General features: G+C 44.0%; 3 protein-coding genes across 3 annotated transcripts; 2 read left to right on the top strand and 1 right to left on the bottom strand.

The window, feature by feature from the left end:
* The first annotated feature begins 32,554 nt into the window (after nt 1-32,554).
* On the top strand, nt 32,555-39,053 carry LOC308167412 (7-methylguanosine phosphate-specific 5'-nucleotidase-like). Its single transcript, XM_080541829.1, has 10 exons — nt 32,555-32,695; nt 33,362-33,436; nt 35,203-35,301; nt 36,040-36,109; nt 36,477-36,523; nt 36,807-36,892; nt 37,135-37,224; nt 37,794-37,956; nt 38,118-38,318; nt 38,915-39,053. The coding sequence occupies exons 1-10, from the start codon at nt 32,693-32,695 to the stop codon at nt 39,023-39,025; spliced, it is 945 nt and encodes a 314-aa protein (XP_080397955.1). The 5' UTR covers nt 32,555-32,692; the 3' UTR covers nt 39,026-39,053.
* A 4,763-nt stretch (nt 39,054-43,816) lies between these two features.
* On the bottom strand, nt 43,817-52,145 carry fkbp10b (FKBP prolyl isomerase 10b; the record flags this gene model as incomplete). Its single annotated transcript, XM_080541923.1, has 10 exons — nt 43,817-44,002; nt 44,687-44,850; nt 45,498-45,640; nt 46,017-46,206; nt 46,760-46,905; nt 47,479-47,668; nt 49,130-49,275; nt 49,651-49,840; nt 51,313-51,458; nt 51,949-52,145. The coding sequence occupies 10 exons, from the start codon at nt 52,143-52,145 to the stop codon at nt 43,817-43,819; spliced, it is 1,698 nt and encodes a 565-aa protein (XP_080398049.1).
* Nucleotides 52,146-57,450: 5,305 nt separating this feature from the next.
* On the top strand, nt 57,451-68,548 carry LOC308167505 (endoplasmic reticulum protein SC65-like; the record flags this gene model as incomplete). The annotated part of the gene is made up of 7 exons (XM_080541922.1): nt 57,451-57,798; nt 58,057-58,211; nt 59,900-60,066; nt 61,487-61,615; nt 62,115-62,260; nt 68,142-68,225; nt 68,399-68,548. 7 exons carry the CDS (start codon nt 57,451-57,453, stop codon nt 68,546-68,548), a joined length of 1,179 nt encoding a protein of 392 aa, XP_080398048.1.
* Nucleotides 68,549-72,089: the final 3,541 nt, after the last annotated feature.

Raw genomic sequence — 72,089 nt, 5'->3', positions numbered from 1 at the left:
TCCAATGAGTCTGTCCTCTGATGTCTACCCCCACCAGCCTCCCCATGTATTATTAATCTAGCTCTCATAAGCATATTATTATGGTATGTGTCTGTAACGCGGATGTGTTAAGGTTCACACAGTATGGAGATTTCTGTGCAACGGCAATGTTTGGACTGGGCAAAATATGGACATGCTAATATTTTAAAATGATAACAAAAGGATGTTTAACAACAAATCTTTAGAATAAACTACAGCCTTGGTGTCAATCCCTGTTGAATTTAAAAAAAATGTTTTGTTAATCTAATTGACAGTTAAACACAGCAGTTGGAGAACGAGGAAGACAATGACTTAACTATATTGATGACTTTGAGGAGGAGGAAGAGGTGGAAGAGGAGGATGTGTTTATGTATCCTAGTATTCTTTATTTTGTATTGTGAAGTGAAGTGAAACTTTATTTATAGGGTTAGGGTTAGGTTCGTACATGAATGCAACTCAAAGCACATTGTATTGACTTGAAATGAGATGTGACTACAAATGAATAGGTTACTCATTATATACCTGTCAGGCCTGGGCTACTCATCATTTTCTCTTTCAATCCATTTAATAAACTACTATTAGCTATAGTATTTCAAACTTATACACTGACTCTTGGTTTTCTTTTCATTGTATCTTATGCATAAACCGTGTTATAATATTTTGAAATGAGTAGTGGGGAGTGTTCACTATTTCCTGTGGGTAAAGACGGTGGAAAGTGGTGCCATTTAGCCACTGAACTAATTGTATTCAGTTCATCCATACTGAAATTCTGACAGTGAATAGCATAGGCCTACTTTAGACCCGGTCTTTTAGTACAGCACCACACTCTAGGGGAGGAACGTGTATGTGGTACGGTTATACACACAATGACATAACATACAGTAATGATAACAGTGTGTGTGTGTGTGATATTCACAGACTATACATAAAATTCAGTTAATACTGATATACCCATATAATGGTCCCATATAATGGTCTTTATTGTCATTGATATAGTACAGGTACCATACAACGAAATTTGGGTTGATCTCCATGATCTGTCATGGATGAAGAAAATGATTTAAGGAATTGAGTCTAACCCTATTAGAATTCATTATTCAGGGTTAAGTGAGCATGTTGTCCTAAATGTGGAACTAAACCAATGATTCACAACTTCAGTCCACATTTCCAAACTAAATAAATGCCTCGCATTCAACCACACAACTGCTTTTCCAGTTTCAAAGTCATGTTACTAAGAAATTTGCTGGAGGAAAAACATCAACAATTATTGACAGATGAATTGTTTCTTAGGAGTAGTCAAGTCGGTTTGAGGGTGAAACTTGCCGGGAGACAAGTTTCTGACGACGCAGACAGTTTGCTCCTCCCTACTCTCCCCGGGGGGAATGTTCCCCGGGGGGAATTTCTGCAAGGAAGCACTGATTTCAATGTCAATCAATGTCTTGTTGTGTCTGAATTCCAGGTTCCTAGATGACAAAGATGCTGGGCTGGCGCCCCCCGGTGGTCCATAAGTACCTGTGGAAGTATGTGTCTCCTGGCCATGCTGGGGCTGCTGGGTGCTAGTCTGCTCAGGATGGTTTTGGAACGGCCGACCTACACCGCCTGGAACCAAGCTACGGTACGGGCTCTCCCCAGGCTGCTCCACCTGTGTCCTCCAGGGCATGATAGCTTTATGATAGCTTCATGGTGGCCTCATGATAGCTTCATGGTGGCTTCATGATAGCTTCATGGTGGCCTCATGATAGCTTCATGGTGGCCTCATGATAGCTTCATGGTGGCTTCATGATAGCTTCATGGTGGCTTCATGATAGTTTCATGATAGCTTCACGGAATATGAGGATGTTGTCAGTATTTGCCTCCAAAAAACAACATTGTATTTGATAAGGATGCTATAGAGACTGAACTCTATAGCAGTAAGCCCTCCCCTCTAGCTTGCCTCTGCCTGTCTGTCTAAAATACTCATTACAAAATGACACCCTTACCCTAAGCACAGCACTCTTAACACAACAGTGAGTACTTGTATTTAACCCTCTCCCCCGCTGTATGTCTGCCCCCCCCCACTTTCCGCCCAGGCATCAGAGATGAAATTGGACTACCCAGACTGGGCCCTGGCTGTCATGGGTCTTCTGATCATCTTTGCCACGTTGCCCGTCCCCCTCGGCTACCTCCACGCCACCCTGAAGGCCAGGGCGAGACAGAACTCCATCGGCAGTGGCCTGGACGGGGAGACAGGCAGGTACACCAAGTGCAGCACCGTGGAGTGTGACACCCCTATCGCCGCCCTATTGGAGGAACACAAGGGAAGGACCACACAGAATTCTCCCATGCCACTGGCTGAAGAGAGCTGTAGACTACTCTCACCAACGGTAGGGGTGGAGGAGGAGGAGGAGGAGGACTCGACAGGTTTGTGAGGGAGGGAGAGCGAGGGAGCGAGCAAGTACAGACTAGAATGTGTGAAGGTGAGATGGTGAACTCAAACTCAACAGTTGGGCTGCCATGAGACTTCACACAGTGGGACCCAGGAGGAATGCATACAGCTGTTATACAGCTGAATGTATACATGGAACAAAAATGTGTTGTTGAAAAAAATGAAATGATTAGTTATAAAAGACTCTGTTGTGAGATGGCCTCACAGTCATAACAAGAGAGGAGTTGGGTGTTGCCAAGACAAGTTCAAACATTACAATTGACTTCAGGTGCTTCTCTCCACTCTTGTGTTTGATGACGTCATACAGTGGGGGAAATAAGTATTGAACACATCAACATTTTGTCCAGTTAATGTATTTCCAATGAGCCTATTAAAGTGACATTTGCACCAGACTTCGGTATTAACTCAAACTATCCAGACAAAATGTTGATGTGTTCAATACTTATTTCTCCCACCGTACATGTACTGTCCTGGAGTGGTATGGAATTCCTTAAAGGTGCCATCTGAAGAACTCCTTCTACTACTGGTTGGATGCGGATGGGTATTGTCCCTCTGATTGTATGACTTTGTAAGTAAAAGACGGACTGTTTTAGTGGAGGTAGAGATCGGGAGTACATGCTCGTTGTGATGCATGGATTTAAATGATTGTCATGATGATGGCTTTTTTTTTTCCAACATTTTCATCAATTTTGCATTCTAATGATATGTAATGCCCCCACCTTCTGATTTCTACCTCCACCAGCCTCCCCTTTGTTATACGTTTCACTTCTGTAATCCTATCTTAGGTGTTACAAGGTAACTTGGTGCATATGATACATATTTTCCAAAAAGGAAAGAAAAAGGCAAATATTACTGAGAGTATAGCCTGCTGAGTACTTGATCTTTTCCTTCAGTGATACGTTAAGAACAATATTCAAGTTCATGCACTTGTGGATCAAAGCATTGATATGTTGAAGTAATTGTTCATTAGCCATTTATTAGCATAATTCCAAAAGATGAATGAAGTCTCTGTACCGTGCCAAATTTATGACATGTTGTTGGCAATACTATTGCAAATGTGGAAGCCAGGTACATTCTTATCTTTTAGTCAGAACTCTCCAGTGTCAACAAGCCCAATAGAATAATATAACATGTGGTTATTTATTTAAGAAAATTGTTATTATTGAACTTTAACCTGTTGAAATTGTTTTGGCTAGGCTACAGATGTAAAGTGCCTAGGTCCTCCATGCTGTATAGTATACTGTTGGTTGCGGATGATCCAGTGATGAACACAATTGGTCATTGGTTTCAACATGGTTTTTAAATATGTTTTAACATTATTGTACGTTTTTACGAACACAGAAGAGCCATATTATGTGTTTTCGGATGCACGTTTGTATAGATGGTATTTTTGTTGAGAAAATGTAATATAATGCTACGTCTAATATATTTCTCCCGTCTTTCTAAAACTTTAGAGAAGCAATTTCAATGTATAATTACAAAAATATGTGAACTGGCTAGAATTATGTTTGTGTATTTTTTGTCTCTTACCTTGGCTGTGTTTGAAATGATCAACATGGTGAAATCAATAGAAAACGCATGTTGCTGATTTTATTTGATCGCTTTTTAGCCTCTGTTTTTTTTAAACAGATGATGATGTCCTTTTGTAAGTATTTGTTATTTTTTAAGTATTCTCACATTGGAGTTAAAGGATCAAATGAAAATTAATTTTTTTGAATGTACAGTGAAAACATCTGTGCAGCTTGTTGTACAAATACATTTAATTGCAAAACCTTGAACAATTGTCTGTGCTTTTATATTAGGAGTGGTGTCAGCCTGACACACTTCTATCTAGGTGACATTATCTTTCTTCACAGGATTTACTTCATTAGGGTGTTATTGGCAGTGAGCAGTACACTCAATAGATTGATCGACAACACAGACAGACTATTAATTTAGCAAACCAGTCAAATTACTTAACAGGTCGTGATGTCGGGAAGAATTGTCTGCTTATTCATCCACAAAAGATGAGCAAGCCATGTCACAAATGAACCTGACTTGTACTTCACTGGCCTGTGTGTCAAGTGTGTAATGGCAAAATATGTGTATGTAATACTAATAGTTTATCAACATCTAATACTGCCTGTTAACATGCTTTAATGACTCTAATGTTATTGATTATTAAACATTTATGTAGTTGTTGATTACCATGTAGGCTAACCCCTAGATATGAAGTATTAACCATGTGTACTAGAGCAACCGGTAACCAGCATGTCACTCCTTGCTCTACAGTACTTGGAAGGGGCTACCTTCTGGCCGGGGAAGTTTGGACTATTTCCCTTGTGTATGATTTCCTTGCCTTAAAGAAGAAACGTGTGTTTGTCTCTCAGGGGACGGCATAGTGTGCCATTGTATTTACCACCTGTCCTTAATAATGTTACAAACACTATGTGTTGTGGCTCTCTTCGGAGTCTGGTCCTTCAAAACCTCAGTTTGGAAGGCTATGTAGCCCTACCACTTGGCCCTACCCCTACATGAAAACAAGAATTAGGACACCCCTAGCCTACGCGTGAACACGCTAAAATGGAGGACCAAGGGGTGAAATGAGATTGGGCCTTGGTATGTGGATGACCCTGAAAGGACGAAAGAGGCAGAGCTGAGTAAGCACCTAAAGTTCCAACTGTTCCAAGAGATAAGAGTGTGTGGTTCCTTGCAAAGGAATCATTGTTTGTTCAGAGATCACCTCATTCAGTCGAGTCTACCACCATAGATACTAACGTGTGAAAACCCCGCCCTGGAGAGGGGGTTTGGAAAGGTATGAAAACTGTATGTTCTAACTGTATTCTGGGCCCTCTGTTTGCTAGAAGTGGCTATGCTTGCAACCATTTATTAAAGACTTAAAAGAACAAGTATTGTGTATGTGCATCTTTGCCGAAGTCTCACCAAGGACCAACTAATCTGCACTTAGATTTCCACGACAAGTGGCAAAGATTCTCTGCTTTGTTTGGATATTTAAGTGTCTGGGGATGGTGGTTGTCTTGGATACAGGCTCCAGTCAATCACCCTGGGACACCACAGGAGATGCTAACAAGAGGAAGAGATGAAGGGATTACAGTTAAGAGAGTGAAAGAAGAGTGAATACACCTGGCACAAAGAGAGGGAATAGGATCCGGTTACAATACCAGGTAAAAATGACAGAAAAAGCACATCACCATAGAAATAGATGATGATAACTAGTGACTAGCTGTTTCTGAAATATATTTCCATATTAGTGGATTCAATGGAAGAGCGGGTATACTGTATTCTATTGTGTGATTTGTGTCTTATAGAAGCTTTTCCTTTATTTTTAGAGGAGAGAGCTCTTGGTTGAAATGTGCATTTTATGCTGAGGGCCAAGTGTCTAACAGATAATTTAAAAAATCCAGTGTTTGGGAGTAGTTCCACTGCATGTAGGTCAACTACTAGTTTAACTTAATTTTGCAGTAACTTGGTGGTAGTTAAACACAATTCAAAAGTTAGTAGTATCTTCAGTAGTTAACTACTTTATTGCCATGTAGCGGTGTAGTGAGCCACTGTTGCTAACTACATTTCCTCACAAAACAAAAAAGGAATAGGAATAGGCCTCTGCAGGTGATTGCAAAACACCTTTACCTGGAGAAGAAATGAACAGGTGTGTAAGACGTATACATTGTGAATAACCTTACTCATACAGACAAAAGTGACTGCGGTGGATTCAGCTCAGAGGACAATCAATCTGCAGACACTCCCCCCACCTAATTGAGAATTCAATTTAAGGTTCTGGTCATGACCTACAAAGCCCTCCATGGTCAGGCACCTGCCTACATCTGTGATCTACTGCCGGTCCTTACAGCCCCAGTAGGTCTCTCAGGTCCTCTGACCAGGGTGTGTTGGTTGTCCCCCGTGCCAGACTGAAGACCCAGGGTGATAGAGCATTCCAAACCGTGGCTCCCAAACTCCGGAATGCTCTGCCCTTGGATCTTAGATCAGCGGTCTCGGTCGAAGCTTTTAAAAAACAGCTCAAGACTGTCCTGCATAGACAGGCTTTTGGCTAACCCCAAAAGAAGCCTGTCTGTCTTTTTGTGTCTTGTTATTATTTGTTGTACACTTGTTGTTTGTTTCTTGTTTTTATGTTCACTTGTTTACCTATTTCTTTTAACCTGCTACTTACTTTTGCTCTTTAATTATGTTTTTATAGCGTATGTAAAGCACTTTGTGACTGCTGGTCTGTGATAGGTAGGAACCCTAAAGCAACATCAGAGAATACACACAGGAGAGAGGCCATACCACTGGTCTCAGTGTGAGAAGAGTTTCACTAAATCCAGCAACCTGTTGACACACAAGAGAAAGCATCATGATCCAAACATAGACAGTTCCATTACCCTTTGAAAGACAACATAGGGGCAGATACATCAATTTATTTGTTGTGAGTTGTGTCTTATAGTCAGCTTATAGACTTAATACTTGTTTTAAATGTTTCCAAAACCAAATTAATGTTTTTTTCAAATGGCAGGAAGATACCTGAGCCCCCTCCCAGTGTGTTCTCCTTTCAAGGAAACGCGATCAATTTAGCGTCTTGTTATAAGTACCTGGGTATTTTGATTGATGACCGGCTTTCTTTTAGATCTCATATAGAACCTGATAAAAAAACAAAAAACTGAAACTGGGTTTATTTTATCGCCACAGGACATGCTTTACATTTGCTGCCAGGAAAAGGTTAGTTGCAGCCACCTTTCTTCCTGTATTGGATTATGGTGCCCTTCTTTATATGCATGCCCCGGCAAAATGTTTGCAATCTCTGGACTCTGTGTACCACGGTGCCCTGAGGTTCCTCACATGTTGCAAAGCCCTCACTCACCACTGTACCTTATATGGCAGAGTTGAGTGGCCCTCATTGGCTGCACGTCGTCTCTCACACTGGAACACCTTTATATATAAAGCCATTTTAGGCCTACTTCCCCAATATTTAAGTGGTTATTCCAAGAACCCAGAGTACTTACTCCTTACGTTCCAACGACTGTTATCTCCTAAATGTCCCCAAAGTTTGCACTGAATTCGGCAAGCACTCCTTCATGCACTTTGCGGCCGCAGCCTGGAATTCATTACAGAGCACTCTAAACTTGAAAGAACTCATTTCTCTTGGAACAGGTGTGAGTAACTTGGAATTAGCCTTGTATCGTTCTTGCCCCTGTTTTGTATGAAAGTCCCATTATTTTATTCTATTTTATTCAATTTATCGTTCTTGCTCCTGTTTTATATTTTATATGAAAGTCCCATTGCCTGTAAATGATATTGTTACAGCGTTGGATCAGGAAAAACACTGTGCAGCCCTGTTCATTGACCTGTCTAAGGCCTTTGATACAGTAGATCATTCTCTACTTCTGCATTGTCTAGCTAGCTTAGGCTTGGATAACACTTCTCTCAACTTTTTCCTTAATTACTTTTCTGATAGGCGCCAGTGTGTAAGTGTTGGTACTGTCCGGTCTGAGTTCCTGCCCCTTACTAAGGGTGTTCCGCAGGGTTCAATATTGGGTCCGGTTCTTTTTACAATCTATATTAACAATATTTTAACTGCTCTGGACGACTCATGTAAGGCTCACCTTTACGCGGATGATACGATAATCTATTGTACTGCGGATTCTCTTGAGTCAGCAAATCTGAAATTGCAACAAGCTTTTGATCATCTTCAAAGGGCGTTTAAAGAACTTAAATTGGTTTTAAATGCTAGCAAAACAAAAGTCATGTTTTTTACTAAGTCTAGAAATATTGATGTTAATAGCTTCCAAATTTCCTTATCAAATGGCTCCATACTAGAGCGAGTCAAGGGGTATAAGTACCTTGGTTTATGGATTGATGAAAAATTAACTTTTAAACATCATGTTGATATCTTGTCCTCCAAACTACGTCAGAAAATTGGCTTTCTTTACAGAAATCACAGTAACTTCCCGCCGAGCTGTAGAAAGAGAGTAATTGAATCTGTTTTTATGTCTACTGGACTATGGAGACGTGATCTATCGTCACGCGGCTGTCACTACCTTAAAGGCTCTGGATTCGGTATACCACTCTGCACTCAGATTCATCACTCAAGACAAATATAACACTCACCACTGTGTCTTATATGATAAGGTTGGCTGGACATCTCTCGCAGCCCGCCGAGATTATCACTGGTATCAATTTATATTTAAGGGGATTTCAGGCAAACTCCCCCCCTATATCACTTCCCTGTTGGACTGGAATGTTTCTGGAATGGAGAGATGCTGGCCATGTTTTACCAGTCTGTCATGGCCAGCATTCTCTTCTACGCTGCAGTCTGCTGGGGGGGAAACATCACCAAGAGGGATACCGGACGGCTGGACAAGCTCGTAAAAAAGGCGGGTTCAGTGGTGGGAAGGAGCCTGGACTCTGGGGACGGTGGTGGAGAGAAGGACTATGAGTAAGCTGCTGTCCATCAGGGACAACCCCAACCACCCCCTCCATCATTTCCTCGCTGGGCAAACCAGCAGCCGCCGCAGAGGGCGGTTCATTACGATATGCTCCCGGACGGAGCGATATAAAAAATCATTTATCCCGGCTGCACTAAGACTGTTCAATGGCAACTAAAGCAGCAGTCGGGGTCAAGAGTTTCACTAAATCCAGCAACCTGTTGACACACAAGAGAAAGCATCATGATCCAAACATAGACAGTTCCATTACCCTTTGAAAGACAACATAGGGGCAGATACATCAATTTATTTGTTGTGAGTTCACTAAATCCAGCAACCTGTTGACACACAAGAGAAAGCATCATGATCCAAACATAGACAGTTCCATTACCCTTTGAAAGACAACATAGGGGCAGATACATCAATTTATTTGTTGTGAGTTGTGTCTTATAGTCAGCTTATAGACTTGATACTTGTTTTAAATGTTTCCAAAACCAAATTAATGTTTTTTTCAAATGGCAGGAAGATACCTGAGCCCCCTCCCAGTGTGTTCTCCTTTCAAGGAAACGCGATCAATTTAGCGTCTTGTTATAAGTACCTGGGTATTTTGATTGATGACCGGCTTTCTTTTAGATCTCATATAGAACCTGATAAAAAAACAAAAAACTGAAACTGGGTTTATTTTATCGCCACAGGACATGCTTTACATTTGCTGCCAGGAAAAGGTTAGTTGCAGCCACCTTTCTTCCTGTATTGGATTATGGTGCCCTTCTTTATATGCATGCCCCGGCAAAATGTTTGCAATCTCTGGACTCTGTGTACCACGGTGCCCTGAGGTTCCTCACATGTTGCAAAGCCCTCACTCACCACTGTACCTTATATGGCAGAGTTGAGTGGCCCTCATTGGCTGCACGTCGTCTCTCACACTGGAACACCTTTATATATAAAGCCATTTTAGGCCTACTTCCCCAATATTTAAGTGGTTATTCCAAGAACCCAGAGTACTTACTCCTTACGTTCCAACGACTGTTATCTCCTAAATGTCCCCAAAGTTTGCACTGAATTCGGCAAGCACTCCTTCATGCACTTTGCGGCCGCAGCCTGGAATTCATTACAGAGCACTCTAAACTTGAAAGAACTCATTTCTCTTGGAACAGGTGAGCGCAACTTGGAATTAGCCTTGTATCGTTCTTGCCCCTGTTTTGTATGAAAGTCCCATTATTTTATTCTATTTTATTCAATTTATCGTTCTTGCTCCTGTTTTATATTTTATATGAAAGTCCCATGAAAGTCCCATTGCCTGTAAATGATATTGTTACAGAGCGTTGGATCAGGAAAAACACTGTGCAGCCCTGTTCATTGACCTGTCTAAGGCCTTTGATACAGTAGATCATTCTCTACTTCTGCATTGTCTAGCTAGCTTAGGCTTGGATAACACTTCTCTCAACTTTTTCCTTAATTACTTTTCTGATAGGCGCCAGTGTGTAAGTGTTGGTACTGTCCGGTCTGAGTTCCTGCCCCTTACTAAGGGTGTTCCGCGGGGTTCAATATTGGGTCCGGTTCTTTTTACAATCTATATTAACAATATTTTAACTGCTCTGGACGACTCATGTAAGGCTCACCTTTACGCAGATGATACGATAATCTATTGTACTGCGGATTCTCTTGAGTCAGCAAATCTGAAATTGCAACAAGCTTTTGATCATCTTCAAAGGGCGTTTAAAGAACTTAAATTGGTTTTAAATGCTAGCAAAACAAAAGTCATGTTTTTTACTAAGTCTAGAAATATTGATGTTAATAGCTTCCAAATTTCCTTATCAAATGGCTCCATACTAGAGCGAGTCAAGGGGTATAAGTACCTTGGTTTATGGATTGATGAAAAATTAACTTTTAAACATCATGTTGATATCTTGTCCTCCAAACTACGTCAGAAAATTGGCTTTCTTTACAGAAATCGCAGTAACTTCCCGCCGAGCTGTAGAAAGAGAGTAATTGAATCTGTTTTTATGTCTGTACTGGACTATGGAGACGTGATCTATCGTCACGCGGCTGTCACTACCTTAAAGGCTCTGGATTCGGTATACCACTCTGCACTCAGATTCATCACTCAAGACAAATATAACACTCACCACTGTGTCTTATATGATAAGGTTGGCTGGACATCTCTCGCAGCCCGCCGAGATTATCACTGGTATCAATTTATATTTAAGGGGATTTCAGGCAAACTCCCCCCCTATATCACTTCCCTGTTGGACTGGAATGTTTCTGGAATGGAGAGATGCTGGCCATGTTTTACCAGTCTGTCATGGCCAGCATTCTCTTCTACGCTGCAGTCTGCTGGGGGGGAAACATCACCAAGAGGGATACCGGACGGCTGGACAAGCTCGTAAAAAAGGCGGGTTCAGTGGTGGGAAGGAGCCTGGACTCTGGGGACGGTGGTGGAGAGAAGGACTATGAGTAAGCTGCTGTCCATCAGGGACAACCCCAACCACCCCCTCCATCATGTCCTCGCTGGGCAAACCAGCAGCCGCCGCAGAGGGCGGTTCATTACGATATGCTCCCGGACGGAGCGATATAAAAAATCATTTATCCCGGCTGCACTAAGACTGTTCAATGGCAACTAAAGCAGCAGTCGGGGTCAAGAGTTTCACTAAATCCAGCAACCTGTTGACACACAAGAGAAAGCATCATGATCCAAACATAGACAGTTCCATTACCCTTTGAAAGACAACATAGGGGCAGATACATCAATTTATTTGTTGTGAGTTGTGTCTTATAGTCAGCTTATAGACTTGATACTTGTTTTAAATGTTTCCAAAACCAAATTAATGTTTTTTTCAAATGGCAGGAAGATACCTGAGCCCCCTCCCAGTGTGTTCTCCTTTCAAGGAAACGCGATCAATTTAGCGTCTTGTTATAAGTACCTGGGTATTTTGATTGATGACCGGCTTTCTTTTAGATCTCATATAGAACCTGATAAAAAAACAAAAAACTGAAACTGGGTTTATTTTATCGCCACAGGACATGCTTTACATTTGCTGCCAGGAAAAGGTTAGTTGCAGCCACCTTTCTTCCTGTATTGGATTATGGTGCCCTTCTTTATATGCATGCCCCGGCAAAATGTTTGCAATCTCTGGACTCTGTGTACCACGGTGCCCTGAGGTTCCTCACATGTTGCAAAGCCCTCACTCACCACTGTACCTTATATGGCAGAGTTGAGTGGCCCTCATTGGCTGCACGTCGTCTCTCACACTGGAACACCTTTATATATAAAGCCATTTTAGGCCTACTTCCCCAATATTTAAGTGGTTATTCCAAGAACCCAGAGTACTTACTCCTTACGTTCCAACGACTGTTATCTCCTAAATGTCCCCAAAGTTTGCACTGAATTCGGCAAGCACTCCTTCATGCACTTTGCGGCCGCAGCCTGGAATTCATTACAGAGCACTCTAAACTTGAAAGAACTCATTTCTCTTGGAACAGGTGAGCGCAACTTGGAATTAGCCTTGTATCGTTCTTGCCCCTGTTTTGTATGAAAGTCCCATTATTTTATTCTATTTTATTCAATTTATCGTTCTTGCTCCTGTTTTATATTTTATATGAAAGTCCCATGAAAGTCCCATTGCCTGTAAATGATATTGTTACAGCGTTGGATCAGGAAAAACACTGTGCAGCCCTGTTCATTGACCTGTCTAAGGCCTTTGATACAGTAGATCATTCTCTACTTCTGCATTGTCTAGCTAGCTTAGGCTTGGATAACACTTCTCTCAACTTTTTCCTTAATTACTTTTCTGATAGGCGCCAGTGTGTAAGTGTTGGTACTGTCCGGTCTGAGTTCCTGCCCCTTACTAAGGGTGTTCCGCAGGGTTCAATATTGGGTCCGGTTCTTTTTACAATCTATATTAACAATATTTTAACTGCTCTGGACGACTCATGTAAGGCTCACCTTTACGCAGATGATACGATAATCTATTGTACTGCGGATTCTCTTGAGTCAGCAAATCTGAAATTGCAACAAGCTTTTGATCATCTTCAAAGGGCGTTTAAAGAACTTAAATTGGTTTTAAATGCTAGCAAAACAAAAGTCATGTTTTTTACTAAGTCTAGAAATATTGATGTTAATAGCTTCCAAATTTCCTTATCAAATGGCTCCATACTAGAGCGAGTCAAGGGGTATAAGTACCTTGGTTTATGGATTGATGAAAAATTAACTTTTAAACATCATGTTGATATCTTGTCCTCCAAACTACGTCAGAAAATTGGCTTTCTTTACAGAAATCGCAGTAACTTCCCGCCGAGCTGTAGAAAGAGAGTAATTGAATCTGTTTTTATGTCTACTGGACTATGGAGACGTGATCTATCGTCACGCGGCTGTCACTACCTTAAAGGCTCTGGATTCGGTATACCACTCTGCACTCAGATTCATCACTCAAGACAAATATAACACTCACCACTGTGTCTTATATGATAAGGTTGGCTGGACATCTCTCGCAGCCCGCCGAGATTATCACTGGTATCAATTTATATTTAAGGGGATTTCAGGCAAACTCCCCCCCTATATCACTTCCCTGTTGGACTGGAATGTTTCTGGAATGGAGAGATGCTGGCCATGTTTTACCAGTCTGTCATGGCCAGCATTCTCTTCTACGCTGCAGTCTGCTGGGGGGGAAACATCACCAAGAGGGATACCGGACGGCTGGACAAGCTCGTAAAAAAGGCGGGTTCAGTGGTGGGAAGGAGCCTGGACTCTGGGGACGGTGGTGGAGAGAAGGACTATGAGTAAGCTGCTGTCCATCAGGGACAACCCCAACCACCCCCTCCATCATTTCCTCGCTGGGCAAACCAGCAGCCGCCGCAGAGGGCGGTTCATTACGATATGCTCCCGGACGGAGCGATATAAAAAATCATTTATCCCGGCTGCACTAAGACTGTTCAATGGCAACTAAAGCAGCAGTCGGGGTCAAGAGTTTCACTAAATCCAGCAACCTGTTGACACACAAGAGAAAGCATCATGATCCAAACATAGACAGTTCCATTACCCTTTGAAAGACAACATAGGGGCAGATACATCAATTTATTTGTTGTGAGTTCACTAAATCCAGCAACCTGTTGACACACAAGAGAAAGCATCATGATCCAAACATACAGTTCCATTACCCTTTGAAAGACAACATAGGGGCAGATACATCAATTTATTTGTTGTGAGTTGTGTCTTATAGTCAGCTTATAGACTTGATACTTGTTTTAAATGTTTCCAAAACCAAATTAATGTTTTTTTCAAATGGCAGGAAGATACCTGAGCCCCCTCCCAGTGTGTTCTCCTTTCAAGGAAACGCGATCAATTTAGCGTCTTGTTATAAGTACCTGGGTATTTTGATTGATGACCGGCTTTCTTTTAGATCTCATATAGAACCTGATAAAAAAACAAAAAACTGAAACTGGGTTTCTTTTATCGCCACAGGACATGCTTTACATTTGCTGCCAGGAAAAGGTTAGTTGCAGCCACCTTTCTTCCTGTATTGGATTATGGTGCCCTTCTTTATATGCATGCCCCGGCAAAATGTTTGCAATCTCTGGACTCTGTGTACCACGGTGCCCTGAGGTTCCTCACATGTTGCAAAGCCCTCACTCACCACTGTACCTTATATGGCAGAGTTGAGTGGCCCTCATTGGCTGCACGTCGTCTCTCACACTGGAACACCTTTATATATAAAGCCATTTTAGGCCTACTTCCCCAATATTTAAGTGGTTATTCCAAGAACCCAGAGTACTTACTCCTTACGTTCCAACGACTGTTATCTCCTAAATGTCCCCAAAGTTTGCACTGAATTCGGCAAGCACTCCTTCATGCACTTTGCGGCCGCAGCCTGGAATTCATTACAGAGCACTCTAAACTTGAAAGAACTCATTTCTCTTGGAACAGGTGTGAGTAACTTGGAATTAGCCTTGTATCGTTCTTGCCCCTGTTTTGTATGAAAGTCCCATTATTTTATTCTATTTTATTCAATTTATCGTTCTTGCTCCTGTTTTATATTTTATATGAAAGTCCCATGAAAGTCCCATTGCCTGTAAATGATATTGTTACAGCGTTGGATCAGGAAAAACACTGTGCAGCCCTGTTCATTGACCTGTCTAAGGCCTTTGATACAGTAGATCATTCTCTACTTCTGCATTGTCTAGCTAGCTTAGGCTTGGATAACACTTCTCTCAACTTTTTCCTTAATTACTTTTCTGATAGGCGCCAGTGTGTAAGTGTTGGTACTGTCCGGTCTGAGTTCCTGCCCCTTACTAAGGGTGTTCCGCAGGGTTCAATATTGGGTCCGGTTCTTTTTACAATCTATATTAACAATATTTTAACTGCTCTGGACGACTCATGTAAGGCTCACCTTTACGCGGATGATACGATAATCTATTGTACTGCGGATTCTCTTGAGTCAGCAAATCTGAAATTGCAACAAGCTTTTGATCATCTTCAAAGGGCGTTTAAAGAACTTAAATTGGTTTTAAATGCTAGCAAAACAAAAGTCATGTTTTTTACTAAGTCTAGAAATATTGATGTTAATAGCTTCCAAATGTCCTTATCAAATGGCTCCATACTAGAGCGAGTCAAGGGGTATAAGTACCTTGGTTTATGGATTGATGAAAAATTAACTTTTAAACATCATGTTGATATCTTGTCCTCCAAACTACGTCAGAAAATTGGCTTTCTTTACAGAAATCGCAGTAACTTCCCGCCGAGCTGTAGAAAGAGAGTAATTGAATCCGTTTTTATGTCTGTACTGGACTATGGAGACGTGATCTATCGTCACGCGGCTGTCACTACCTTAAAGGCTCTGGATTCGGTATACCACTCTGCACTCAGATTCATCACTCAAGACAAATATAACACTCACCACTGTGTCTTATATGATAAGGTTGGCTGGACATCTCTCGCAGCCCGCCGAGATTATCACTGGTATCAATTTATATTTAAGGGGATTTCAGGCAAACTCCCCCCCTATATCACTTCCCTGTTGGACTGGAATGTTTCTGGAATGGAGAGATGCTGGCCATGTTTTACCAGTCTGTCATGGCCAGCATTCTCTTCTACGCTGCAGTCTGCTGGGGGGGAAACATCACTAAGAGGGATACCGGACGGCTGGACAAGCTCGTAAAAAAGGCGGGTTCAGTGGTGGGAAGGAGCCTGGACTCTCTGGGGACGGTGGTGGAGAGAAGGACTATGAGTAAGCTGCTGTCCATCAGGGACAACCCCAACCACCCCCTCCATCATGTCCTCGCTGGGCAAACCAGCAGCCGCCGCAGAGGGCGGTTCATTACGATATGCTCCCGGACGGAGCGATATAAAAAATCATTTATCCCGGCTGCACTAAGACTGTTCAATGGCAACTAAAGCAGCAGTCGGGGTCAAGAGTTTCACTAAATCCAGCAACCTGTTGACACACAAGAGAAAGCATCATGATCCAAACATAGACAGTTCCATTACCCTTTGAAAGACAACATAGGGGCAGATACATCAATTTATTTGTTGTGAGTTCACTAAATCCAGCAACCTGTTCACACAAGAGAAAGCATCATGATCCAAACATAGACAGTTCCATTACCCTTTGAAAGACAACATAGGGGCAGATACATCAATTTATTTGTTGTGAGTTGTGTCTTATAGTCAGCTTATAGACTTGATACTTGTTTTAAATGTTTCCAAAACCAAATTAATGTTTTTTTCAAATGGCAGGAAGATACCTGAGCCCCCTCCCAGTGTTTTATATGAAAGTCCCATTGCCTGTAAATGATATTGTTACAGCGTTGGATCAGGAAAAACACTGTGCAGCCCTGTTCATTGACCTGTCTAAGGCCTTTGATACAGTAGATCATTCTCTACTTCTGCATTGTCTAGCTAGCTTAGGCTTGGATAACACTTCTCTCAACTTTTTCCTTAATTACTTTTCTGATAGGCGCCAGTGTGTAAGTGTTGGTACTGTCCGGTCTGAGTTCCTGCCCCTTACTAAGGGTGTTCCGCAGGGTTCAATATTGGGTCCGGTTCTTTTTACAATCTATATTAACAATATTTTAACTGCTCTGGACGACTCATGTAAGGCTCACCTTTACGCGGATGATACGATAATCTATTGTACTGCGGATTCTCTTGAGTCAGCAAATCTGAAATTGCAACAAGCTTTTGATCATCTTCAAAGGGCGTTTAAAGAACTTAAATTGGTTTTAAATGCTAGCAAAACAAAAGTCATGGTTTTTACTAAGTCTAGAAATATTGATGTTAATAGCTTCCAAATTTCCTTATCAAATGGCTCCATACTAGAGCGAGTCAAGGGGTATAAGTACCTTGGTTTATGGATTGATGAAAAATTAACTTTTAAACATCATGTTGATATCTTGTCCTCCAAACTACGTCAGAAAATTGGCTTTCTTTACAGAAATCGCAGTAACTTCCCGCCGAGCTGTAGAAAGAGAGTAATTGAATCTGTTTTTATGTCTACTGGACTATGGAGACGTGATCTATCGTCACGCGGCTGTCACTACCTTAAAGGCTCTGGATTCGGTATACCACTCTGCACTCAGATTCATCACTCAAGACAAATATAACACTCACCACTGTGTCTTATATGATAAGGTTGGCTGGACATCTCTCGCAGCCCGCCGAGATTATCACTGGTATCAATTTATATTTAAGGGGATTTCAGGCAAACTCCCCCCCTATATCACTTCCCTGTTGGACTGGAATGTTTCTGGAATGGAGAGATGCTGGCCATGTTTTACCAGTCTGTCATGGCCAGCATTCTCTTCTACGCTGCAGTCTGCTGGGGGGGAAACATCACCAAGAGGGATACCGGACGGCTGGACAAGCTCGTAAAAAAGGCGGGTTCAGTGGTGGGAAGGAGCCTGGACTCTGGGGACGGTGGTGGAGAGAAGGACTATGAGTAAGCTGCTGTCCATCAGGGACAACCCCAACCACCCCCTCCATCATGTCCTCGCTGGGCAAACCAGCAGCCGCCGCAGAGGGCGGTTCATTACGATATGCTCCCGGACGGAGCGATATAAAAAATCATTTATCCCGGCTGCACTAAGACTGTTCAATGGCAACTAAAGCAGCAGTCGGGGTCAAGAGTTTCACTAAATCCAGCAACCTGTTGACACACAAGAGAAAGCATCATGATCCAAACATAGACAGTTCCATTACCCTTTGAAAGACAACATAGGGGCAGATACATCAATTTATTTGTTGTGAGTTCACTAAATCCAGCAACCTGTTGACACACAAGAGAAAGCATCATGATCCAAACATAGACAGTTCCATTACCCTTTGAAAGACAACATAGGGGCAGATACATCAATTTATTTGTTGTGAGTTGTGTCTTATAGTCAGCTTATAGACTTGATACTTGTTTTAAATGTTTCCAAAACCAAATTAATGTTTTTTTCAAATGGCAGGAAGATACCTGAGCCCCCTCACAGTGTGTTCTCCTTTCAAGGAAACGCGATCAATTTAGCGTCTTGTTATAAGTACCTGGGTATTTTGATTGATGACCGGCTTTCTTTTAGATCTCATATAGAACCTGTTAAAAAAACAAAAAACTGAAACTGGGTTTCTTTTATCGCCACAGGACATGCTTTACATTTGCTGCCAGGAAAAGGTTAGTTGCAGCCACCTTTCTTCCTGTATTGGATTATGGTGCCCTTCTTTATATGCATGCCCCGGCAAAATGTTTGCAATCTCTGGACTCTGTGTACCACGGTGCCCTGAGGTTCCTCACATGTTGCAAAGCCCTCACTCACCACTGTACCTTATATGGCAGAGTTGAGTGGCCCTCATTGGCTGCACGTCGTCTCTCACACTGGAACACCTTTATATATAAAGCCATTTTAGGCCTACTTCCCCAATATTTAAGTGGTTATTCCAAGAACCCAGAGTACTTACTCCTTACGTTCCAACGACTGTTATCTCCTAAATGTCCCCAAAGTTTGCACTGAATTCGGCAAGCACTCCTTCATGCACTTTGCGGCCGCAGCCTGGAATTCATTACAGAGCACTCTAAACTTGAAAGAACTCATTTCTCTTGGAACAGGTGTGAGTAACTTGGAATTAGCCTTGTATCGTTCTTGCCCCTGTTTTGTATGAAAGTCCCATTATTTTATTCTATTTTATTCAATTTATCGTTCTTGCTCCTGTTTTATATTTTATATGAAAGTCCCATTGCCTGTAAATGATATTGTTACAGCGTTGGATCAGGAAAAACACTGTGCAGCCCTGTTCTATATCGTGGAGCTCCGCCCCATAGGGGAGCTCTGCTCCTATTGGTTTACCCGCTACCTAAAGTAGCCAATGACTGAATTTTTCAATGCCTGCGCCCGCCTGGGGTGCTATATAAAGGGGCGTACTTCGCTCCATCATTCTCCCAAAAAGTTCAGCACGGGTTTATATCTGAAGACTGAGAAGGACGACTACTAAGACTGGAGAACCCGCCAGACTTTTCCCTTCAAGATATGGTTCGTCCGCCGCCTATGGAGAAGTTCCTCCGGGACGCCTGCCGCTGCGACTTCCGAGCAGCGGAGGACACTTTTCAGCGGAGGAGACTTTTCCCTTCAGCGATGGATCGTCCGCCGCCGACCACGAAGAAGTTCCTCCGGGACACCTGCCGCTGCGATTTCCTAGCAGCGGAGGACAAGCACGACTTCTGCCACGTCGCCCTGGAGAGGTTTGTGGGGGGCCTACCGGCGCGGACCGCTGCCTGGGTAGCCTACCACCGGCCCGCCAACCTCACCACCGCCATCGGGCTGGCCGAGAACCACCTGCCCTCTCCAGACATGGGGGTGGCGGGATCCGCCGCGGTCCCGGGCCCAGCTCCCCGCCGCCAGGCCGCTCCCCGGGGCGGGTGGCCGGAGGCAACGCAGGGGGGCGCGGCCTTCACCCCACAGGCGGCAGAGGAGGGGTGCTGGCGGTGCAGGCCAGCCTGGCCACTTCCGCCGGGAGTGCCCGGCTATGGAGGTCGGCCGGGCTGTCCCCACCGCCGACGAGGTCACCCCTCCCACGGACCCGAGCGAGGTGTACCGCATCCGGGTAAGGATGCAGCGGGGTACGTACGAGGCGCTGCTGGATTCGGGCTGCCTACAGTCTATGATCGGGTCGATCTCTGAGGGGGGGGCAGTCAAGATGAGGTGCTAAGTGAAGGCTTCAGACTCACCATCACACGCAAAGACCTCCAGACTCTCGGCCACCTCAACTGGCTCAACGATGCGGTGAGTTGTTATCATCACCATGCACCACATATTGTGACAGATTGCCGTACAGAACTGGAAAGAAGGGGGAAAAACAAGTAATAACGTAGAGATGTTTATTGTTTTCTAATTTTCAGCCATTGTCTTTGCCCTCTCCTCCTCCAGGTCATAAACTGCTACATGAATCTGTTGGTGGAGCGCAGTAAAGAGCCTAACCTATAGTAGTGGTTACAGAGTGTATAGTAGTGGTGGCAGAGTGTATAGTAGTGGTTACAGAGTGTATAGTAGTGGTGGCAGAGTGTATAGTAGTGGTTACAGAGTGTATAGTAGTGGTTACAGAGTGTATAGTAGTGGTTACAGAGTGTATAGTAGTGGTTACAGAGTGTATAGTAGTGGTTACAGAGTGTATAGTAGTGGTGGCAGAGTGTATAGTAGTGGTTACAGAGTGTATAGTAGTGGTTACAGAGTGTAGTCATAAACTGCTACATGAATCTGTTGGTGGAGCGCAGTGAAGAGCCTGACCTGCCCACGGTGCACACCTTCAACACCTTCTTCTTTTCCGAGCTGCGCAGTGCCGGTTACTCGGCTGTCCGCCACTGGACTAAGACGATGGACATCTTCTCAGTGGACATACTGCTCGTACCCGTCCACCTGGGGGTGCACTGGTGCCTCTCTGTGGTGGATCTCCGTAAGAAGTGTGTCACATGTTTTGATTCCATGGGAGGAAACAATGATGAAGCCTGCAGGGTATTGCAGCCCCGGCTGTGGCCTGATCATCCAGAAGGTCATCAAGACCTTCATCGCCTGAGGGGAGAGAGAGGTCGTCAAGACCTTCATCGCCTGAGGGGAGAGAGAGGTCATCAAGACCTTCATCGCCTGAGGAAAAGAGAAGTCATCAAGACCTTCATCGCCTGAGGAAAAGAGAGGTCATCAAGACCTTCATCGCCTGAGGGGAGAGAGAGGTCGTCAAGACCTTCATCGCCTGAGGGGAGAGAGAGGTCGTCAAGACCTTCATCGCCTGAGGAAAAGAGAAGTCATCAAGACCTTCATCGCCTGAGGAAAAGAGAGGTCATCAAGACCTTCATCGCCTGAGGGGAGAGAGAGGTCGTCAAGACCTTCATCGCCTGAGGAAAAGAGAGGTCATCAAGACCTTCATCGCCTGAGGGGAGAGAGAGGTCGTCAAGACCTTCATCGCCTGAGGAAAAGAGAGGTCGTCAAGACCTTCATCGCCTGAGGGGAGAGAGAGGTCGTCAAGACCTTCATCGCCTGAGGAAAAGAGAGGTCATCAAGACCTTCATCGCCTGAGGAAAAGAGAGGTCATCAAGACCTTCATCGCCTGAGGAAAAGAGAGGTCATCAAGACCTTCATCGCCTGAGGAAAAGAGAGGTCATCAAGACCTTCATCGCCTGAGGAAAAGAGAGGTCATCAAGACCTTCATCGCCTGAGGAAAAGAGAGGTCATTAGGAAAGTAATACCAAGGGCAAACAACTGGAAACAACTCTCCCACCTATACAACATTGTAAACAAACAACAGCTAGCACATCCTGAGGGAGTACAGATTATTGCTGGTGATTTTAATCAAGCCTGCTTAAAGACAGTCCTCCCCCAATTTGTACAGTATGTACAATGTTCCACCAGAGGGGGCTAACACACTGGACCGTGTCTATTCCAATCTGAAGCATGCCTACAGAGCAGTCCCCCCTCCAACATCTCGGACTATCTGACCATATTTCACTCGTGCTTATCCCAGCATACTGTCCCCTCAGGAGGAGAACAAAGCCAGTTACAAAGACTGTCAAAACCTGGCCAGAGGGTTCACTCTCAGAGCTACAGGACTGCTTCACTCAGACAGAATGGAGTATCCTAGAACAACCAGACCTACAGGGCTTCACTGACAATGTACTATCCTACATTAAGTTCTGTACGGATAATGTCATGGTTGAAAAGCACGTCCGTGTTTATCCAAACCGGAGGCCCTGGATGACAAGTGAAGTTCAGTCACTCCTGAGTGCCCGTAACTCTGCCTTCAAGACAGGTGACAAGGCCCTGTACAGCTCAGCAAGGGCAGACTTGAGAAGGGGCATAAAAGGTGCCAAGGAGGCATATAAGAGGAAGGTGGAGGGCCACCTATCAGACAATAACTCACTTCAAGTGTGGCAGGGATTGAAACACCTCACCAACTACAAAGGGAGCTCTCCTGTGACCCTCAGTGCAGAAGCCTCGCTGGCAGAAGACTTAAACCATCACTTTGCCCGGTTCGAAGCAACAAGGCCCAACACAGCGACACTGACATCACAGTCCGGAAGCACATACACTTTCAATGTCGAAGAACATCAAGTGAGTCGTGTGTTCAGGTCTGTGAACACAAGGAAAGCCACCGGTCCTGATGGAATACCTGGGGTAGTGCTGAAAGCCTGTGCAATTCAGCTCGCACCTGTCTTCACAAAGATCTTCAATCTCTCCCTGAGTCAGGCATCCGTTCCACCTTGCCTCAAATCAGCCACAATAATCCCACTCCCCAAAACCCCAACCATAAATAACCTCAATGACTACAGACCTATTGCCCTAACACCAGTGGTCGCAAAGTGCTTCGAGAAACTCATATCTCACCACATCAAAGACCGCCTCCCCCCAGGCTTTGATCCTCACCAATTCGCTTACAGAGCAAACAGGTCTACTGACGATGCCATCTCTACAGCCCTCCACACTGCTCTGAGCCACCTAGAACACCCGGAGTCCTCGGTGAGGATGCTCTTTGTTGATTACAGTGCAGCTTTTAATACCATCATCCCCGATATCCTCGTGGACAAGCTAGCTGCCCTGGACTTCCCCCCCCCGCCACCTGTGCCTGGATCAAAGACTTCCTTTCCAACCGCCCACAGACAGTCAAGATGGGTCCACACAACTCCTCCACCCTCATGCTCAGCACCGGCTCTCCACAGGGCTGTGTTCTGAGCCCTCTCCTGTACTCCATCTACACCCATGACTGTACCCCCACCCACCCCACCAATGCAATAATTAAATTTGCGGATGACACCACCTTGGTGGGGCTCATAACCGGAGGGGATGAGTCAGCCTACAGGGACGAGGTGCAGCGGCTGACAGAGTGGTGTGTCACAAACAACCTGACTCTCAACATCAAGAAGACCAAGGAAGTGGTCATGGACTTCAGAAAGGTAAAGGCAGACCCTGCTCCACTCTACATCAACGGAGACGTTGTGGAGGGCTTCGTGGGGGCCCTGAGGGATGTCCTGGAGAAGCCCTCCTACCACCTCAGTATGCAGAGGCTCTCCCGCCTGCATCGTGACCATCCCCTGTCCCCGTTGGCGAGCGCCACCTTCTGGATCGAGTATGTTATGAGAAACAAAGGAGCAGCCCACCTGCGCACTGAGGCCTACAGCCTGCCCTGGTACTCCTACCACAGCCTGGACGTGTCAGCGCTGCTCCTTGCCCTCGGCGGGGGCCTTCTCTGGGCCTCGGTCTCGATCTGCAGCCTGCTGTGCTGCAGGAGCTCCAAGAGGAAGACCAAGGTGGAATGAGTTCTGATTCTGTAGATGGAACACAGCCATTTGAGGTTATTTTGGATCCTGTACAAATGTAACTATACAGTTTGTTGATGTTGTGGAGAGAGTCCCCTCCTTTAAGTTCCTGGGAACCCACATCTCAGAGGACCTCACCTGGTCAGCCAACACCACAGCGGTGGTAAAGAAGGCCCAGCAGCGACTCCATTTCCTGAGAGTTCTCAGGAGAAGCTGCTGGTAACCTTCTACCACTCCATCATTGAGTGTGCTGACATTCTCCATCACAGCATGGTACGCTGGCTGCAAAGTAGTGAACAAAAAGAGACTGCAGAGAGTGGTGAAGTCAGCGGAAAAAAATAATCGTCTGTCCCCTGCCGTCCCTGGATGACGTGGCACGCTCTCGGTGCCTCTCCAGAGCAGGAAGGATTCTTAAAGACCACCTCCACCCTGGTCACCACCTGTTCAGCCTGATGCGCTCTGGAGTGAGGTACAGGAGCATAAAGGCTAGAACAAACAGGCTGTCCAACAGTTTCTACCCATGGACCATCAGAACACTGAACAGTAGACATAAGACATGTTCATAAATGTTTATCTTATATGTGTATATGTTTGTGAATGTGATTATTTATTTATTTTTATTTTTATTTATTTTTTGCACCTTCGGAAGAGCCACTACAATTTCATTGTATAGGCAACTGTACAACGACAATAAAGTCTATTCTATTCTATGATCCACCAGCGCCTGGTGCGACCGGGGGCATCGAGGGTGTCAATACTGTGTGTGCATGGGGATGTTCACGTATACCCGGTAGTCCCCATCGAGATGAAGTATAATGGGAGAAAATATAGAGTCAAGGCGGCGGTTAGTCCGAGCCTCATGCACCCCCTAATCTTGGGTCTAGACTGGGCGGGATTCCCAGACATCGTGATTTACAACACGGAGAGTAGCGTTCGCAAGGCCAGCGTGTTTTGCCTGGTGGCCATCTACTCTGTGATTGGTGAAGAGCTCAAGCCCCACCTCGCCCAACTCACGGGTAGCAAGATGAAGTTACTGAATTTGTACATCAAGCGAGCACAGACGACCAACAGCAACAGCAGCAGCTCATCTGACGTGTCTTCACACAGCTAGTGGAGGGGGACCTGGACCCGTACTGTGCATCTGAATCTGAATTTGGGAAATAGTCGTGCCTCTTCCGGACCTCTCTATTCCTGACGCTTCTTTACCGCACTGGACCCCTCTAGGTGACCTTCTGCTCATCGCAACCAGTGCTTCAATTCAGCTCTTCTGCTGTTTGTTGAATAGCTGTGCTGCTTTTCTTTCTCTCTCCAGTGAATGTGTCCCTCAATCCATCATCTGTTCCCCCCGCCCCACCCCCCCTTCTTACAGAATGTTTGAATGTAAAGGTCTGGATATAGGGGGTTAATGCTTTTTGACTTTTCTATAGACTTTGAATGGGAGTCCAGCTTTGTTTTCTTCGGTGTCGTTGGCGTGATCGGGCGGGGGGAGATCCGCTTTCTGGGGTACGTCCTGGGCGGTGGGGAGGTGCGACCGCAGATAGATAAGACAACCAGAGGGAATGAAGTAGGGAGGGAGTTTGTGTTCTACGCTCCTCCTCCACTGATCGTATTATCGGACGATGATGATGATGATGTGCCAGAACACATACTAGTATTGGACAGTGAGGATGAAGAGGAGCAGAGCCAGGGGAGCAATTCCTCATGTCCAATTGTGGTGCTGGACAGTGACACTGTGGTGCTTGACAGTGACAATGACTTTGTTCACTATATTGATGACTTTGAGGAGGAGGAGGAGGAGAACGAGGAAGACAATGACTTTGTTCACTATATTGATGACTTTGAGGAGGAGGAGAACGAGGAAGACAATGACTTGGTGGAGGATCCATGCCACCCTCCCAAGGCAGCAAACCTAGGGGAAACACTGATGACTATATGATAATGTCATTATTCTCTTAGGTCATCCTTCTTCCTCTGTGTCCCACCATCGTCTGAGAGACACTCATGTATCGTCTCCTGGCTTCAGAGACAGATCACCCCTGAGAGTGATCCCCTGGACAACCAGAGGGAATGAAGTAGGGAGGGAGTTTGTGTTCTACGCTCCTCCTCCACTGATCGTATTATCGGACGATGATGATGATGATGTGCCAGAACACATACTAGTATTGGACAGTGAGGATGAAGAGGAGCAGAGCCAGGGGAGCAATTCCTCATGTCCAATTGTGGTGCTGGACAGTGACAGTGACACTGTGGTGCTTGACAGTGACAATGACTTTGTTCACTATATTGATGACTTTGAGGAGGAGGAGGAGAACGAGGAAGACAATGACTTGGTGGAGGATCCATGCCACCCTCCCAAGGCAGCAAACCTCAGAGGGGAAACACTGATGACTATATGATAATATAGAAGCAGCGAGTGAAAGAGTAGATATGACACCTAGCTTCCACATCATAAAAGGACACCAGACACTTTTCATAATCTACAAACACTCCCAGCTTCTCTGGCTTCCGTTTCAAGGAGAGGGGGACTATGTTTTGTGAGAGCTTCATATTTATTTGCTTCCAGCCACATAGTCCAGTATCCTTTCTGAGGTGACAGTGCACAATTATCATTCCTGCTACCGGACTCTGTGACCACTCCTACAATCCATTCGGTTTTCCCCTTGACCTGCACCTCAAAGTAGAATCTTCCTGATGCGAATCCCTCCTTTGCCAAGACATCAGTGGTCTCGCAAAACCTCTTTGGATGGTCAGGAACATCCTGGTTTGTGTTGCTGAGACTTGCTTGTTTCCCATCCTCAGACAGGATGAGCCAACACTGGGAGGTATATTGAAAAATATGATAAATAGGCTACGGGATGGCAGATTGCAAACATATTCAATGGCATGTAATTAGTAGGCAATTGTATATCACAGATGAATCCTGACAATTGAATGCCATTGAGATTGATACTCGGTAGCCTAATAGTGATAATGACTTCTATTTGAATACAGTTATGGCCTCATTATTTTGCATTCCTTGTTTTGTGGTAAACGAATCTCTTTCTGATGGTCCCGTTCACAAACCGAAGGTGATAAGTGACGTAATAATTATGGCGAAATAAATGTTCGTTCAGACAATACAGCCAAAGGCGGAACAACACTGATGTTCTCATAATGTAATTATAGAAATAGCTCAATTAGACTGTAGACTGCTATGGAGGTATATTGAAAAATATGATGATAAATAGGCTACGGGATGGCAGATTGCAAACATATTCAATGGCATGTAATTAGTAGGCAATTGTTTATCACAGATGAATCCTGACAATTGATGGTTGATGCATGGGGGAGGGTCATCTTATTCTCAATGATCTCTTTCTGATCGTTTCCGATCACCACACAAAGGATGCCAATTCCTCCAACAAGCCCTTCAAACCATCCCCCACCAGAAAGGTTGTACTAAATTCTCTCAACCACGGCAGTTCTCGCGCCTGTCCCAGTCTGTTTGTCCTTGCGAACATGGTTTCAGCCCCTTCTTGCCTATAGACAACTGTACAATCATTCATCATTTGTGTGCACTCCTTCATAATAGCCTACGTGAGAGGCAATATTTCTTATGTCGGTGGAAATGGTATCCATTTCAAAGCGTTTCTCCTCTTTCACCCTTCTGCCAGCGCAGTTGCTCATTTCTGTCTGATGATGCATCGGTAACGTTAGCTACCTTAGCTAGCTAGCACCTGGTGGTAACGTTAGCTACCGTAGCTGGCTAGCACCTGGTGGTAACGTTAGCTACCGTAGCTAGCTAGCACCTGGTGGTAACGTTAGTAACGTTAGACCTCTACCGTTCCTGTAGGATGAAAACTAATTGGACTGATTGATTTATTGATACATTTGATTGATTTCAGAATTCCAATGTCATGATCGGCCACTGAATTATCACATGTTATAGACAACATAAACTATGAAAGCAAATGTTTACTTGTGTGTAATAGAAGGTGCAATGGCTGTTGTTAGTAAGCTGTTGAACACTTCATGGCTGTATAAAATCCAGTTCTACACCAGCAGAGAAATGGTTGTAACCCTCAAATGTAACCTCACACATTCAAACGACTGTTTTTACTTGAATTTGAATGATTGTAGAATGCCTCTGCGTTTTGAATCTTTTTTTCTAATGTCAAAAACTTCTCTGCCCAAATAAAAACGATTTCTATCTTTATGATCAGTGCTTAGTTAGCTAGCACCTGGTGGTAACATTAGCTACCTTAGCTAGCTAGCACCTGGTGGTAACATTAGCTACCTTAGCTAGCTAGCACCTGGTGGTAACGTTAGCTACCGTGGCTAGCTAGCACCTGGTGGTAACATTAGCTACCGTAGCTGGCTAACACCTGGTGGTAACATTAGCTACCTTAGCTAGCTAGCACCTGGTGGTAACGTTAGCTACCGTAGCTAGCACCTGGTGGTAACGTTAGCTACCGTAGCTAGCACCTGGTGGTGACGTTAGCTACCATAGCTAGCACCTGGTGGTAACGTTAGTGTAAGAGTCTCTAGGCACAGAGGGAGGTCGACACAAAGGAACAGCTGTACAAACGTGTTTGTTAACGTACAGCACGGCTCAGCAGGGCTAACACACACACACTGCACCGTCACTGACGGGCTAACACACACACTGCACCGTCACTGACGGGCTAACACACACACACTGCACCGTCACTGACGGGCTAGTAACCTAATTTTTAACCTAAGTATTACTTAATTACCTAAGTAATACTAAGTGCAGCGCGCGGCCGTCACTGCCGCTCAAACTTTCCATACAGTGTGTGTGTGTGTGTGTGTGTGTGTGTGTGTGTGTGTGTGTGTGTGTGTGTGTGTGTGTGTGTGTGTGTGTGTGTGTGTGTGTGTGTGTGTGTGTGTGTGTGTGTGTGTGTGTGTTGTGGTCGCTCGTATCTGTGGACTGTTTAGCTCTAGCAACCCGCACAGCTCCAGTGAGAAGGGGGCAAAGGACGACAGATGCCGTGTGTACGTGTTATATAGGCGGAGGGTCCCGTCCCTCGTGACACAAGCGTCGCCTGGGCCAGCCAATGGGCTGGCGCAGTGTAATTCAGTTTCTGATGAGGTCACGCAGGGGGCGTTCCCCATAGTGAGATACGAGAACTGAAGGCACTACAACTAGAAATCAGACAGTAACTCATTTTTTTTCTACAATGCTGAATGCTGCTGTTTAAATTGTTTTAACTTGAAACCAGTTGGTCACTGAGTAGTGAGTAACAGACTCAGTGAGTACTGTTTTTGTTGCTTGAATAAAGGCTGGCAGTCTTTAATAGCCAAATGTTGTGGACTATACTGGGGAAGTATTTGTTATTATTCAGGAGTAAAACAATAAATACAAATATCGGATTGATATCGGTATCGCAGATACCTGAAGCCCAGGTATCGGTAGTGAAAAAATGGGATCGGGACATCCCTACCTAATTTCATCCAATACAGGCCTTTCAATATCTTATTGATAATCACAACCTAGAGAAACAAGATTTCTACAGGTATTTACAACTGAAGCATTACTACTTCTATAAGAATATAAAGAATAATGAGGTTTCTGAAATGAGTCTCGTCAACATTTTTATTGATGCGTATAAGGGCAACACCCACAAGAAACTGGTGTCAAGAATTATACAGAAGAGTATACAGTCCACCAAGAATCACTCCACCTTATATGTTAGGGATAAGTGGGAGAAGGAAGCAAACATAGTCCTAACTGAGGAAGAATGGTTGAACATATGTAAAATACAATCCACCACCTCTAGCTCTGGACAATGGAGAGAATTTTCATGGAAGAACAGGTTTTTTATTACCCCAAGAAGAAAATACTTACAGAATGGTACACCGGGAACTGGGAATTGCTGGAGAGAGTGCAACAATTCAATGGCTCATTTCTATCACATTTTTGGGGAATGCAGGGGTGCTGGCCCAAAAAGGTGACAAAATAATTTTCACTGAAAACGACGGAAATTATCATTGCGCGGCGCCCAGGCACCTTCCTATGATGCATGCTATAATTTTTATATACAAGCTCTGTTCAAGGGACACATATAAAGCCTGTCAGTGTTATTCAGACCTATGAAGCAGCGGTAACAATAATGAAAACGCATCTATTAGAATTAGAAGAAAGATGTATTTATTTTGTAAACATATTTTGTTTGTTTTTGTTTTTGTTTTTTTGTTTTGTCACTTAAAACATTTATTCCCACATACATGAAACCACACATCAATCGCAAAAAAGAAAAGTCGCTTTGGATAAAGGCATCTGTTAAATGCCCAAAAATGTAAATGTATCATGAGACTTGTTAACCAAGGGCAGTGTGGTGAGTGGGAATGTAACGATGGACATATGTGCTGAGAGAACATTCCACAACAAACAGTATCAAAACTAAACTTCAAAATGGGAATTTCTTAACAAGGTTCCCATACGTAGGGACGTCTACAGCTCCATGAGGGCTTTTATTTCATTAATGCATGACGCCTTCTTGTCGGTGGGGTTCTTGGAGCCGAAAGCCTTGTCCACCAGATCCTGCTTCTGCCTCTGAATCTTCACCATGTTCTCCTCCACAGAGTCCTTCACGATGAACTTGGTGATGAAGACGTCTCTCTTCTGGCCCAGGCGGTGACAGCGATCCACACACTGGTCCTCTGCTGCAGGGTTCCACGCTGGATCCATGAGGAAAACACGTTGAGTCGCACCCGCCAGCTTTGAGTGACAGCAGCATGATCGTGGGGCCGTCAGGAGCGGGGCTCTGGAACTCCTGGATGACCTGGGGCTGCCTCTTCTTTTTTTTTCTTCTTTAAAAAAAAAAAAAAAGATTCAAACATTTTTACAATATAATTGAAGACATTTTTTCTTGTTTCCCCGCCCCCTTGTATCCACCCCCTCCCCCCCCACCCACTATTGTGCGGCAACGCCCAACGACAACACAACAAAAATATTATAATAATAAGACAAAACACACATGCCTACATACACACACACACACACACACACACACACACAATAATACATTCATTAGGGATGCGCTATGATATTAACAGCAATTCACATCACCGTGCATCCCTACAAGAAACACTGTCCATCAAACAATAGTACCTGAAGCTGCCCTTCTTGCCATAAAATCTATATGTGGTTGCCATATTTTTGTCTTGACTCTTATGTCGTATATTATAGTATATTTTATCTAATGGAATGTAGCTAGAGATTTCATTTAACCAATGTGATATTGTAGGAGAGTAATCGGATTTCCAATGGATTGCAATACACTTCTTTGCAGCAATCAAAGCAAGATCAATATATATTTTTTTCAATTCATTCCAAGGATCCATATTGATTGTGCCTAAAAGACACAAGCGAGATGATTTTGCAATGTGAATATTTAAACATAATGCTATCGTGTCAATTACAAAGTTCCAAAATGTTAACAACAAATTACATGACCAAAACATATGGTAAAAGTCCCCTTTCTGTTTTTTGCAGCGCCAGCACAAAAAGGACATTTCATTATTCATTTTATAAAGTTTTGCAGGTGTATAAAAAGTTCTATGCAACATTTTTAAAATAAGGAGTTTGTGCCTCATATTGTAAGAACATTTATGAACTTTAAGACAAAAGAAAGACCAGTCCTCTTTACTTATATCCATGTCTAAATCCTTTTCCCATTTACACCTCGTAGCATCTGTACTTGTAGACAAGCATTCAAGCAGAGATAAATAAACTTGAGAAATACATTTAGAACTTTGAACCTCCTTATTGATAAGGCCTTCTATTTTGGAGGGCTTGGGTTCTTCAAGAGTGCCTTGAGTTGTCTGTATCATATGGCGGATTTGAAAAAATCAAAATAATTGTGTGGAAGATAAATTATATTTTGACTTTAACTGAAGGAAAGAAACAAATGTACCACTGTCGTAAAGATGTGTTATTTCCCTTATCCCCATGTCGTACCAAGACTTGAAGGTGTCATCATTAAAACAAGATGTAAAATTGGGGTTTCTCCAGATAGGAGTATAGGGCGAAAGGTGTTCCTTGTGACCCATACGTTTATGGGAGTTCTTCCATTAGTAAACTGTTAATAATAATAGGATTATTTGTGATTTTTTTTAAACCTGTTGTAAACCAATATAAGGCAGCCAGGTATCTCAGTTCATATGGAAGAATGTCATAAGATTCCAGTCTTGACCATGCGCTAGATGAGCTAGAGAACCACTGCCTAATCTGGGTAAGTTGGGCAGCCAGAAAGTAAATGTTAAGGTTCGGTAGGTTTAATCATTATATAATCATCATTTAATCATTTAGTCATTTAAAGGCAATATTTAGTAGTTTATAGTAGTTCATATTTAGAGTTTTTAGTCTTGACTTGAACATGTTTGCTGATAGTCCACTGGGAATTTCTTGGACCCAGAAATGGTGATTCTTATGAACTTTTAGGATTGAAATGTCATCTATAGGCCTAGTGGATGAAATTCAACTTGGTTGCTAAAAGTTGCATGTTGGGCAATTTGATCAATTAGCATATTATGCTAATTAATCGGGGAAAAACTGAAAATGGCAATCATTTTGCTTCTAGTTAACTTCAAAAGGTGATCTAAGAGTCTAAGTCCATGTTTGTGTTATCCAGAAAGTAATCTAGTAGCCTACCATGCTGAGTAAAAAAAAAAAAAAAATATTTCTATAGAGCTAGATCCGTTTTACATTGGGGTATTGAATGTCATTTGTTGCTTTTTTTCAGTTTGCCAAATACATTTATTCAACTACAGTATACTATTTGCCTAGGGGGGGGAAAGTGCCTCCGGAACCAGAATGTAGTTATTTGTTTCTCCAGTGGGGGAGTAGTGCCGCAGCAACACCATTCCCCTGCTCAGTGTAAACACTGGCTACCAAGCTAACTGCTAACCACGTCTCCTACTGCCAGATAGATCCATCATCCTTCTCTGTCGTAGTCTGTCCTTCATGTCTTTACATGTGAGGCACATCTATCCTCTGTTTACATGTGAGGCATATCTATCCTCTGTTTCAGCCACTTGTTTCTCTTGTACGCCTCAACATGGTGAGTGTTTTGCTCGTTTTTAGCCTTTCCTGACAGCTAGAGATCCATACTTCTGTTCATGCATTGGTCTTAGTGTATTTCAAAAATAATCTCAACACATTTATTTATTTGACATGGTCATTATATCACACCTTCAGGCAATTGGTCCAGGTGCACACTGACCAGTGACACCGAATAAATGTCTCTATTTAAACCTACATGTTTAATCAGAACTATTCACTCTCTCTCTCTCTCTGTCTCTGTCTCTGTCTCTCTGTGTCTCTCTCTCCCTCTCTCTCTCCCTCTTCCTCTCCCTCTCTCTCCCCTTCTCTCTCTCTCTGTCTCTGTCTCTCTGTGTCTCTCTCTCCCTCTCCCTCTCTCTCTCTTTCTCTCTCTCTCTGTGTCTGTCTCTCTCTCTCTCTCTGTCACACACACACACACACACACACACACACACACACACACACACACACACACACACACACACACACACACACATGATGTCTCAAAGCATTCTGCTCAGTTTGACTATCCTAGTGAGTTTATTCACAATTTACAGGATACTGAAGTAACGGTTATCCTAAGAATTCCATTTTTCCTTTGCTATCCAACTTCAGGAACTGGGTGCTATAATAGCTCTTTCTCTGGTAATCCAAGTTAATCTTCTCTCCCCGGTTCTGTACCCAGATATACCACATCCCCTGGATATCTACGCCGGTGCGGACGGCCCTGGCAATCTGGCACCAGCTGACCAAGCATGAGGTCAGATGGTTTTCTGTTCTGTCCACTCCTCCCACCCCTCTACTGATGTCTCCATGCCTTTTAGTTAATTAATCCAAATCCACATGACCTGACATACAACAGCTGCAGTTCTTGTCTGTCATTTGGTGTCAGTCTTTGCCTCTCTCAAGGAATTAAGAATATGCATACAGTATATCTCAAAAGTGAGTACACCCTTTAGATTTTTGCAAATATTCTGTCATATCCTTTCAGGGGATAACACTATCTTAATGAAGCTTTGATATAACTTAAAGTTGTCAGTGTGCTGCTTGAATGACAGTATAGATTTATTGTCCATTGAAAATTACTCAGTACACAGCTGTTAATGTCTAAACAGCTGGCAACAAAAGTGAGTACACCCCATAGTGAACATGTCTAAATTGTGCCCAATGTGTCAATATTTTGTGTGACCACCATTGTTATCTAGCACTGCTTTAACCCTCCTGGGCATGGAATTCACCAGAGCTGCACAGGTTGCTTCTGGAATCTTCTTCCACTCCTCCACTCCTACATCACGGAGCCCACGGATGTTGGACACCTTGCACTCCTCCACCTTCCTCTTGACCATGATGCTGCCACCACCATGCTTGACTGTAGGCAAAACACATTTGTCTTGGTACTCCTCACCAGGGTGCCGCCACACACGCCGGACACCATCTGACCCAAACAGGTTTATTTTGGTCTCATCAGACCACAGGACATGGTTCCAGTAACTCATGTTCTTGGATTCATTGTCTTCAGCAAACTGTTTGCGGGCTTTCTTATGCATCGGTTTCAGAAGAGGCTTCTGTCTGGGGCGACGGCCATACAAACTGATCTGATGCAGTGTGCGGCGTATGGTCTGGGCACTGACAGGCTGACATCCCACTTCTGCAACCTCTGCAGCAATGCTGGAAGCACTCGCACATCTATTTTTGGAAACCAACCTCTGGATATGACGCTGAGCACGTGGACTCAACTTCTTTGGTCGACCCTGGCGAGGCCTGTTCCGAGTGGAACCTGTCCTGGAAAACCGCTGTATGATCTTAGCCACTGTGCTGCAACTCATTTTCAGGGTGTTGGCAATCTTCTTATAGCCAAGGCCATCTTTGTGAAGCGCAATAATCCTTTTTTTCAGCCGCTCAGAGAGTTCCTTGCCATGAGGTGCCATGTTGTCCAGCATTCAGAGAGAATTGTGCCCAAAACACCAAATTTAACAGCCCTGCTTATCATTTACACCTGAATCCTTGTAACACTAACGAGTCACATGACACCAGGGTGGGAAAACAACATCATTGGGCACAATTAGGACATTCACTTTTGTTGCCAGCTGTTTAGACATTAACAGCTGTGTACTGAGTAATTTTCAAAGGACAATAAATCTATACTGTTATTCAAGCAGTACACGGACTACTTTAAGTTATATCAAAGTTTCAGTAGGATAATGTTATCCCCTGAAAGGATATAACAGAATATTTGCAAAAATCTAAAGGGTGTACTCACTTTTGAGATATACTGTATTATTAGTGATTAACAGTATGTCCAGAAAGGGGGTATTAGTCAAGCCAACAAGGACTCAATTGAATTGATAAATCCGATGAAGCTACGCAGATTTGGAAGAACTGTATTCCCCTCTCTCTCCTACATAAGTATGAGAAACACATCATGGTGTTTGGTGTAGCGCTTTGTCTTGGTGCAGTAGGTGTACTGTTTATGTGGAGGTCTGTCTGTTTCTGAAGGGGGACCCCCCTGTGCTCTTCCGTTGACAGATCCCAGAGCTGGCCAAGTCCTCCGTGCTGATGAGGGACAGGAGGAGGGCGGAGGAGACCCTCCAGGCCATGCAGCGGGCCGGGCCCGCCACTCTGCAGGTTCATTTTACATTGACATGTTTGGCATTTAGCAGACGCCTTATTCCAAAGAGACTTACAATCGATACATTTGACCAAGGAAGTGAATCATCAATTCACCAGTTCTAGCAGGAGGCGTAATCTAGCTCAGGCCAGGGGCCACTGGCAGTCGTCGTGAAAAAGTATTTTGTTGTTGTTGTAGAGACAGTACAAGGGGGGCACTGAAGAGACAGTACAAGGGGGACACTGAAGAGACAGTACAAGGGGGGCAGTAGAGTCTTAGGAGACACAGTATAGGGGAAAAGCAGGTGTCTCAGGAGACGTAGTGCTGGGGGATGGTAATGTCTCAGGAGGAGCAGTTAAGGTGTAGCCTGAAGAGATGGGTCTTCAGTCTCCGACGGAAGATGGGTAGTGACTCTGCAGTTCTGACAGCTGTGGGCAGCTCATTCCACCCGCAGGGAGCCAGGTCACTGCCATAACCGCCATGAGTCATGACTAGTCTGAATATGAGTTATATTGAATGTACCACATTTTTGAGGGTTCTGTTTGAGTAAAACAGCATAGTTTATGACCAACACAAGGGGGTGGGACAAGTTACCAGTCACCCAAACAATGAGTATTGGATATGTGGTGCAGCTAGTTAGTTCATCAGGAGAATGATGTCCTCCCCCCTAAAAGTAGCATTTTATTAGCCCAACCGGCACCATATTGTGTTTGACAACCAAAGACAGGATTGTGAACAGAGCGCTGTCCCTCCAGGTGATCTCGGACTTCGACATGACCCTGACCAGATTCGCCCACAACGGGACGCGATGCCCCACCACTCATAGTGAGTACACAGGTCACAGGTCACAGTCATCAAGGCTGGGGGTCTGGGTCACCACATTAACACTAGAACAGCCATGTGACTTTCATGACTTTTCCTAGATATGTGCGTTCTACCACCCAGTATCCTTACATTTTCAAAATCACATCGAGATAAGCTAATATAAAGCTATTTTGCCGTTTTTCTGTGGAGGAAGCAGGCTAATTTACAAGCGGCCAACTATTGGTCGTTATGTGTAAATAGCAGCTTGAGCATTGTAAAGAGGCGGCTCTTTTAGTAGGTAGTTTAAAGGACCAACAAAGGTTAAAGGTTAGCATTATTCCAAATTCCACTGAATATTGTCCTTTGAAGCTCAACTTCCAATTTGCAGATATTCTGAATAACGACCTTCTGATCAACGACGACTCTAAGAGGAAGGTGAGGACAGTCACTCAGTCACAACACGACTAGAATGACGTGCATATTCTGGTAAGATGGGGATATACTGTATGTGCTGTTGTTCTCTGATAACCTCTGTAAGGGCTCCCTTGCTAAAGAGATGACTATCTCAATAGGACCTGTTAATGCATAGGGGTGGGTGGGTGTGTGTGTGTCTGTGTCTGTGTCTGTGTCTGACTGACTGACTGACTGACTGACTGTCTTACTGTCTGTCTCACAGTCCCACACACTCCTTTCACTGTCTCCTGTCTCCTGTCCGTAGATGAGGGAGCTGTTGAACACGTACTACCCCATAGAGGTGGACGCAGGCCGCACCGTCGAGGAGAAGCTGCCCCTAATGGTTGAATGGTGAGTGGCCAACAGACTGGCAGGCTGACAGGTTCAACAGACTGGCAGAGCAGCAGACTGGCAGACTGACAGGTTCAACAGACTGGCAGACTGGCAGAGCAACAGACTGGCAGACTGGCAGGTTCAACAGAAAGTGTTTCCAGTTCTGATATATTTTCCCCTCTGTGTCTCCCTGGCATATACACATCTTAGGTGGCAGACACACAGCTGTGTAGTTGAGTACCCTGTGCTTGTCTCTCCAGGTGGACCAAAGTCCATGAGCTGCTGATCCACCAGAAGGTCAGGAGGGACTTACTGGCCCAGGCCGTGAAGGAGTCCAGCGCCATGCTCAGGTCAGACCACTACAGAACCTGCTTTTACAAACAACGGTCAGAATGCCTTAAGAGTGGAATATATACTGTATGTTTTGGTAAATGGACTGACTTATATAGCACCTTATTCCAAAGCGCTTTACAACAGCCTCTCATTCACCCATTCACACACACATTCACACCAATGGCGGCAAGCTACTATGCAAGGCGCCGGCCCGCTCACTGGGAGCATTTTGGGGTTCAGTGTCTTGCCCAAGGACACTTCGACATGTGGCCAGTCGGGACTCGAACCGCCGATCTGCCAACCTTGCGATCATTAGACGCCGACTCTACCTCCTGCGCCACAGCCGCCCCTGAAATATTTCAAAAATATTAAATATTTCATATGCCACGATCGTGGTTTTTGTGATGAATGACAATCAAATATACAAAACCCAGTTCTCCTGAATTAGTTGTGGGATTAACATTGTGCTAGCTAGTTTAAGCTGTCATGCTGGTGTGGCCGTTATGAATCTAATGCTGTGGTTTTGAATTCAGCAAGGTTAGGGTTAGGGTAACCCTCTTATCTCCGTATCTGTCTGTGTGTCCAGGGAGGGCTACAAGGTGTTCTTCGACCTTCTGCAGGAGCAGCAGGTCCCTCTGTTGATCTTCTCTGCCGGGGTGGGAGACGTGCTGGAGGAGGTGATCAGGCAGAACCAGGTGTTCCACCCCAACGTCCACGTCATCTCCAACTACATGGACTTCGACCAGAGCGTGAGTCGCTAGCTCCCCGATTGGCTAAATCCTAGACCTATCTAAATCCTAGACCTGGGATAGCGGGGGGCCGTGGGCATGATTCATGGTTCATGGTTCACCGTTTTTTGCTTGGATTTCAATCGGAGCCTCTCTCTCTGCCGCCCTCTGTCTTCCCCCAGGGTGTACTGCGGGCGTTCAAAGGCCAGCTGATCCACACGTTCAACAAGCGGGAGGGCGCTCTGCTCCACGCGGCCCACTTCACAGAGCTGCAGGCCCGGCCCAACGTGCTGCTGCTGGGGGACTCCCTGGGGGACCTGACCATGGCTGACGGCCTGGCCCACACAGAACACCTGCTCACCATAGGCTTCCTCAACGACCAGGTGAGGAACCAGCGGGAGATGAGTCGCTCTTTGTATTATTTATTCAAATGACAGTGTACATACATATTTTAAAGCGGAAATTGTGCTTAGTTGTAGTTTGTATAAACCGTATATTGATCTGGTGTGAGTTGCTCATCAGTATTCATGATGCAGAGATGGACATGTTTTAGCCCATATTGTGAGATGGATATATTTTGGGGGTGATACATTTTTAAAAAATGTTACTTATTAACAACAACAACAAAAAAAGACACAAAAATAAAAAACACTCACAGTTACTCTCCCCACCCCTCCCCCCCACCCCACCCAGGGGACCCCTGACCTTTGTGAATATGAGCAGATAGCCTCACATAGCAGCCAAATAACAGTATCCTCCCCCATCGATGACGGGATCAACAGATAGAATGTAGTTCCTACATTAAATATATTTATACACATGAAAATGTTTGAAACAGGTCTGCATATTCACAAACTCGCACGTACAAAAAAGGTAAAGTATAAAAAATAAAATAAAAAAAGAGAATAGTTAGAGAAATAAAATAAAAATAAATAGATAGAGATGGATGGATATTGACAGTGATGTGCTTCTTCATCAGGTGGAGGAGAGGAAAGAGTCCTACATCGACTCTTACGACATCGTGGTGGTGAAGGACGAGACCATGGACGTCCCCAACGGCGTCCTGGACTACATCACCACGGGCAAGTGAGCCCGGGAGGAAGTGATGTCATGGCGGGCCAGAGCTGGGGTCGGGTCACTTCCTGTTAGCATTAGCATGGAGCATCAGGAATCATCCAGCCAAACCCCCCACGGTGATCGACTCCCATCACAGACACAATGGTTAACAGTTCCTCACACACAGATGCCTGCTGGAGCAACACTGCAGCCCATAGGTACCGCAAAAACACAACTCAAGACTGATTTTATAGATTTTGAAAGCCCTTTGTTCTATGTATGTGGCCGACCGGTGCTATGAATCATCTCAAACCCCACCTGTATGTACAGTATAGGTATGCACTTGTACAGTATGTTTGTGCAGTGTCTCAAACGCCTGACTGTGTCGTCACTGTGCCTCTCACACACTCAAGATGCAACAGAAAAACCTCAGATGTTTATGTCACATGGATATAATAACCCTGTATGGCTGCCATTTCTCAAAAAAAAAAGTGAAGACAGTTTTTAGTATGTATCACAAAGGTGCTGTGTCTTCTTTCATTTGGATTTTCTTTTTCTTTTTCACTTCAAATTCTTGTTTCATGTTAAGGGAATTTGATTAAGCCAAATGAAGTACATCATGCAGGGTTCCCACGGGTCCTTGAAATACTTTAAAGTTTGTGAATTCGAGAAAAAATAATACGAGATACCCAAGTATACGCTATATACACCCACCTTCATTTACCCAAGTATACGCTATATACACCCACCTTCATTTTGGTGGATTGGCTCAATAGGAAATAATGAAATGCAATATGCAACACTCCTTTGCACGTGCTTGTAATTAACAGTAGGCCTACAGTGTAGCTCATTAATGATTTGTGTTGAGATTTTAAAGTTGAGAGATGATTGGTTTGATGGTTAATTTAATGAATGAATGAATTAGTTAATTCTCTTTAGAAATGTAAATGTAGGTTATTACAATAGAACACATTCCATGATTTTTCATATTATTTATACATTCAGTAAATCTGCTCTGGATGAGCCCAACATATAATAAATAGACTTTTATTTAAAAAAAAAAAAACTTTTAAAAGATTGTTATAAAGGCAGAGAAGTATATTCCCCAAATAACCAGAAAGGCCGTGCATAAGTACACATAGGGCACCTACAGTACTGTGTAAGTAATGGGACAATTAAGCATTTTTTTCTTTTTTTGGCGCTACACTCCAAGAGTTTGTATTTGAAATCAAGACGCTGGGTGTTCTCTGAGGATGCTCAGCCAGGCCTATCCGCTTGTTAAGTCTGACGTCAAAAGTGACGTTTAGCCATTTCCGAGTCCAAATCAGAAATTCCCCGCACCGGAGTACCTGTGAACTACAGCGGTAGAATGACAGTTTAATCGTTTTTTAGACTCGGATCTATTAATACAACAAGGGACACAGCACTTTACCGTTTTCTCCATATTGTCAGGGTATTTGAGCCTCGGAAAAGCGCTATATAAATATAATTAATTATTATTATTATTTCGGCATCTCGAAGACAGCGCCTCAGCCAACGTTGGCCCCGGAAATACGTCACGACTTAACAAGCGGATACCATAGCCAAGTTCAGTTGTTGTTTGTTTTGATGTTGTTCTGCCTCAAGTCTCCTCTTCAGAAAATCAAATGCATGTTCAATATGGTTTAAATCTGTAGATTGACTTGGCCAGTCAACAACTCTCCACTTTGTGGCCCTAGAATAAGCTGCCTGTAGGGTACATGTTTATGAATAAGCTGCCTGTAGGGTACATGTTTATGAACTAGAATAAGCTGCCTGTAGGGTACATCATGTTTATGAACTCCCTAAGGGGACATTTAGTCTTCTTTTGGCTCTACACTCCAAAGGCTTGCATGTGAAATCAAACAATGGACCTATCGCTAAGCCACGCCCCAAAATAGAAATTGTCCAATCATATCACAGCAAGGCAGAAAACTCGGGACAAACAACTCGCTAATATCTGATGGTGAAAAGCTTCTAGACTAAATATTCTTGTCATCTTTAAAAAAAAAAAAAAAACATGTCTATTACTTGCTGTGGTAAATCAGAAATCAGACTCCTGCCATTGAATGTCATTCAGTCACGGTCGGTCAGTCAGTCACTGTCAGTGAAGCGTTGTTTGTTTGTCCGAGTTTTCAAAGGGGGGGCGTGGCTTAGCGTTAGGTCCATTACTAGCCTCCGCAGGCTCACTAACCTGCCCATCCTTCTTGAGGAGAACTAGCGGTTTGCACCTTGCAGTGACGTGTAGGTAGCCTACCTCCCAGAGAGGTAGTGTTGATCTGTGTTGTTTTGGTCTTTTTCTTAATGAAGGTGAGCATTCTTTGGTAATCTACAGTGGACGTCTTATTGGCCGTCCAGCCTGTTTGTGGTTTCTGAGCTCACCAGTGCTTTCTTTCTAATGATGTTACAAACTGTTGATTTTAGCAAGCCTCATGTTTTGGCTTCATGTTTCTGATGATAGTTTAGATTTTTCTGCCTAATAATAACTTATTTATACAGATATAGATATACAGATAACAGTGTTTCCTCTACATGCATTTCATCGTGGCGGGCCGCCACGATGGAATTTCCTCCGCCACCATTCAGATTTCTCAAAAAAAAAAAAAAAAAAAGTTCTCAAAAAAAAAAAAAAAAAAACATTTTAGCTGATTAAAATATATCTGATCCTAGATCAGCGCTATAATGGATGTTGACTAAAAGTGCACCTAAATCCACGCCCATCTCTCTCTAACCGCTGATCCAAAATCAGATTAATGACATTCAGTTGACGACGTGACACAAGGGCTCCTGATTGGTCTAAATGTGAACTGTGGTATTATTGTTATTGTGTACAGGCCACCGTAGTGACATCCGGGGGGTATTCCATCAACATCGCTAAAGGGAAAATCCAGGTTTAGTCTGATAAATCTCGCGAGAGTTCTTACAAATATCCAGGCATGCTTGAGTGTGTTGTTGACAATCGTTCATGTCCTTCATTAAACGTTTAGCTTTGTCATTTGATACGCCGCCTACGACTACCATCTCTCTGCACTACAGTAAACAGTTAATCAGTAACGTTAGCCGCTTTTGTGCTCATGTAGGCCTACTTCGTATTATATTATAGCTGATGATCTTTGTGTGTGTATGTGACTGTCAGTCACAAGTTTATATTCTGTATATTCATTATTTATTTTTTTGGGCCATCCTCTAGTTTTGGCTGTGATTAAAAAAAAAAAAAAAACGTTGTTTTGAGCGCGCGTGCGCGTTTCATGCGCGTGCACGCGAAAAAATCGCGCGCGCGGTCACGGCCACCCGCCACCATTGTAAAAATTCCTGGAGGAAACACTGGATAAATATAGAACAAAAATAATACAGAACTAAATAGCAGAACTAGATAAGCAAAAGGGTTTTAAATGTAACAAATAATGTCAAGTAAAATGCATCATCCATTATGGTCAGTTGAGTAGTACTATAATAGTGTTCATTTATACTTTAGGAATATGTACATTCAAAAAATATCAAAGAGTTCATACAAAGTACAAAGTCATGTTACATTACCAGTGGCTCATCATCATCAACATCCGGTTAAGCACTTTATTCTGCACATACACACTGTTCTGATAAGCAAGATGTCTGTTCACACTATGACTCCACCTCTCTGTGGCACACAGATGGAATTTTGCCACAGATGGAATTCTGCTTTATATTTCTATACGCTCTGGATTACGGCCTTTTAAGATGGGTTCATTAACACCAGAACAGCCATGGGTGGGGTCAATTTGACCCTGTGAGTAAAAACTGTTTATATCTTTGCACTCGATCAAATTTCAGGACCCTCCTTTCATGACTTTTCCTAGATATGTGCGTTCCACCGCCCAGTATCCTTACATTTTTTAAATCACACCAGGATAAGCTGGTATAAAGCTATTTTGCAGTTTTTTCTGTGTAAGAAAAGGCAACTAGTGGTCGTTGTATGTAAATAGCTGCTTCCCAGCATAAAGACTATGTTCATTTGACCCCCGAGGCGACTCTTATAGCAGGTAAAGTAGGCACGGCTGTTCTAGTGTTAAAAGGGTAGGCTTCTTTTGTTGGGTACCTCTGAAGAGAGAGTACCACTGTAAGCATTCAATACTCCAAATATTGTCCATGAAGCCTGTACAGTAAGGGTTAATATATATGTTACGGTACATGTGGGAAAACTAGGGTTAGGGTTAGGTGATAGGGTGCTACGGTTAAGGTTAGGGTCAGGTTTAGGGGTAGGGTTAGGGTTAGGATTAGGGTTAGGGGTAGGGTTAGACATGCCAGCATGTATTAAGTGGATGTAGCACCTAACCCTAACCCTAGTTTTCCCACATGTACCGTCTTCCCACATGTACCGTAACATATACACTACTGTACTGTACTCACAACGCTCCTTCTGAGACTCCTGTTTGAGGGCTGTTTAGCTGTTGTACCTCTTAAAGAAAAGTTGCAAGTATTATTTTTGTAAAAACCTGTTTTATTGGTGTAAACATCAGGGACAATTAAGGTGCTGGTTTGGTACAGTAGGTCAACTTTTAAATGCAATCACTTGGGTCACACATGACCAAATCATGCAACAAAAATCTGAACTTCTGTAAGACTATTTCACCACTCTGTGGAATGTTATGGCACAACTGTTATGGTATCACTGAATTAAATATTTCACTGTATGAAAAAATGTCTCTCTTTGAATGTTTTGCAGCATGTGTTCTGTCCTGAGAGGGTGGGTGGCTGGGGGTGTGTGTGTGCGTGTGTGTGTGTGTGCGTGTGCGTGTGTGTGTGTGTGTGTGTGTGTGTGTGCTCCTCATCACAACTCCTCGTGCAGGGTCTCGTTGTCCTCTTCCTTCTTCAGCTTCAGCTCGTCAGGCGTGATCACTCCGTCTTTGTTGCGGTCCTGGTTCCTAAACATGTCGGCGATGACCTCATCGGCGTCCATTCCCGGCTTCATACGACCTTTACCCTCGGCCACCTGGAGCTTGATGAAGTCTCCGAACTGGAAAGGTTCAAATAAGTTGAGAGAACGAAAGGGGAGAAGTGTGAGGAGGAGGAGGAGAATCACAACATTTTTACATTTATTTTTTAAACAAACACAGTCACAGTTGTTTCATAGCCATGATAAGCGTAAGTCAGGTTTGTTCCTCTCGTCTTTACAGTACTCTTAAATCACCTGGATACTAATGTAGGGTTGGGTGATATCCAGATTTCCTTATTCACAATATTACTAAACTCACTATATGAGCAAAAACCTCCAGAAAAAGCAGGACCTAGCACTTGTAGTTATTCACATACAGCACCTGGAGGTTTATGCACATCACAGACTATTCTCTGTAACTGAACAATATCACGATATGCTCCAAATATCATTATATCATTATATTCAATAATATCGACCCAGCCCGAAGTTGGAGCATTAAACCTATTTTTCCTGGTTTATTTATTATTATTATTATTATGAATTTTTATGCACCCAAATTGTGGAATGCACTGCCAGTTTACATTAGGGATGCAACCTCAGCAAAGTCAAGACTAAAAACCCATCTTTTTAATATTGCCTTTAAACGACTAAATAATTCAATTATGATTATATGATAATTGGAGCACTTTGAGCTGCAATGTTTGCAGGAAAAGCGCTAAACAAATAAAAAGTTATTATTATTATTATTATTATTTAGCGTACCTCTTCCACGGGCACCTCCTCGTTCTTGTTGAAATCCAGGGCCTGGAAGAGCAGTTCTGGGGCCTCCTCCACCCACACGAACAGGTACCCCTCTGGGACGCCCTTCTGCAGGGTCACCAGCTCCAGCTCAAACAGCAGCACGGCGCTGCCCGGGACGTCGGTGCCTGGAGGAGAGAGAGAGAGAGACGGACGTTGAATAAAGACGGTGGAGGGTCAGTGTTGAGGTTGCGTGTGTGTGTGTGTCTGTGTATATAGGAGGGTCAGTGTTGAGGTTGTGTGTGTGTGTATATAGGAGGGTCAGTGTTGAGGTTGCGTGCGTGGCGTGCGTGTACACATACAAATGTTGCGTTATCTGTGGAAAATGTGGCGTCTGGTACTCTTGTGTTCCTGCCCCCTAAGGGCATCAATAACTGTGTACTGCCCGATCACCTCTCTTACTACACTGGCTCCCCGCTGGGGGGGGGACCTTAACTACTCCTCCTGAGACATCTACTACCCCCCAGCACTGCGTCTCCTGAGACACCTGCTTTTTCCCAATACTGTGTCTCCTAAGACTTCGACTGCCCCCCTTGTATTGTTTCTCAGTTTCTCCAGTGTCTTTAAATTGTTTTAGTATATATATCACAGAGACTGGCAATGGCCCCGGGCCTGAGCTAGATTACTCTTCCTGCTGCAACTGGTGAACTGATGATTCACTTGCTCAGTCAAATGTATTGATTGTAAGTCGCTTTGGAATAAGGCGTCTGCTAAATGCCAAAAATGTAAATGTAAATGGCTGTTCGGTGTGCGTCCCTGTGACGGGTCTTCTCACCCCCTTTTTCTCCGTGACCCAGGTGGGGGGGTACGACCACCTCCCTCTTCTCGCCCACACACATGCCCCGCAGACCCTCGTCCAGCCCGTCGATGACCTTGTCCGCCCCCAGCACCGCGTCCTGCAAGTTGTCATAGTCACTCCTGAGGGGCGTGAGGGAAAACAAAAACACTGGTAAGGAGTACACCACATAACCGTGTAATAACCTAGTGGTAACCAGTTACACTGTATACTGTATATCAGTATTCCCATAAGGGATACAGACTTACATCATTTTTTACATTTGAACCATTTAGCTTTTATCCAAACGACGTCATTTTGAAAGAAACTGATAAAAAACAAACAAAAAAACAACAACAGCTCGAGCCATGAAACAGAGGTTCAGAGAAAGAGAGCAAAAAATGGGTAAAGAGCGATGCTAAAGGCTCTTATTTGAATTGTGTAGATGCTGATATGAGCTTTAAAGCACCTCAGTATCCCCGTAGGTTGGTCTAGACAGGTTGACGTGGTTGTACTCACGAGGAGAAGAGGAGGGTCCCGTCCAGCAGAGAGCAGTTGTAGTGGTAGTGGATGAGGTCGTCCGCGTCGCTGGTCTCGTTGCACACCTCAGGCTTGTGGGTGACCCGGACCTCCACCTGGTCCTTGGGATTGTGGAAGTCGATGACGTGGATGTCAAAGACCAGCACCGCCGAGCCGGGGATGTCCTTCCCTACATGACCAGAGTCAGTCAGTCACACAACCACACCAAGATAAACTACTGTATGTTGCGTATGACAATCGGGTAGTATCCCTCTGTTCTCTGTGATGTTAACAGCTAACAATAGACCTATCGCTAAGCCACGCCCCAAAATAGAAATTGTCCAATCATATCACAGAAAAAGTCACTACAGGCAGAAAACTCGGACGAACAACTCGCTTATATATCGGATGGTGAAAAATGTCTAGACTAAATATTCTAATAATCTAAAGATCTAATAATCTTAAAAAAAACATGTCTATTACTTGCTGTGGTAAATCAGAAATTTGAACTCCTGCCATTGTAAGTCATTAAATGTCATTCAGTCATGGTTAGGTCGGTCAGTCACTGTCAGTGAAGAATTTGTGCGAGCGTTGTTTGTTTGTCCGAGTTTTCAAAGGGGGGCGAGACCAGCGGCATAGCGATAGGTCTATTGAGCGATTGCACTTCAAACTGCAGCACAGGAATAATGGTTAACAAGGTTTAGACAGACATACTCATATACAGTTCCTATACAGCCTCTTACCTGCTCCCTGCTCTCCGTAGGCCATGTGGGGGGGCAGAATGACCCTCCTCTTCTCCCCGATGCAGACCCCCTGCAGGCCCTTGTCCATGCCGGAGATCACATAGCCCATCCCGATGTAGGTGTTGTATGTGCTGTTCCTCTGGTAACTTAGCAACGGAGCAAGAAAGAGGGTGGGATTCAGTACGGCAAGCAGCCGTAAATCCTTTATAAATGCGCCAAAGCTTCTTGAGTTTTATTATATTATTATTATATCTCGAGTCATATTTTGCCCAGAAATATTTCAGAATGTTGCCAAAGAAATTATCTCAATATTGACTAGTAGTCAATAGAACTCCTCAAATTCTAACATTAGATTTTTTTTTTTTACTACATTTGTGTCAAGCTTTCCTCTGTGTGCAGTTAAATTACATTTTCTATGTGTACAACATGAACATACAAGTTGACATACAGTCTCAAGCTAAGTGCCAACTGTGTACATCTGTGTTAACTGTGTTAATCTTTGAACTATATATATATTTTTGGGTTTTTTCTTCTGCATTGATATTAGAAGAAACTGGACACAAGTAAAAGCAAACACCCAGTAGGCCTCTGTTAGTTGTCCTTGGTATAGGCCTCAGTGCTCTAACCACAGATCCAGGGAGTATTTAAGGGGTGGATTGAGACTAGGGTAATATCCAAGAGTTCTGGAACTTCTACCCTGATAAGCGGACATAGCTCACCTGGTGTCGAAGGTGTCTCCGTTCAGGAAGGTTCCGTTGTAGTGGTAGCGTATGTAGTCCCCGGTGATGGACTTGCGTGTGCACGGCTCGGGGAGCACCTGACTTTCCACTGTGATGTCATCCTTGGCGTTGTGTAAGTCCACCATCAGGACGTCGAACACCAGTGTGGCCTGAGGGGGGATGTCTGCACCTAGAGAGAGAGAAAATAGGAGTTCACTTTCACTTTCTTTAAAGTACTGTACTAGAAGAGAATTTTTCCAGAGATAATAAATTGCCAATCGCTACACCTCACTTATAATATCATTTTAGCAATCAATTGAGCATTACACCCACAAAACATACACACACACACATTCTAAGGGCGTTTGTAATTGCACAGCACTGTCCTCATTGCATCTGGACACATGGGCGGAGGGATCTTAATGCTAATAGAGGTATCAATAACTGTCTGAAAAAAAAAATGGACTGCACTTATATAGCGCCTTTACCCAAAGCGTAACAACGGCCTCTCATTCACCCATTCACACACACACATTCACACACCAATGGCGGCAAGCTACCATGCATGGCGCCGACCCGCTCACTGGGAGCAATTTGGGGTTCAGACACTTCGACATGTGGTCAGCCGGGGCTCGAACCGCCGATCTGCCAACCTTGCGATCATTACACGATGGCTCTACCTCCTGCGCCACAGCCGCCCCACAGAATAGAGCCCACGGTGGACCACTGACTAAGTTGTAGTCAGTGAATCAACACCAGTCGGTCTGTCAGGAACCCAACCGTAGTACTTAGATGCAGCTCTATCATTAGAGGATTTCCTCCAGCTCACTAACAGATAAGATAATGGCTATGTGGCCCTATTTGTCTGTGGTGGTAACATAAAATGATGGTATGAACATTGTCATTTTGTGGAAGCACACTAAAAACTAAAATAAACACATTCATCCCTGCATATGTTTGCATTTAAACATAGTTTTTAAACATAGTTTTCATGACTTCTGTATGTAGGCTTATTCAATTAAAACAGTTCAGGGGGTAGTTGAATAAGAGTTTCTCATAAGTAAATGAATGAATGAATGAATGGTCTTTATTGTCATTGATATAGTACAGGTACCAAACAACGACATTTGGGAGGGGTGGCTCCCCTGGTGCTAGGAAAGAAAAAAAAACTAAAAAACAAGAAGGGAAAGCAAAGGAGTGTAAGTTAACTGCCACTATTCTAGCAGCAATTTGAATCGGTAGAATCTTATTTAATCTCATACTTGTTCAGAGAAACAGGCGGTACATATCAATACCGAAAGACTCATGTTGATTCTCCCTCCTCCCTTTTTTCAGGGTTCCCACACTTTCTGAAACATCAATTCAAGCACCTTTCACCTTTTTTCTCTGCAATACAGAGACTTATTAACTAGTTGACGAGCTAAGTAAAACATTTTGGAATATGTTTTATTCTTTTTTTTGAGAGAGAGAGAGAGAGAGAGAGAGAGAGAGAGAGAGAGAGAGAGAGAGAGAGAGAGAGAGAGAGAGAGAGAGAGAGGGAATTCAAGCACTTTCAATGACCTGTGTCTATTTTCAAAAACTATTTTTTTCTCAAATTCACAAACTTTCAAGGATTTCAAGGACCCGTGGGAATGTATTTGTCTATACTGACCATATCCTTTCTCTCCGTAGGCCAGGAAGGGAGGGATGACGATGTGCCGGGTCTCTCCCACGCACATCCCCAGCAGACCCTCATCCATGCCCTTGATCAGCCAGCCCTCCCCCACCAAGGTGTCGTGGGTCTGCTGCCTACTGTAGCTACAGGGGACTCATACAAGCGCAACGTCAGACACACACACACACCCTCCCCTCACACATCTGGAAGACACAGTAGAGACAGAAAAAAACGACAGGGGGCTGTCATTCGGACATTGCAGTGGGATCAGGGTTAGGGTTAAGAGACATTAGGGTGTGAGACATTTTATTATATATATTTTTTTTTTAAATATATTTATGTCCTATGCACCAACCACACCAAGTCAATTTCCTGTATGTGCGAATATACTCAGCAATAAAAAAGTTCAGATTTTTACATCTAACCATTCATCAGTGATATCATATGGAATCCTTCCCATCCCTACCCCCCCCCCCCCCCCCTCCCTCTCTCTCTCTCTCTCTCCCTCTCTCGCTCACCTAGATTCAAAGGTGCTGCCGTCCAGGAGGGTGCCGTTGAAATGGTAACGGACGAAGTCGGTCCGCATCACGGAGCGTTTGCAGTCTTGGGGGGTGCTGATGGTGTTGGTCAGGACCAGGTCGGCCTTGTTCCAGAGGTCCAGCAGAAGAATGTCAAACACCAGAGTGGAGTCTGGAGGGACCACCTCGCCTGGTAGGGGGGATGGGGGGAGGGACATACATTCAAATACACAATCGAATGAAAATCGGAATCTGTTTTCCCGCCAAGGCAATCATAATATAGGCGTATGAAATAACGTTTAAGTGTATCTTAAGGTATTTAGGCTACTCTGTCGTCTGACGGGTGTGATATTCACACCCAATGCATGGAAACTATGAGCAGAAAGTATATTTTGGGAGATTTGATGCCAACTAAAATGTATTCAGCTATTTAAAGGGATGCTCACTTTTACCCTCGTCAATGAAACCAGCCCCCAAAGTCTGGTCCTACATACAAAAACAAAAGTATTTTAGCATATCTGTCCATATTTCAATGTCAGTGGACTGGGAATTTACGGAAATTAAAGATCAGGTAAGACACAATGTCTTTGAATTCATTGTGAAGACGATTATTGTCTTGAAACTGCATTTCCCCCCATGTGTTCTCTCCTGGAGTAATGTGCTCCCTACTGCCAAACAGGAAGTGGCATTGCTGTCCTAAAAGAGCTGGGTAGTCTGGGTAATCTGGGTAGTCTGGACATACGAGCAGTGTGGATGAGGGCGGAAGAGGCCCCGGGCCTGAGCTGGATTACTCTTCCTGCTACGACTGGTGGATCGATGATTCACTTGCTTAGTATTCAAATGTATTGATTGTAAGTCGCTTTGGAATAAGCCGTCTGCTAAATGCCAAAAATATAGTAAAATATAAATATAACAGCAAAATGTGCATGACATAGAAAAAAGTATTTCTGAATAAAAAAGAAGATTACATATTAATATATACGAAGAATTCTGCATGATATTAGAATATACTACTACAGTATAAATATGTACTTTATCTATATTGTTTACAACAGAGTGAACAGGGGCAGCTACCTGCTTAATAAAAAGATAGTTTTAGAGTGTTTTATATTATGCCGAATGTAAAATTCTATGATGTATGATATATTTTAATGTTTGATATTTGTAATGTAGGTTTTAATGTTTGATATTTGTAATTTAAAGTATGTTTTAAATGTAAAATGTTATTTGTAATGTTTTAAATGTGGACCCCACTAAAAGTAGGTCATGCCTGGTTATAGCTAATGGGGATCCTTGCAATAAATAAACAAAGATATGCAGGTAAAAACTGTCCGGATCATCCTATATCTATCTGGATCTATCTTGTTGCAACAACTGGTAAAACAGATACACATTTAAAAATGTGAAGCATCCCTTTAGTAGCCTATATCAGTAATAAATACATTAATTTATATGAATAACATTTTCTCTCTTTTTTCCTTATTTTTTTTCTCTTTCTATCTGTCTGACAGTAATAATAAATAATAATAATAATAATAATAATAATAATAAGACATATTTATTTGTATAGCACTTTTCCTGCAAACGTTGCAGCTCAAAGTGCTCCACTCCACTCCAGCCACCGCCTAAAGGATTTGGGCTGAATGATGAAGTGTAGTTTACCTGCTCCCGCGGCTCCGTAGGCCAGATGCGGGGGCACGGTGAGCCTCCTGCGCTCGTTGACACACATGCCCTGCAGCCCTTTATCCACCCCCAGGATGAGGCGCCCCTGGCCGGTCTGCCCCACCGTCGGAGCTCCGCGCTCATAGCTGAGCAGGCCAGGGCATGAGAGAGAGAGAGAGAGAGAGGGGAGTGAGTTAGTGAGAGGTTTAACAGGAAGGAAGGAAAGAATTATGCCTACATAATACACTCATTTTATGACGAGGAGTAATACGTTGATTCATCGTTGTCGTTTGTCGTATAATAGTCTCACAATGCTGCACTTCATTTATAGCATAGCTGCAGATAAGAAGACTTATTTGCAATGAATTCAGTTGCACAGTTTGTGTACGATAAGTCAAGGTATATAATCTATAATCGGACACTTTTGCTCCCACTTGAACCCATGCCGTGCACAAGAGTGTGGCATTGTGCAGTTTTTTTCCACATGACACGGTGTTGCGCTTTTAGGACCTCATAGATAGACTATAGTCCATACATGTAAGACCAACACGCAGAACTTCTAATGAATAATAGCAAAAACAAAAAAAACTTAAATGTCGTTTTTTTCTCAAAGAAGATAGTATTTTACGTGTTTACCTCGAATCGAACGTCTTTCCGCCCAGGATTGTCACATTGTAGTGATAACGGACAAAATCTCCACTTTTCACTTCTCTGGGACACAGTTTGGGTATCGAGTATCTGTCCACGACGATGTCGCCGATGGTAGGGTTGCACCGCACGTCAGGACACAACGCACTGAGGATTACTATTAAAACACAGCTTGCAAACAACATCTTTAAATAGTCTTAGTGGAATCCTTAAAAAACGGATTCAAATGATAAATAAAAATAAAATAAAAACTGTTAACTGTGGGCCTGCATTCGTCTGGAAACACTTCACTCTCCTCCACGCATTCGCTCTTCTCTCCACTGAAACTGCACCGAGAGAGAGAGATTTCGGAGGAGAACGGGGGGCTAACCCGAGGAAGGGGGGCTGAACTCTCCTGGCAAGGAATGTTGTAAACGTGGACAGTCTCCAGTCTGCTTACACTAGGTGGCACAGCGCAGCGCGACGCAGCGTAACCCGCACTCCTTTGAGACGTGATAAGCCTCATATAGACACATTTCTGGAAAAAACTAAACATAATTGAATGATGATACACGCAGGCAACCGATGTGAAAGGGAAACATAGTTTGATTTTGCATGGGAACATGCGTTTTACAGCCTGAGGCCTTTGATGATCGAATCTATCATTATTGTGATGACGATTCTCTAATTAATAGTCAAGATAATAACAATTAACAATGCAATAAACATGCATAATACAAACTTTAATTTTCTTTAAACGTGGTTGATTTGTTTACACATTTTCTTATTGTTGAATGACGGTGTGACACCCAAAGAGATGACACTTTATGGGTAACTTTACTAAAATATTGCAGTCCACAATGTAGGCTACAGGATTATTATTTATTTTTTTATTAACTTGTTTGCCATTATCATGTTTTCCACATTTTCACGAAATGTTCGAGCTGTTGAAACTGATACAACAAACGTTCACACAGGCTACCATTGTGCAAATTGTGCTCCAAAAATATTGTTTCTGTAACATTGGATAGTTTGCATTGCAGACTGCTTCAAGGATGGTGTATTGTACAGTGAAATATGTGGAGATACCAACACGTTTTGAAAAGCATTTCCTATTCTTTCAGATTGTCAAATGTCAATAAAAGGAGGAGGTGAAGGCGGCTCAGCAAAACCAGAGAAAGAACAGGGCAAGACTGGCAAGGTATTCTGTAACACTAAATCATAAATGCCATGGTTGAGCATGACTAATAGCCTACTGACGCAGTTGTGTTACTTTGCTTCTCTGGGGTGTGGATGTGGTGATATTTAAGTCAAATCGGTAAAAAAACAATCCCCAAAATGATCAGCTACTGTATGTATTAGCTGTCCGATTTAAAAACATGTATTTCAGCAGTTTGTTGATAGTTGAACATCTGCAAACCGTCTGTAGGGGGCTCTCACAATAGTCCAATAGCAGATTTGTTTGAGTCTTTTAGCAATCTGGACCTACAGACTCTGTCCTTCTGCAGGGCAGTTTGAGAGGTTGAGGCCTCGCAAATGAGGCACCGACCATTTAGTCTGCAGCGTATGGAGGGTGAATCTTTCTCTTTGAACAAGCAAGTCCAGAGGTAGTGCTGGGGACACATGGGGAGGGGGAGGGGGAGAGGGTTAACTGGTGAAGGCGAGCTTGAAGAGGTGGGTTTTGAGGGCCTGTTTAAATGTTGGCAGGGTGTTGGCCTGTCTGATGTGGTTGGGGAGGGGGCGTTCCAGAGGGACGGGGCTGCGGCTGAAAAGGCCCTATCACCCCAGGTCCGGAGCTTGGTCCTGGTGGTCTGGAGGGTGGTTTGGTCGTCAAACCTGAGGCAACGGGAGGGGGTGTGGAGGGGGACGAGGTCGGCAAGGTAGGAGGGGGGCAGATTGTTGATGGCTTTGTAAGTGGTGAGTAGGATTTTGAATTGGGTCCTGTATTTGACCGGGAGCCAGTGCAGGTTTTGGAGGACAGGGGTGATGTGGTCATGGTTATATGAACACATGCTGAGGGTTCAGCATGATGGAGGATGAAGAGCTCTGGAGTGGAGAGAGCCTCAGAGGACCAGCTCTGCTTTGTCAACTACCTCATCAAAAAACCTTTCTGTTGGACAGCAGCACTCTCCCCATAGACCAGGGCTCTCCCTTCCTGAAACAGTGGATCAGATGGTCCTCTCTGCTGGTCAACACACCTTTAACGATATAGTCACCAGCTCCTGATAGCTTGTCCCATGCGTGCAGCTCCCAGTTCACAAACAGGCGGCTCTCATGTTTCCGCAAACTGTCCCAGTAAACAAAGAGTCCAAAAGACGTCCTCAGGGAAGCCGGAATGTGGGTTCAGATGATGTCCAGATGACGTCCTAGAAAGACGTCATCTGAACCCACATTCCGGCTTCCCTGAGGAGGGTGTACTCCTTGCCCCCCCCCCCCCCGGCCATCCAGCTGTCGTAAGACTCATGTAGACTGGCTTTGGAAGGTTGGTCCCACCTCACCTTTGTGCACCCACCAGGAATGACAGCGGTCAGCATGTTGTGGCCACGTTTAAGATCCTCTTTGGTGGCCGTGATTTGACACCAGTATGATTCCCACGCTAACAGGAGGGGGGAGAGAAGCTGAACTTCCCCACCACAACCCTCTGCAGCCAGTCTGCGGTCAAGATGTCATTTGGGGAGGATGCCAGCCAGACTGATATCCTGCATCGCCTTCACATCACAGACCCAGACAACCACGTTGAAGACAACCTCGGCTTGAGATTTGAGTGGACCCCACCATATACGATTGCGTCTTTGCAAGGTCATGCACAATATTAAATGACGACCTAGTGATCCAAGGTTGGGTTGGGCTAGGGTTGGGGTCAATTCCACAAAGTCAACTCAATTTTTCAGGATTCAATTGAATTCCAGATACTCTTGTCTAATTCATAATCAATTCAATTCCCCTTAATTCCATTTTCAATTCCCCTTAATTCCGTTCAGGACCATGTTCGCAAGGACAAACAGACTGAAGCTCAGCTTCTACCCCAGGGCCATTCAGGCCCTGAACACAGCAAAGACCTAGGTTCTAGGCCCTGGACAATCTAGTCAAATTGATGGCAGCTACTAGATTGAAATCAAGTGTAATACTGAAACACAACTGTGTACATTTCAAACCTGCAAACTGCGACACTTTAAATGAATGTGCAATAACACTATGTGCAATATGACAACCCTAGGGTACATAAGGTTCAGAGAATAGGAAATGTTAGAATAGGTATAGCATAGCATAGAGTACAGCACAGTGTTTTATTTGTATAGTATAGTATAGTGGATAGTGTACATAGCCTTTATTTTATGTAAACCAGCTCTTTTCCCTTCTTGTTTTTAGTTTTTTTTTTCCTAGCACCAGGGGAGCCCCCCCCCTCCCAAATTTCGTTGTTTGGTACCTGTACTATATCAATGACAATAAAGACCATTCATTCATTCATTCATTCATTTAATTCCAAATTCAATATTCCTCCACAACAATCTCCTACTTAGACCAATTTCATTTGCTTAATTCTCTTACATCCCAGTCATAAGTCACCTAAAACCATTAGCTTCCTTGATTAGATATCTGAATAGAACTGTTGTTCATTATTTATTGTTACTGAGCTCAGCTATACTGCAAGTTATTAAAAACAAATAATGTAGTTTACTTTAATAGAAAACAGTACATTCGTAATTAAATATGAATTCCAAATTACATACATTAGCCTATGCAATATGTAAAATTACAATTCAAAAAGTTTGAAAAGTCACATTTCAATGGTTGAGAAGTTAATTTAATTCCAGTTCAATTAAATTCCAATGTAAGTAAATTACATTACATCTTTTTAAGAGTGATTCAATTAATAGTAAATTCTCCTCTTCATTAGCCTACTAAATTCAGGAATTGGCCCATACATTTCAATTCATATTGGAATTGACCCCCAACCCTAGTAAGAACGAGACTACATGGATGGTAATTGTTATAGGGCTGTCGCTGCACATAGTTATTAGGTTCACTTTATTAATGATTATTACCATATTCACATTATGGACCTTCTCTGCTGCAACTGTAGCAGCCGGACAGAGGTCGAAAGCGTAAACCAGGTCAGAGCACCAGAGCGCTGTTCTAGGGCTGTTCTTGGGCTGTTCTAGGGCTGTTCTAGGGCTGTTCTAGGGCTGTTCTAGGGCTGTTTTTGGGCTGTTCTTGGGCTGTTCTAGGGCTGTTCTAGAGCTGTTCTTGGGCTGTTCTTGGGCTGTTCTTGGGCTGTTCTAGGGCTGTTTTTGGGCTGTTCTTGGGCTGTTCTAGGGCTGTTCTAGAGCTGTTCTTGGGCTGTTCTTGGGCTGTTCTAGGGCTGTTTTAGGGCTGTTCTAGGGCTGTTCTAGGGCTGTTCTAGGGCTGTTCTAGGGCTGTTCTAGGGCTGTTCTAGGGCTGTTCTTGGGCTGTTCTAGGGCTGTTCTAGGGCTGTTCTTGGGCTGTTCTTGGGCTGTTCTAGGGCTGTTCTAGGGCTGTTCTAGGGCTGTTCTAAGGCTGTTCTAGGGCTGTTCTTGGGCTGTTCTTGGGCTGTTCTTGGGCTGTTCTAGGGCTGTTCTAGGGCTGTTCTAGGGCTGTTCTTGGGCTGTTCTAGAGCTGTTCTTGGGCTGTTCTTGGGCTGTTCTTGGGCTGTTCTAGGGCTGTTCTAGGGCTGTTCTTGGGCTGTTCTAGGGCGACACTACTTCGAGGTCTCAGGTCGGCCCAAGAGGGATTGCGCTGTTGACCCCAGCAATCCCTCTTGGACATTATTTTCCAAAAGGTGAAGCGGTCAAACAGGCGCGCGTAAATCCAAATACGAGCATTCACTCAACAATGTGAGGCCAACGGCCTGGAACCAGCAAGGACAAGTGGTCTACATGTAGTGCCATTTGATGTAATGAAATACAATTGTAAACTCACCCAATTATAGACGCATAGCCTCATCCATGTTTGGACCGAGCAGCTGCTGTGCGCTGTGCCACTGCCCCTCTGCACTGTTAATACTAGCATAATAGCCTTCAATCAATCATTGGAAGTAGACTGTTCTTTATAACATACACTTTGACATCGTTAAAACACCCTCATCCCATCCAAGGCAATTCTAGGTGGGGGTTCAAATTACTGTTTTGAACACCGACAATGGTTCCAAAGACAGGTGGGCGTTACGACAGCGAGAAACCCGAGACAGACCCTCCATAATATACAACTGTCCAACTCCGGAATTCCCTGAGACCCCTTAAGCGGTTTGCCAAACCCCCCCTCTCCCCCAGACTCCATGAGAAACACAACTCTGTTTGGGCTGGAGGGACGACTAACGCGCAATTCAACCCGTTTTGGTAGCATGGAATAAATCCGTCGATCATGGTCGCCAATCCCCATGTCGTCAAAGGAATTATTATATTTTCAGTCCTATTATTATTTGGTTTAGCCTCTGTAGTGGTCGCGCAGTACGACCACTACCATTTCAGGGCTTTCCCGAAAGACGAATTGATGCCTCTGGAATCGGCGTACGGACAAGCCTTGGACCACTATGCCGCAGAAAACTGGACGGACTGTATCAAATATATGGAATTAAGTTTACGCCTTCACCGGCTTCTGAGGGACAGTGTGACATACTGCGTTAGACACTGTAATAAAAAGCGACCCGAGCCAGAGGGGGACTCGGTGGTGGCCGACGGGGACCTCCAGGTGTCCTGGCGCGTTGTGATGCGTGCGTCGTGCCTGGAAAAGTGTAGCACGCACTTCCCTGCACTCTCCCTCCCTTTCCCCAAGAAAAAGATCACGGATGATTTCGAGAGAAGGTTACCATACCGTTACATGTACTTTGCTCATTTCCAGGTAAGTTGAATCATCATGGGTTTGTCTTGGGATTCATGTATTAAATGATGTCTCCATTGATGTCACATCATGAAGTTATTATGGCATGTGAAGATATCCTGGCTGGAGTGCCAAGTGGATTCCTCTCCTATTGGCTAAGAGACAAGAAAAGGAAATCACCTTGGACAATAAAGATACAACTCATTGACCATTTCTGTTCCACTGGTAGGACATACTGTAACACCCCTCAGTACTCAAGCCTGCTGTTGTTTCCCATAGAAGGATGAGATACACCAGGCGGTGTCCTGCGCCCACACCTACCTACAGAAGAACCCTGAGGACCCTCTGATGACGCAGCACATGGACCACTACAAGAGCCAGTTTGACTTGGAGGGCTATCTCATTGATCAGGAGGAACGGCCGTATGAGGTGAGGTGATTTAAATGGTCAGATAACTTTCCCTCAGTTCATTGATATACATTGACGGCATTGGGACCATGAAGCTCTTAATGTCTGGTTTTTAAATCAAACAAATATGACGAGGTAGAGCTAAAGTAGAGCTTCTCAGCGCTTATTGGATGGAAATTCTAGCAAGAAGCTACGACTGCCAATGGCCCCTGGCCCGGGAATAGATTACTTTTCCCTGCTACGACTGGTGGATAGATTATTCACTTGCTTAGTTAAAATGTGTTGTAAGTCGCTTTGGATAAAGGCGTTAGATGCCTTTACGTCTGCTACATGCCAAAAATGTAAATGTACATATTGGTTTCACCATTCAGAACTTACAACACTTTTTATGCATAGTCCCCCTATTTCAGGGTACCCAAATGTAATAGGACAGATTCATCAACTTAAGCACTCATGTTTTGTATTTGGTTGACAATCCTTTGCATTGTTTAAGTGACTGCTATACATGCCCAAACACACCCCTTCACAGATGAGGTGGTATGCTGTACATCTTTTCTCCAATCCTTCCTTTTGCAATCATTCTGGTACATGATCATATTCATCCTATCTGTCCACAAGACGTTTGTCCAGACCTCTGCAGGCTTTTTAGGTATTTCTTTTTCTTAGCAAACTGTAGTCTAACCGTCCCTTTTGAGGATAATTTGTGGTTTGCACCTTGCAGTGAAGCGTCTGTAATTTGTCTGGTGACGTATTCTGCGCATGGTCGTGTCTGACACATTCACATTCAAAAACGCTTCACTGTCCCATTACTTACGCAGCAGAGCACTGTAGTTTGTTATCTTAGGAACCAAATGTTATAGTGATGACGGTCTAGGTTCGATTCCCACTGGGATCATATATACTGAAGTATATGCACTCACTGCAATGTAAGACGCAGTGGATAAAAGCGTCTGCTAAATGGCGTCCATATTTATATTTATACACATGCTTGCAGCTTTGCATCAGGACACTGTCAGCAGTTCGGAGGAGGAGGAGGTCTGTCGTTCATCAGTGAATCCCCTCCACTCTCCTTCACACTGTTCCAGTGGTTTGTGTCCAATGGCTGCGCATTTATTTATTTATTTACATTTTAACCATTTAGCAGACGCTTTTTATCCAAAACGATTTACAATTACAGATTACAGGGACAGTCTCCATGGAGTAACTGAGGGCTAAGGGCCTTACTCAAGGGCGCACACTAGTGGTGGTGTTCCCAGGTGGGATTTGAACTCATGACCCTTCTGATCACCAGTCCAACTCACTATCCAATAGGCCACCACTCCCAGTAAACAAAGAGTCCAGATGACGTCCTCAGGGAAGCCGGAATGTGGGTTCAGATTACGTCTTTTTAGGACATCCAGATGACGTCTTTCTAGGACGTTCAGATGACGCCTTTAGGACGTCTTATGGACTACAGAAAACAATCTAGGACGTCTTATGGACTACAGAAGACAATCTAGGACGTCTTATGGACTACAGAAGACAATCTAGGACGCCTTATGGACTACAGAAGACAATCGGTAGTCCATAAAATGTCCTAAAGACGTCATCTGGACATCCTAGAAAGACGTAATCTAAACCCACATTCCGGCTTCCCTGAGGACGTCTTTTGGACTCTTTGTTTACTGGGACCACTACCCCACGTTGACCATGCCCTCCGACCCCTCCAGGGCAGCTTCCTGAAGGCGGTGAATCTGTTCGGCTCTGGAGACTTCGGCAGCAGCGTGGGTCTCATGGAGCGGGCCCTGGGCCAGTACCTCCAGGAGTATGAGCTGTGCCAGGCGGGGTGCGAGGGCGCCAGCGAAGTACCCCTCATCAAAGACCTCTACCCCACTATAGCAGGTCAGTACGGCTCCATGAACTAACCCAGTAAACAAAGAGTCCAAAAGACGTGCTCAGGGAAGCCGGAATGTGGGTTCAGATGACGTCTTTCTAGGACGTCCAGATGACGTCTTTAGGAGAATCGTCTTCTGTAGTCCATAAGACGTCCTAAAGACGTCATCTGGACGTCCTGAAAGACGTCATCTGAACCCACATTCCGGCTTCCCTGAGGACGTCTTTTGGACTCTTTGTTTACTGGGAAGGATGTCTGGTGCTTCTACTAGTTTTCTGTTCCCAGGGTGTGATACAGTAAAGTACCCTGTGTAAGTAATGGGAAGTGAAGCATTTCTTCTTCTTTTGGCTCTATACTCCAAAAGTAAGGATTTGCAAAGTACTACAAGGTTAGAGTAGAGGTTCTAAGCTTGTATGGTGGTATTTGTATACAGTTCATATTGGTTTCACGATTTAGAAATGACAACACTTTTTAGACATACATTAAGGGCACCATAAGTAATGAGACAGATTCATATAATGTCTTAATTAAGCACACATTTTTAGTATCTAGTCGACAATCCTTTGCATGAAATAACTGCCTGAAGTCTGTGACCCATTGACCCCACCAGACGCTGGTTGTCTTCTCTGGTGACGCCCTGCCAGACCAGTACTGCAGTCATCTTCAGTTGTTGTTTGTTTTGAGGTCTAACCACATCCTCTGAACTGATGAGAAATAACATGAGCTATTTGTTCTTGATTTATGGTTATGGTGAATATCAAGGGGATAATTTGAGAGTGCTCTTTCTATACTTTTTTGATGAGTTACCCACGCAGCCCTCACCCTAGGCCAGGCACCACCAATGACAAAACTCTCCTTCTACAACAGCATGTTTGGATACTGGATTCTGATTGGCTAGCAACAGTGGTAAATACCCCAACTCCCTTCAGCTCCAACCGCATTTCCAGTATCAATGCGCCTCCCCATCAATCTGATTAAGAACACCTGTGCTGACCTACAATGCAATCATTGATCTTTGTGGGACTTTATGGGACTATATTCTGTGGCGGAAGGATATATGTATTCTGAAACGATTAATGATTGTAAATACAGGGCTCTCAAATCTAACGCTTAGGGACGTGAGACACACGCATTTCAACCCGTTCACACGCTCACACGCCACACCTTGTCTCACGCCCAATGCGTGAGACTTGAGAGCCCTGATGATTGTAAATAAATGAATTTAATGTTACAACTGTGTATTTTTTTATATTATGTGGTGGCTGTTGTAGAAAAGCAATTTACCATTCGAGGGCGGGGGTTGTGGAGACGTTTACCACTGTACAGGGTTTTCCCACAACAGCTGTACCAGTGGTAAATGTCTCCACAACCCCTTTCCTCTCATGGTACATTGCTTACTCACCCCTCTCCTGGCTCTCTCCTTCATAGACGCCTATGTTGAAGCTCTGAAGTGCAAGGTGAAGTGTGAAGAAAACCTGATGCCAAACGTGGGTGGCTTCTTTGTGGAGAAATTCATGGCAACCATGTACCATTACCTGCAATTCTCTTATTATAAGTGTAAGTACCAACATGCTGAAAGTCGATAGTTGTGAGTAATGTGCAAAAACCAACATTAACATTAAGCCCCTGCTGACAACAAACAACATTACAATGAAATCTCAATGATTTACACACCCGAGGAATTTCAGACTTCATTCATACAGTATATTCATTATCTTGCACTCAACAAAAAAAAAGTACAGTTACATGCTAACTCCCCCCTGTGAATAGGCCATATAGTGTATAGAAGTATAGAAGTTCACATAATAGATACATTCTCAGATGTCTACCGATCACATATCCCCCCCTATTTATGTCTATTTGTCTCATTCTTGTTTTTTTATTATCTTAGGACTGTGTTTGTTTGTTAGCACCTAGGGTTTGCATTTACATTTTGTTGTACCTGTTACAATGACAATAAAGATCATTCATTCATTCATTCATTAAAAATAACAAAAATAGTGATGTCTCTTTTCAGGACTGATCGATAGATTATTAATATTTTCTCCCCATGCAGTGAATGAGGCACGCAGTGCGGCCCCCTGTGCGTCCAGCTACGGCCTCTTCGACCCGGAGGATGTGGTCATGAAAGAGAACATGCTGTACTACCGCTCCTACCAGGAGCAGTGGGGCCTGGAGGACAGGCATTTCACACCCAGGACGGTAAGAGGCAATGGACCTATCGCTAAGCCACGCCCCCTGTTGTGTCTTGCTGTTCTCTCTGGACTTACAAGATACACTTTATAATAATAATGACTCTGGTCTCTGGAGCAACGTTCAGCGTGCGTCTTTATTCACCATTTCAACAACCACTAGACCACACTAGTCAATCGGTGATAACATTGTCAAGATGTAATGCTACGGAGGCAATAGCAATCAATCCCAGATCTATGCTAAACATAGCAATATACTACATCCCCCCTTTTAAGCATTAAAAGTCTCTCTTGGGTCAACTGAAAATTAGTCTCTGAAAAGTTATACGTCCTATAACTTGTCCAGTAACTTGTGAACTTTCACTTGGAGTAAAATCAAACTTGTAAACATACCACACACTTTCTAAATGTGTCCAACTATCATCTAGTAACTAACTAAACTAAGGGACAGAGGTCACCAGTACTTAACCCTGGTGGAGCACAACCTTCAGCGTTGGCCCATCTCAAAGTCTTGATACCTTGCCGGAAGCACCACAGCTCTGCCACTTCTGGTGCGGCAGGTAGGAGTGGAGCTCTCGCCCTCACAGGAGGACGGGTGCTGAGCTGGATGATCCGGTGACTCTGGGGGTCCTCCCAGCGGGCTCACAGGTGCAGGCTGCTCCAGTGGCTCAGGATCTCTCTCTTGATGCAGACTTGGATGAATACGCCTGAGATGACGTCTGTTCCTTCTGAAGACAACACCAGACGGGCTTCTCACGTTGTATGACCGTGGCTCTTCTCGTTGGTTTAGGACTCTGGCTGGCATCCATCCACGTCTCGTTTCCATGTGAACCGTTGCACCAGGAGCAAACTCAGGTAAGGGCTGTGAGTTGCGGTTGTAGTAGTGCTCCTGTCTGGTTTGGAGATCTTTCAGCCTGGCATGAACTCCTCTCGGGGTAGCTGGCTGTAGAACAGCTGTAGAGCAGGGCAGCGTGCTTCGTAGTACTCTTCCCATAAGCACCTGAGCTGGGGAAACATCTGTGCCTGTTATTGGAGTGTTTCTCAATGCTAGCAGGGCTAGATGGGGGTCTATGTTGGTCTGCAAAGCTTTCTTGAGTGCATGTTTGACCGTCTTCACCATCCTCTCTGCCAGACCGTTGGATTGAGGATATGCAGGGCTGGAGTGAATGAGCTGTATTCCCCAGGATGCTGCAAACTCCCTCATCTCTGCACTTGCAAAAGGAACATGGTCGCTTACCAGCTCTTTTGGGATCCCGTGCCTCGCGTAGACTGCTTTCATCTTGCGGATGACTGTGTGAGCGGTCTTGTCAGGTAGATGGAGCACCTCTGGGTACTTGGACAGATAGTCCACCACGATAAGGTATGACTGGCCCTGGAGCTCAAAGATGTCAGCCCCGACCTTTAGCCATGGTATCTCAGGGATATCATGTGACATGAGGGGCTCTCTCTGGTTCTGTGGTTGGAGTTGTTGACACGGAGAGCATCTCTCCACTGCGTTGTCGATGTCACGAGTCATTCCCGGCCAGTACACGACTTGTCGGGCCTGTGCCTTTGTCCTCTGGATACCTTGATGTGCGAGGTGTAGTCTCTCTAGTATCACCTGTCTGGCGGCTTGAGGAATCACAATTCTGTCGCCGGTCATCAGTAGTCCGTCCCTGATGTGGATAATGTGCCGCTGAGGCCAGTATTGGTTGAGACTGGCGGGCACACTACGTCGTCTTTGGGGCCAGCCGCTGCGGTGTCTCTCAGCCACTGCCTGTAGTGTCTCGTCAGCTGCTGTGGCTTCTTTGAGCATCTTGAGCATGTCTGAGCTCATGGCAGCAGTAGCCTCCATCGTGTGGATCACTCTCTCCTCGAAGAGGTCCTCTTTTTCACTGTCGGCCTGTTCGGTGACAAACGCGCGGGAAAGGGTGTCGGCGACGTGCATGTCTTTTCCTGGCGTGTATGTTATTTTCAAATCATACCGTTGAAGCTGGAGCAACATGCGCTGTAGTCTTGCTGGGGCTTTGCTCAGGTGTTTCTTAAAAATCACTTCAAGTGGCTTGTGATCAGATTGGACTGTAACAGTGTTGCCGTAAACATACTGGTGGAAGCGTTTGGCTGCGAACACTATCGCCAGCAACTCCTTCTCTATTTGGGCGTAGTTTCTCTCAGCTTCTGTGAGAGCTCGTGAGGCATAGCACAGCGGTCTCCCCTCCTGGAGAAGACAAGCTCCCAGTCCATCTTTCGACGCGTCAGCCTGTATGGTGAGAGGCATGGCTTGGTCATAGAACTTCAGCACAGGGGCGTTGGTGAGGGCTGACTTCAGCTTGATTAAAGCATCATCATGTTCATGGTTCCACTGCCAAGCTGCATCTCTCCTCAGCAGCTGTCTGAGCGGGGCAGTCACTGAAGCTTCATCAGGGATATACTGAGCCAAATACCTCGTCATCCCCAACAGCCTCTGCAGCCCTGTCTTGTCCTCTGGTGGCGGCATGTTGTTGATGGCCGTCACCTTTGTGTCATCCGGTTTCACTCCCTCTGGTGTAATGACGTGGCCCATGTATCTGACGGTGTTGATTTTGTACTGGATTTTTTCCTTGTTGAACTTGACGTTGGCTCTCTGTGCCCTCTCCATGACCTTGTGAAGGATGCCATCATGTTCCTCTTCTGTGGCGGCGGCGATTATCATATCGTCTGCGATGATATGGACTCCTTCGATGTCTCCAAAAGCCTCACAGTTTTTCTGCTGAAAAACTTCGCTGGCGGACTTGATGCCAAAAGGAAGTCTCTTAAAGCGGAATCTTCCCCACGGCGTACTGAATGTGCACAGCATAGATGATGGCTCGTCAAGTCTCACCTGCCAATATCCGTCCTTCTCGTCCAGGATCGTGAATATTGACTTCCCAGAGAGCTTGCTCTGGACTTCCTCCGGGGTTGGTATCGAGTAGTGCTGCCTCTTGATTGCCTCATTCAGATCACGAGGATCCAAACACACCCTCAGTGATCCGTTCTTTTTCTCAGTGATGACGAGGCTATTCACCCACTCGGTCGGGTCTGTCACAGGTGCTATGACGTCCTTTTTTACAAGCTCTTTCAGGGTTGTTTTCAGTCTGTCCACGACACTGACTGGGATCTTTCTGCATCCGTGGACGACTGGGGCCACACTTGGGTCTGTGTGTATGTGGTGCACACCGGGGAACTCACCCAGGCCACTGAAGACAGATGCGTACCGCTCCACCAGCTCCTCTTTTGTAGCTGGTGCCTTGACTGCAAGCGTCTCTATTCTCCTCACGAGCTGCAGTGTCTCGCACGCTTCTCTGCCCAGAATGGGCGTGGTGGACTGTGCAGTCACAAAAAAAACTAGATTTGCTCTTGCTCTATTGGGTGTCTCACACGTGAATGTCACTGTTCCTTTCGGTTTCAGGCGTGTTCCTCCATAGGCAATGAGAAGTGTCTGTGTAGGCTTTAGTCGTGGGGGCCCCGGTATCTCCTCGAAAATGCACATTGGAAGCACGTTCGCCTCCGCCCCCGTGTCCAGCTTGAATCTGACCGGGGTGTCTCTGAGGTTGACTGTGGTGTACCACGCGTTGTCTGTCTGCTGCGTGATCTTATCTACCCTAACACAGAACACTGAGCCTACAAATAAAGAATCTACCTCGCTCTCAAGTTGACTGACATCCCTTGCTGTGACTGTCCCATGCTGTGGTGCGCCACACACTTTGGACCAATGGTTTCTCTTGTTGCATTTGTGGCATGTGGTCCCGAAGGCAGGACATTGGCGGGGCGGGTGTGTCCCTCCACACTTCCCGCATGTGTTTGTGCTGTCCGTCTGCTCATTTGCTCTTCCTGACGATCTTTGTTTTCTGTATCCTCTTCTCATCTCAGAGTAGCTAGTAGTTCCTCTGGACAGTGCTTGAACTGGGGCGTCTGCGTGCCCTGTCCCCATAGCTTGCAGCTGTGACTTGGCAGCTTCTGCAGCTCTGCATATGGTTAGTGCTCTGTCCAGGGTTAGGTCTGTCTCTCTCAATAGTCTCTCTTTCATGCGAGGATCAGTTAGGCTAAACACCATTTTGTCTCTCAATGTGTCATTCTCACCTGCACCAAACTCACAGTCTCTGCATTTCTGACGGAGTTCAGTCACAAACTTGTCGACACTAACTCCCTCTGACATAGAATGGGACCAGAATTGGTGACGTTCAAAAACAATGTTCTTTTTGGGGATACAGTATGCTTCAAATGCATCCATGATCTCTTTCATTGTCTCGTATGCTGGGTCTTCAAAATCAATGGTGAATGTATTATATACCTCTAATGCCTCTTCTCCTATGGTGTGCAGCATGATGGCTATTTTCACATGCTCATCTTTATCATCTGCACCAGTGGCAATCATATACAGTTCAAAACGTTGTTTCCACCGACGCCAATTCTCACTCACGTTTCCAGAGAGCATGAGCGGCGCGGGAGGCTTGAACTGTTCCATGCTTTGCTTTCACTCGCTAGCTACTACGAACGAACGTCGCACAGGGTCGATAGCTATGCTATATGCTATGCTATGCTATCTATAGTTCTCCACAAAGTTTCTGCGTAGATCGACGGCGCCTCGCAATTCCTTATATTTGTGAAGAAGTCACATCTTCTGACACCATGTTGTGTCTTGCTGTTCTCTCTGGACTTACAAGATACACTTTATAATAATAATGACTCTGGTCTCTGGAGCAACGTTCAGCGTGCGTCTTTATTCACCATTTCAACAACCACTAGACCACACTAGTCAATCGGTGATAACATTGTCAAGATGTAATGCTACGGAGGCAATAGCAATCAATCCCAGATCTATGCTAAACATAGCAATATACTACACCCCCCTTTAAAAACTCGGACAAACAAACAACGCTTCACTGACAGTGACTGACTGACGGACTGACCGTGACTGAATGACATTCAATGACTTACAATGGCGGGAGTTGGCAAATTTCAGATTTTTGATTTACCACAGCAAGTTTTTTAAAGATGACAAGAATATTTAGTCTAGAAGCTTTTCACCATCAGATATTAGCGAGTTGTTTGTCTGAGTTTTCTGCCTGTCGTGACTTTTGCTGTGATATGATTGGACAATTTCTATTTTGGGGCGTGGCTTAGCGATAGGTCCATTCATCTATTAAGGCACGTTGACGAGGAACCTATGCGTAAAGACCACAGGACTTATTTGGAATCGGGCTCTTCCTCTTCTTCTTTGACCTAGCGTAGGCCTCATAATGGGAATCCCAGATCTGGACAATCCCTCTCATTGTCCTCCACTCCAAATCACCATGGGGATATAGGAATGTTAAGGCAACTCACACTGACACACTACTGTACATAAACTCGCTGTCTGGCTCAACTCCTGCAGCAGTGGTTTATAAACAAACAAGTAATGCAGTCAGTACATCCCCATACAGGTTCTGATGCCACATCCAACACATTTGGATGTTTCAGTGCTTCTTGGAGAAGATGCACTTGTTGGCATCAATCCCTTTTAACAATCGTGTGCTCTTAAGTCATGGATAGTAGATCTAAGTAGTGATGGGTTACATTACTATTCTTCTATTGCTAATCAGTGAAAGATCCATCTGTATGCTCTTTATGTTTTGTTCTAATTTAGATTTTTTGTTTTTGTTTAGTCTGTTTTGTTATTTTGCTTGTCATGTCTTGTGTGGTTCATCTGTCCTGTCGTTACTTTAGTTTTTGTTTATTTTAATGTATTTGTATTTTTTCTTCTCTTGTTTTTTTGTTAAATGTGTTGTCTAATCGTCTTGTTATTTTATTGTTGTTGCATAGGACCCCCTCGAAAACGAGATATCATATCTCATTATCTCAAGGGGTTATTCCTAATAAAGCAAGTTCTTATATACATGGGCCTCTCTGAACAGGAGGCGTTGAGGTACTACAACCAGACCACCACACAGAAGCAGATGCTGGCGCTGGCAGAGAACTACTTACAGTCGGACAACGAGGTACGTAGGGTCCTGAAGCTCAAGGCTATTCCTGAGGTTGTACATAACTCTACAATGACACACTCATAGACATACCCTAAATAACACAAACATGGATACATACTGTAGCTAATTATGCCAATGCCTGTATAACTTGGACTCATAGTGTGTCTGTGGGGATTGTTGTCTTCTAGGACTTCTCGGGCCCAGAGGAAGCTGGAGGCTCAACGGACGCCGAAGACTCACCTGACGTAGAGTTTGAGGGTGTGGGAGACTATGAGGAGTCCTTCAACGCCAAGTGGTGGCAGCCCGAGGGGAAAGGTGACACTGCGAACTCTGGTTAATGGAACCGCAACATAGGAACGTCAAAGACCTTTCGATTCACCAGAGGGACTCTGCTTGGAATGACATAGCTGAGGTCCCAGTAAACAGTCCAAAAGACGTCCTCAGGGAAGCCGGAATGTGGGTTCAGATGACGTCTTTCTAGGACGTCCAGGTGACGTCTTTAGGACATCTTATGGACTACAGAAGACGATTCTGTCTTGAGGTGAGCTTGTTACACACTGCAGTTAGTTCATCTTGTAGTGTTCTCATTTGGGAGTTTAGCCAAGTAACATTAAGGAATTATTTTATAATCCAGTGCTCCTCCATGTACAAATTGATTAGGGTATGGAAATACAATACAGTCATAGTAGTGAGCTCTCACTTTAAGAAATATACCATGTACAAAAATGCAAATATAAATAGTCATGACTTCATTCGTCACATGTGGAAAAAAAAGATGAGCTAAAAACTTTAACATTTTGTTAACGTTATCTGATGACACAATGTCACATTTTCAAGGTTTTAGCAAAAATACGTTTGATTGTTTTTGTTAGTATAATGTTTCATCTCAATGGAAATAATTTGAAGCTTTAATGATGAACAATTTGAAATAAAACAAGAATACAAAATTCTTTCACATTTCATTTTTATTTTCTCTTATTTTCACAGTTTTATTGAAATGGTGTCAACTATCCCTCTATTTGAAAGTCTTTGAAAATATATGAAGTCAATATATTAAGTCTGTTCCAGAGCTATGATGCATTTGGGTAAAAAAAAAAAAAAAAAAAAACTAAGTTCCACAATTTGTTCGCATGAGAGCACACAGATCATATCACACATTAAAAAAAAAGATATTTCAGTAGCTCAAGCTCAGTCCCAAATGATCACCAATGAGTCCCAAACATAACCTCATAGTGCTTCTTACTCTATGTACATACAATGTTTAAGCAGCCTGGAAACACAAGTCCAGGACGTTATGCACAGTAAAGATGGTTATACACAAATGTACAAAGTTACACTGGGTTGTAAGTCTACTATAGGCAGATTCGACAGCAGATTGTAGATTTTATCTGAAGTACTATCTGTATTTGATAAGTCAAACTCTGAATGGTGCTATGTATAGTGAATATAATGTATGATACATATGTATTCTTTATTTATGCATATGTACAAATACACAGACGTATGCATGTTTGTCTAAAGGAGATGCTGTTCAAAGCCTGTTTGGTGCTCCACTCTGGAGTGTTGTTAAGTCTACCAAGACCAATCTGTGGGCTCACATTCAAAATCAACTATCAGATCAGAGAAATCACTCAATCTTGAGGTCGGTTCATCGTTATCTATTGGTTATCGTCCTCCTGTCATCTATATTGACTTAAAACAGAGTGGATAGCTTTAAATCAAACCCTGAAACAATCTTCCTACATTCAAAATGTTCCCAAACAATAATCGCTCAGTTCATAAAATGGTCCCGAAACAACAAACTCAACATCATCATTGACATCCTGCCGTTCAGATACAGCGATCTTTATATAAAGAGTCTATCAAACAGCGTGACAGAGAACAGAGCCTGAGAGCAGAGAGCCTGAGTAGGAGTTTCGTGGCAGTGGTAAATGGGAATTAAAGCCAACCAAATTGGAGAAATCGCTGTTCCTCTTGCTTATCCTCTTATCCCGTGAACGCGTTTCAAGCTTTTGGAGATTGAAGACCTCAAGAAGATCTCAAGCGTGAAAAAGCTTCCTGAACAAGAACACGTGGTTACACGTGGCAGTATCTATCAACTGATCTGCCTTATTCAATTAGGTAGGTAGGTCTCATTATCAATAGTCCAAAAGCATTTAAAGCAGAGAAAGAATCTTACTCAAAAATCTTCTTCTGTATATTTCTCATCCGCCCCTCATTACTATGATCCCAAAATATCATAATCCCACCCCAACCCCCCCCCCCCCCCAAACTAGGTCATCTATGAGCTTTGTATTCACAAAGTCATTATATTTCCGAACCATACCAATGATAAGTTGATGAGAAACCGTTAAAATTCACTTTGAACCTGGACACTTGGTGCAACTACAAGAAAGTATTCTGAATCAGAAATCACTTTCATACGCACCGTACGTACATGCACCGTAAAAAGACTGCAAGCCAGCAGAACTATGGCCTGAACAGTACACAGTGTCTGAGAAGAGGCTCTCTGACCCCCAAGGCAGACCTTGAGGAGGCTGTATCACCGATATACAAGGCACAGATATGAACTACAACTCCCAGATCTGTGGAGAGCCCTAAGGCTATTAGCACAAATGATAGAACTACAAATGGAACTACAAATGTAGTTCTCTTTTAGGAATTTAGGATTGATTCAAAAGTCTGGCAGTTAAATACACACAAGACAACGCATCGCCTCACAATGATATTAGATCATCACTCCTAGGTTACAAGCAAAGGCTCGCACTTGGAATATACTGTCGAAGGTCTAAAAACCAAAAAACCCTGGCCATATTTAAAGGTTTGGGACCAACATTTTGGACTAACAAGCTCCAGACAGACAGTAAGGAAGGTAGGTAAGAGAAGGGTCTTCTTGAGAACATGTATTTTTCCTATAGCAGCCTCCTAACCCGCCCCCCCCCCCACATCAGTCTATGGCAACCATGGACACCTCCAGACTGTAGGAACACAGACAGGCGTTGGTATTCAAACATCTTATTGTCTCATGTCTTCATACATTAGAATTCCTAAAAGCCTGAAACTTAAAAACAAATGTTTGCAAAACCCTTCTATACAGTGAACCACAGTGTAGGGACGCATCAGTACCAAACATCTGGGCCAGTACCAATATCCCACATCCCACTGACCGTATCGGCTGGTTCCAGTACCGATATGGTATCTGAAAGAAATCTATCGGCAAAGTCTTATTACAGTATAAACGCAGAAAATGCGCTGGAAATAACCGTACATTCAATATTGGCGATCAAATGTCAATATTGGGCCAATACTGATATAATGTTTTTAAGCTGTTATATGCCAATTTGGACAAGTTGGAAGATACATCCTGATACAACAGTGTATGATTGTAGACAACAGTGGTTAAAGGGATGTAGAACAATCTAAGAGATTCTTGCAGTGTAAGTAGAGTTAGTTTGGATACATTTTTCTTTTGATACAGAGTAAATATAGTTTTTCAATGCTAAGTGAGGCAAGTTAGGCTGGCAGTGTAGCTTTAAAAAATGCCCCAAGTCCCTTTCACGTGTTTAGATTGAGCCTGTCCAACTGACCCCCTCTGACTGGTCTGAGCACAGAGTACACACTCTACCTACAATGACCCCCTTTCAGAGGTGAAGAGAGGGGGGAGACAGAGGCACACACAAGCTACAGGCTCTTTCTCTTAAGGAATATTTAGGCTAACAATTTCTTCATAAGATGTCAAAGCTTGTCTGTGAAAAGTATTACTTTTCCGATATTCAGTCCGTATTTTCTAAATTGTGAAGGTTTGTGGTTCACAGTGAGTCTGTCAATTCAGCGTGTCAGTTAGTCAGTTAGCATCTATGCTAAATAACTCATTGGGGT

Source organism: Nansenia antarctica (genome assembly GCF_963989245.1).
Source record: "Nansenia antarctica genome assembly, chromosome: 11".
Taxonomy (NCBI): domain Eukaryota; kingdom Metazoa; phylum Chordata; class Actinopteri; order Argentiniformes; family Microstomatidae; genus Nansenia; species Nansenia antarctica.
This window is presented reverse-complemented; position numbering and strand designations above follow the sequence as displayed.

What these genes read in the sequence shown, in the direction of transcription:
- LOC308167412 (XM_080541829.1), top strand. An exon ending in GCGATGCCCCACCACTCATA is followed by an intron (nt 36,110 to 36,476) that starts GTGAGTACACAG and finishes TCCAATTTGCAG; the next exon opens with ATATTCTGAATAACGACCTT. An exon ending in ACGACGACTCTAAGAGGAAG is followed by an intron (nt 36,524 to 36,806) that starts GTGAGGACAGTC and finishes TCCTGTCCGTAG; the next exon opens with ATGAGGGAGCTGTTGAACAC.